Below are 72,089 nucleotides of genomic sequence, written 5' to 3' on the forward strand. Positions count from 1 at the left end.
TAAATTAAATAACAATTAATAATTAAATAAGCGAGGCTACTTAGCTTTGGTTCGATTTGATCTGATATGGTTGCTTGGCGCTTTTAGGGTTGACCCTGAAAGGCAAGGCAGAAAAGAGAGTGAATGCAAAGCAAACCCTAATATCAAAATAATCTAGATATAATTTAAATCAAATGAAATTAAATTACTTAACTTTGAGGTTTGTGGAAGGCGCGCCTTCGGGATTAATCATATTGCTAACCCTGAAAAGGCACAGAAGCAAAAGATTTTTAGTGTATTGGAATGTTCATTACAAACCCTAATCATGGTATAGTTTAAATAAGAAAGTGCATACGATTTAATTAATTATTGGTCTCGCGACCTAATAAAATCAGGCAAAAACATTTTTTATGAATTAGAGTTAAAATAATGCATATACGAATTATTGAAAATATATAAAATAAATAAATCTAATTAAATAAAAGATAATAAATAAATAAATATATGGAGAAAATAATTTAAGTAAAATAAATATATTACAAACAAATAAGTGAATAAAGGGAAAATAAATACTAAATATAATATATTAATAATATAAAAGAAACAAATTAAAGATTATTTATAAAAAAAAGAGGTTTTTAGAAAATATATATAGTTTTATAAGTAAAAAAAGAACAAATAAATAAATAATACAAATATATAAATATATAATGAAATGGTTTTTGGATAAATAAAAAATAAAAAAAATTAGGAAACTTAGCGAAATTATCTGGTGCGGCGCAGGCTGGATGTCTATGATGGACCTGCGCGTTTGGGAGCATTGGATGAAACGAGGATAGCATCAGACGGCTGCTGGGACGAGGGCGTATGATAAAGCGTGCGTCTTAATCCACTGGATCTCCACGGGTTTGAAAAGAAACGCGCGCGTAACGCTGACCAATGGGGAGGTGACGCGTTGTCATCTTCAACCTCTGGCCATGGTTTTAACAACCCTTTTCTCCAGAAGCGCTATAAAAGGTCTCCTTCTTGTACCTGCAAAAATAACGAATAGGCCCAAACGCGTATAGAAATTTTTCGCGATGGTCCCAACATGCCCGTAGGACTCTCACGAACCTAATGATGGTTTCTATTTGGCCAACGGATGCCTGTATCAAAAAGCCCCAAATCGATTCCGAAAACCCTAATATGGCAATACGTTCATGAAGGCATTATAACTTACCAAACTATCCAGAAACGATAAGCACATCAAGATAAGTAAGAATATGCAATTAGATTTGAGTATGCATGCGTGCATATACAGGATTGAATCAGTTTACGAATTGGTCAAGAATGACTTACAGTGCTTGATTCGTGTGGTTTTGTGACTCGAAAACGATTGGGAATCGTTTGTTGATGCTCCAGGAACGATTCTTGATCACTTGCAACACTTGAATCTCAGAATTGAAGTTTTAGTTTTTTGAGGAATTTTGAGTTCGGGTTAGGTATGCTCTGGCTGCCGATTTCTCCCCCTTGTGCTATGGACTTGATCAGTATATATATGTGAATGTTTAGGGTTGATAAAATTGAAGAGGATCCATGTGAATCTTGAGTTGCAAGTTTTAGAAAATTTGATTGAAAAAATCTATGGAATCCTTCCAAATTTGGCCAACATTTGATTTTATCACTCCATACATCAAGTGCACGAAATTATATTGGATATGGGACATATTTGATGATAAAAATAGATTCAAACCATATCTCATATAAAATATTTGATTTTCTCTTTAATTTGTCTAATTTAAATGAATTAAAAATTCATAATAAATCAAATAAAGCACATAATTTTGTGGGAAAAAGATTATGGGCCCTAAATGTCATGATGAACAAGTGTGGATTTAAAAAGAATAGGCCCATTAGCAAGAAATCCAAAATTCCTTCACACTTTTCCCTCCAAAATAGCCTATCTTTGACAAGGTGTATCTCCCTCAATTTTTGAGTTATGGAAGTGTTCTAAGACTTTTTAGAAACCTTAGAGAGTCCTTTATCCAATGCCTTTGGTCCTATATCAAAATCTTTTTCCATTCTTATTTTATGACCTTTTGGAAAACATGTCTTTTTGTTGACTTTTGAAAAGGACCTATAATGTATGAAGCCATATCTCCTAAACCATTGACCTATGGGCTTTGATTCTTGGACCATTAGATAGAGGAATGAATTCCCTTCAAAATGAGCTTTGGTGGGAATTTTTCTGATGAAGTATGAATATTTGGTGAATTTTCAAAGTTTGGTTGACTTTTTTAGTTCATGCCCAAAATAGTAACTCTTGACTTTTGACTTTTCTGATCTTTCCTTGCATCATCATGATCAATCCTTGATCAAATGATGACTTTAGGGTTATGAGGATGTTGTTGACCAAGTATCTGGAACTTTGACTGTATTTTGACTTGAAATGACTGTTTTGCCCTTGATAGTCGACTGTTGACCTAATCAGGGTTTGAAACTTTATATGGAGATGCTTTGGGATGTTAGTGACCTTATGGAACCACCTTGAGCCATTGATTCAATGGTTTTCCTCTGAATTATTCAAACCCTATTTTAGGACTTCTGTGTGGGAGACTGTGTTTTGGAGCTTTGTCTTTTGATTTGGTTTTATGTATGAAAAATAGCATGGGCAAATTTTGGGGTATGACACGGTGGAATCCGACCCATACTAAGCTCAATAAGGAAATATATTTAAGGTGCTTGTTTCGAATTTAACCAAACATGAAGAAATTAAAGTTAAGAATGAAGGTGCAGAAACACATAAGAAAGGGGGGATTGAATTGTGTTCTTTATCAATTAAAATTCCCCTTTCTTTTCCTTAACGTCTTTTCTTTCACTTAATCATCTATTGGGTTATGCTTTGATGTTGCGGAAGCATGAAGTGTAGAACTACATAACCAATACGATGTTCATTTTAACTTCTAAGGCATATCAGAACTTCTAACGAGTTCAGTACAGTTCTATAGATTAAAGCTTGGAAGTTCTAAGTTAAAATGACATGTGCAGAAAGTAAAAGACACATTCATTTTTATCCTGGTTCACCTTCTAACTAAGGTTACCTCCAGTCCACTTTCTTCAGGTGATTTTCCTCTCAACAGAGGTTTTAATCCACTATAACCAAACCATGATTACAACTACACGATCCTCCGTCGTGACTAACCATCTGGACAATGACCCGTTCAGTGACCTCCGCGAGATATAATGTCCATTGACTCAGGCACCTTGCACAGTCTACCTACTGTGACTAACCCTGCACAACCAACCTGTTGTGACTAACCCTGCACAACAAACCACTGTGACTAACTTCCGATAATGAACCATTCAGGGATCCTAGCAGGATATAACGTTCATCTATCTTCTGGAGATTACATATGTGCTTCTTAGTTACAGATTGTATCCTATTCTAAGTTCATAATTTAAGATATAACACACTACGAGCAACAACTCTATGTGTTTTACATTTTGAATACAAGAAACATATGTCTTGCAGTCTTCTTGTCTTCAGCTTCTAGATGAGATATTCTCTTTTTTGATTGGTAAGCAGAATTAGAATATTTGTTCCTTTCTGATGATTGCTTCTTCAATCTGATCTTCATCTTCGTTCTTCTTTAAGCAGTTTAAGAGCAACATCTCTTATGTAAATTTGCTTCTTTAATTATTTCCTTGAATACGGAGGTTGAAGTTTTTGAGCAATCACTCCTTCTTGTAAGACCATCTCCTTTAATTCTGATTAAGCATATGTTGAGTATTTGCACGAGGGATTGATTGTTTCTTCAGAAATATCTTCATCTTCTTTTCTCAGAATCACATAAGGAGCAGCAGCTCTTATATCCTTTGATTCTGTCTTCATCATCAGCTTTTGATGCATCTTTAGTAAGTGTACAACTTAGTTTGTTTGTGACACATACTGCTTATTTAGCAGGAACTGTCTGTCTTCTCTAGAGCTCTTCTTCTGGTAGGCAGATGATAATAACGTTTTTGTTCCATCATACACTTCATGTATGTTGCCTCTTGCGTAACTTCTGATACATGTCTTCAAGATTTCTTCTTCTTTCATATTTTTATGATCAGATTCTCACTACAGACTTTCTTCTGAATTACTTCTTGATCTTCACTCTGTAGATGTATCCTGGATACATACTCTGATGCTTATTCTAGATGCATACATTGATACATACTATAACACATACCTTCAAGTCTGAAGCTTTGATCTATTTATAGAGCTTGGTATGTTACCGTTGGAATCTAGCCGTTGAGACTTGTTTGAATGTTGTCTTGAATGCTTCGCCTGGATTGAGCCTTTTATGACATGTGTTATTCTTGGCAGAACCTTATCCTTAACATGATGATTACAGTTGATGGCGTGCTTATTTGGATAAGCTTATCTTTTCAATGTGCTGCATGTGGGTTGCTTCTACTTTCAGCCTTGGGAGTTGTTCCTTTTAAAAGTTGCAACTGTTTTGCATGTGATAATGCTACTAACGGCTCTCCCTTAGATTCTAAGCTCTTTGTATTTAATTTAATCTGTATGCTGAGCTGTAGATTCTTCATTGGTTTGTATATGACTTCAACTGATGTTTGTATTTTGAATGTCGCTGCGTTGTAGCTTCAGAATTTGTATCTTCAAAACTTCTGATCTTCATACTTGTGTGATCTTCTGATGTTTGCAAAGCTTTTTATAGTTGATCTTTCTTGTTTATTTTCTTGCAGCTTTTGATGTACTTTCTGATTGAGACTGTTGTATGTAGACCTTGATATTGCTTCTCTTGCTTATTACTTTTCTTGCTTCTGATCTGTGGTCTTATGCTTGCTTGACATATTATTGATTCAGAACATCTGATATCTCGGCTTTAGTTAATGTCTGATTCAGTTCATGTGATTCTGATGCAACCTGTATAAGCATAATTCCTGCATACTAAATGAAACCATTAGTAATAAAATTGTTACTCACGAAATATATGTTCGTTATCATCAAAAACAGATTCTGAACATAGATTCTCAATCTTGTTCTAATAAAGAATGCATCAATTAATATATTTTACTTCAACTGAGTATTTCTTATAGGTAAACTGATCAACTACAACAATAACCATTAGCACCAAGGGTGAAGGCAATAAGTGCAATGTTACAGGTAAATAAAATAGCACACGATAAATTTAATATGTATGTTACCTCAACAAATGTTTTAAGTATAATCTGATATGTGTATGCAGAAGGCTCAGGGCCAAATATTTTCAATCTACGAAAAATCAGCGGCTATAACAAATGCATCGGCAAAATGACAACACCGTGTTTATTCAACTTCAATAGAAATGAAAACAAATAATCTAACATAAATTAAAAAAGAAAATCATGTTTAGAATAAACTCATGGAAACCAGCGTTTCTACAGAATCAGCGACTACGCATGAACCGCCACATTTCTAGAGCAGACGCCGCAACCATATTGCGAGAACATTTAAGAAATTAGTTTTAAAGTGTTTCCAATGTCAGGAATGACTTCAATTTCAGGTTTTATATCATGTTTAGCATAAAAATCAATCATCTCTTGAGTCTCTTTTAACCCTTCAATCATACTTTCAGAAACCAACTTTCTCCCTGCCAATCAATATTACCATCATAAAAATATTATTGCTTCTAATATAATTACAGGAGATCAATATAAATATTTTTCATATATATGGATGTTTACGGATGGGTGTTGTAACTGTATAGTCTAAATATAAACTGCAAGTGCACAACCTATCGAAGTAATATATAAGATTATCGAACCACGGAGACCAATCGTCAACCTATCGACTTAATTGTTAAGGTATTTATCTAAGGCATATCAATATAAGGGAATGAGTGCAGTACAAGGAAATAAAAGTAAGTTAAATTAAACGGATAAAGACAAACATGATCGAATGTAAATCACGTGAATCAGACAATGTTCCAGTTATACATGTATAGAGCTACTTCTGAGGCAATATTTTCTACTTATAGAAAAGAAATGATTTAACAGGAACTTGTCGCTTTCGCGTACTAGGAACCGAGTTTACCCTTTAAGTCTATCTCTTCATTTGTCACGTAATGAAAAGTGCGCATTGCGTTAAAGCAGTGAACCTATTTTTAAGAAATCAATTACTTATCTTAGTAGAAAAGTAATTTTAACTTGAGAAATTTAACTTAAAGAGATTTTTGGCGTTTAGCCAAAAATCAGATTTCAAACCCACAAACGCGTCCGAAAATAGTTTCGAAATCATTTTCTAAAAATATGTTAAAAAAAAACTAGTTAACAAAACGAATGGCTTTCGCTCTTTCCGTTTGGTTAAGAACTAACCTAGTTTGATCTTAAGTATGGACGGCTTTCGATCTTACCCATAAACATTAAATACAACAAACGAGTATTAAAAGTTAAATCATCCTCAGTAGTTTTTTCTATTAATAAAACATTGGAACACTATCGCAATACGATCCTTACATTCTAATCCTTATAAATTTAGCCAGACATGGAAATAAATGTGAGCCTATAAAACATGTAGGCTATGGTAAGAGCGGAAAGTAAAAGGTACGAGTTTATAAAACGTGTAGACTATGGTAAGAGCATTTAAAGTCTATAAAACGTGTAGACTATGGTAAGAGCATTTAAAGTTTATAAAATGTGTAGACTATGGTAAGAGCATTTAAAGTCTATAAAACATATAGACTATGGTAAGAGCAATAAAATAAATAAATAAAGCGATTAAATAGAACCTTACTCCAATCGGAGATTTGAATCTGATACAAAGTAAAGGATGGTATGATGAACTTCAACCAAAGTGCTCCAAACTAGATTACAAACTTAATCTACACCGCAATAATTCCCCGATGTGAAGAGATTATCACTTTACAGATACTGATGGTATATGGCTTAAGAAGTACTAAGCTTGGATGAAAAAACAAAATGAAACTCCCTTGCTATTTATAGAGGTTCCTGGAGCTATGTAAAGACCAGCATGCCCCTCAACTTCTTCTGAGCGGGAAACCATTTGTGAAGGCCGCGGGCGCGACCACCTCACCGCGGGCGCGGTGTGTGTAAAGAGGAAGATCGTGGGAACGTGGAAGTTGGCTACTGGGTGAAAGTGGGCCACGTCATCGCGTTCCCTGTAGCCGGCGCGGAGCTGGACGCCATGTGTGCATTTCTCTGGAAAACCCTATTTTTTTGGCGTTTTTGCTTGTTTCTTCGCAGAAGGCTCTAAAAGGACATGTGATCTGAAAACAAAGGAAACAAGGGCATAATAATGGAAAACAATAATAAAAACTAAGGAAAACATGTGATATTCGAGTCAAAAACATAGTGCGATTTGGTGTTATCATTTACCTTGAAGTAATGGAAAGACAGGAAGTTCAATCCAAATCATTCACCGTTAAGACCAGAAACTGTCAAAACCATAAGTAAAACAAAATAAACTCTTATCCCAAACCCTAAATGGGATTTAGATAGCAAAAACTAAAATGATAACCAAAATGCAAAAGAAATCGAAAATAAAATGGGTTTACCATAAAGGAGACGAGTTTACCATAACAAGTGAACAAATTCTTAACATGCCGAATTGACAGGAGAGAGAAACGCGATCTTCGATCTTTTGCTTTCGATTTAAGACAATAATGAAGCAGAGAGGAAAAAACTTGAAATTACTATGAAATTGAAAATGATTACGATTCCATGTGTAATTTAAATAGATGAGTATCTGAGATGTGAATCGAAAATGAGAAGCTAGGGTTGATTTGTTCAGGAAGAATGCCATGGTTTGTTGATGTGAAAATGCAGAGGATTTACTTTAATATTTTTAACTAGGGTTTTAATTTCCGCACTCCTATTATGTATCTCTCCCAAAGCCATGTAATATCGTAGGATTTACTTTATGCCTTTACTTTTCGCACCTATATAAACTGCTGATATAAATGTTTAGATGTATGCCTAGGATTGTATGGCAAGATAAAATCAAAGTAGAATAACCCTAATTTTCAAGATTAAATAAATCAACCACTTTTGTTCATACACACACCTTTAGGGTAATCCTCTCTTATGTTGCCTTTCTACGAATAATAATCAAGTCCCTCGAGCGTAGGGATACCTTAGCAAATGTTGCCTCCGATTTAAAACATCATAGTCCCTCCGATTTAAAGATCATGGTCCCTTCGATGTTGCCTATGATATAAATGATCTCGTCCCTTGATTAAATGATGATAGTCCCTTCGAATGTTAAGGTATCATTACTTGTTGCCTTTATGACTACTCACATCCAATGCATAGGACTTCCTACCCTCTTTATGGTATGGATAGCCCCTATGACTATTCGATGACTTTCCGATGACCCTTTACATCCAATGAAAGGACTTCCCACTAACTAATAGTATGGATAGTCTCTTTCCCTTAAACGAAAGGAAAAGAACAAGAAAGACGAATTTAGGGTAGGTAACTCCTAATTGCTTGCTCAAATCAAAAACTTCAAATTGCTTTTCACACCTCCTTTTTTAAAACAAATTTCAAAGACTACACTTTGTATACATTCGTACGAAGATCATTACAAAGTTAAAGCTCTTTACAAACTGTTCTTCTAAACACACACTACATTTTTCAAACAATTCAAAACAACTCAAAAGTGAGCGAAGCAATTAAGAGCCCATGGATAACCATGGATACAAAGGGTGCTTACACCTTCCCTTTGTATAACTTACCCCCCGAACTCAAAATATTTAAAAAGGTCTTTCCTGTTCTTTTTGCCTTTCCTAAATTGGATAAAATAAAAGTCGGTGGCGACTCTTACTATCCGCACATTTAAAAAAAGTCAGTTCTCCCACCGTGTTACACTCACTAATAACCCGATAATGAGCATTGTTGTCCTCCTCATAGATCGGACAACTATCAACCAAATCGGAAAGACACGAATCTTCTGATAACTAATCGCCTTCTTAATTTCTGGGCGCAATCCATTCTCAAACTTGATGCACTTTGAAAATTCACCAGTTGGTCCATCATAATTAACTTAGTAGCATACTCAACAACCAACCTATTCCCTTGTCTCAGCTCAAGGAATTCTATTTCCTTCTTGCCACTAACATCCTCAGGAAAGTATTTCCTCAAGAACTCCATAGTGAACGCAACCCAAGTGACCTCCTCACCATTAGCCTCCAACCTCTGACGAGTCTCCAGCCACCAGTCATCCGCCTTGACTGCTAGTATATGAGTCCCATATCGAACCTTTTGATCTGGAGTACAATCCATCACACGGAAGATTCTCTCAATCTCCTTCAGCCATGTCAATGCGCCATCAGGATCATGAGTGCCCTTGAAGACAGGTGGATTCTCTCTTTGGAAGGTAGCCAAATTGCGAGACGCAGCATTCTCACCAACGTTCAGCAGATGTTCCAAAGCCTGAGCCACCGCCTCCAATGCAACAGCAATTGCAGCATCGTTCCTTCCAGCCATCTCAACTCGTCACTACAATACAAAAGCAATCAGAACTAAATAACAATAATCTTCTTTTTTTGGGGATTTGACATAGATTTCCCCTCTACCCTTCTCTCTTCTTTCACCAAAAGCAAATTCTAATTTCTATTCTCTAAATTCCCCTGTTTTGTTAAACCTTACTAACTTATTATTACTAATGCGCCCTAATTAGCACCTCTCACTTACTAACACTACTTAGGCCCAATATCACTAGTCTCATTACATTATTATTAATAATCTCACTAACTTATGTTATTTACCACTAACTCTCAATAAAATAACATAATATCAATTAAGCTCATAATTAACACATAATTCACATAACAATCATTTAATTCACACAACACACAATAACATAAATAATTAAAATAAAAATGGTCGTTACAAGGATTCTCAGAGTGGATCCCAAATTCAGTAGAAGGGTAAACGGTTGGAAGCAGTTATGAACTGCTTGTTTGACAGTAGGGTGTTTTGGGATCAGATAGGAACGTCGAGAGAGAGAGAGAGAGAGAGAGAGAGAGAGAGAGAGAGAGAGTTCAATAGACTATGGGAAGCTTTGGTTCCGTTCTGTATTAAGGCCTTTGCTTGGCGTGTCTTTTTAGACAGAATAGCTTCAAAACAACAGCTTTTGATTAGAGGTATAATCCATTCCCAAGCTGATCTTGTGTGCAAGTTTTGTTCAATGGCAGATGAATCTTCTTTTCATCTTCAGTTCTGTCATTCTTTTTCGAGGGAGGTTTGGCGTAAGGTTGTAGTTTGGATAGGTTTTGATTCGGGAATGGAGGAGAATGTTGGGGATAATTTTCTCAGGTGGTTCGATTATTTTAAAAGAAAAAAAGGTTAGAGGCGGTAACGAAGGGCTACTTTGGTTAGCTGTTTATTGGTCTTTATGGAGGGTGAGAAATGACATTATTTTCAGGAATGAGGTTCAAACCACGTCAGACATTATTTGAGATATTAAAATGGTGGCTTGGGAATGGTCGTTTTTTGGGGATATTTCTTTTTCCAAATGTAACTTTTACGAATTTTGTAAAAATGATATGTATTGTCTAAGACCATGTGCAATGGGTGTGTTTAGTTGAACTCAACATGCAAAATCTCTTCCAATGAGTGTTTAGAGTAGTGTTGAGTGTGAGGTGGAAGAGAGAGGTGTTGAGAAAACTCAACACAATTGAGGCTGACGCAGGGGGGCATGTGGCTGTTTGTGATTGGCTGGCCAGATTTTTATCCATTTAATACAACGTACTAATTACGTTACTTGTGTGTTGTATTTTAATTTAATTTAATATGATTTGTATCGTATCCAATTATTTAAATAAATTTTGTTTTTATTACAAAAAATTAAAAAATAAATTGTTAAGTATTTATTATTTTAATTTAATTTTAATCGATAATTGTAATTTTATGTAATTATAAAAATAAAAATAAAATTTAAATAAGAATATGAAAATAAAAAGTGGTGGGGTAGGGTGTTGAGTGAAAAACCATTGGAAAAGGTAAAAGTTGAATGAGTGTTGAATTATTAGGTGGAAGAGAGAGAAAATGATGTGGAGTGTTGGAAGTTGAAAAAGTGGGTGTTGAGTGTTGAAACCATTGTAAATGGTCTAAGATAAGTTTCATTTGAATAACAATTTCTCTGTTTTTCTATTTCTATAGAATCGGTTTTGTATTGGGTTCGAATACCCTAATGCTCTGGTTTTAATATATTCTTGCTTAAAATAAAAACCACTTTTTTAAACAAAGTGTATGGTTCTCAAATTCAAATAAAAATATATATGCCGTGAATAAATTAAAATCATTTGTTTGTGTAATTTCAAAAATAAATATGATTAGGTTAAGATCAAATATGACCGTGTTCATAAATTAAATAAATTATATATTCACATTAGTTAGTTACCTATAATGACAGAAAACAAAAATCAACTTATATGAAATGAACACGAAAAACTCAAATAATTGATATGAAAAATAGAAAGGCAACTGAACACATGCACTTTTCTGTAGTAGTACGTCGTTGATCTATTTCTAAAGGGTCATTATCAAATCTTGACATATTAACCACATTATTAATGCTCCCCTATAGAGACCACACAATAAGAATCTCTGAGTTTTCATAGAAATGAACATGTCTGTTGTCTTGCGAGATATCTGCCTCAAGTTACTACACTACAAAATAAAGTTTGTTAAAAAAACATTATCAACCAGACACGTAAGTGAGAGTAGCTGGTATTCAACAGATTCGTTTCAACTTTTATTTTTTTTGGAAATCCTGTGTAACACAGTTAGTTATTCGTCGATCATAACAAAATAATTAAATACTATCATTTTAACTGTACATTTTAATAGTGACAAAGATTTATGAGGTTCTATTTAGTTACAGTTTAACCCTAAATTTTTTGAGATTTTGTGCGGTAGCCAGCCTTGCATGCTCTCAAAGACAACTCTAATGTTCAAAATTGAACGAGTCTAATAGAAAACTGCTAATCGAATCAAACTAAATCGAAGTCGCAAAAAATTGTATTTGATTCTGATGTGTTTGAGTCATTTTTAAACAAAACTGTGCGGTTCAGCTCGGTTTACGATTTGTATTTTACAAACAAAACCAAACTGCATTATGTTATAGCCTAAACTTCACTTAACCTACATGATACATCCAACTCAAACCCAAATCTATTATATCTTAGTCTTCTCAAACCTCTTCTATCAATATGGCGCATTTTTCTCATCTTTTTCATTTACATCTCACATTTTCTTCTCTAGTCTCTTATCTCTTATATTCTTTCTTTTTCATCTTCTTATTTTTATTCTAGTGTTCTCTTTTACAACTATGTTTTTAATGCATCTCTCCTTTTCTAGTCTCTCACCTATTCTGTTTTTTTTTTCATCTTCTCTAATCTTTCATCTCCTCTATTTTTTTTGATTAATTATAATGTTTTTGATATTATTTTATGCTACTATTTTATGTTTTTTATTCTATTTTTATCTAATTTTATTTTTTATATTAAATAAAAAATTGTAGTTCAAATATGATGAATTTTATTGTTACTTGATAATGTATAAATGACTAAATACAAAATTATATATATATATATATATATATATATATATATATATATATATATATATATATATAAAACAACCTAAACTAAATCGAACAACACATTTTTTCTCTTCCAAATTAAATAATTTCTTATGTCAAAATCGTTTAAACTGCACCGTGAACATCTCTAAACGGGAGTCAGTGGCCAACATGCTCCAATGATCCACGTAAGTTCGTACAAAGACAAATTATAAATTTGATTTGTTATCCACTAAATTGAGATATTGAGACAATAGCTCATTCATCATTTGAAGATGGGCATATATTAATGTTTCACCGTTTTGCGTTCAAGAAACAGTTGAAGCATTTTTTTTAATGAGCCAATTATTGAGATGCAGATCTTTGTAATTTTTTAGAGAAATCAAGAATCACAGAGTGATATATACATGTGTTTCTTGATCAAATAATTTAATAATAAAATTTCTTATTTAAAAGTGAATAAATAAAATATCAAGACTCGACGCTTCTAAAATCAGATGTATTTTAATATACATATTGATTGGGGTACAATCATAGAAAATTAATTGAGATAAATTAATTGAGATAATAAACATGAACAATGGTGACATTAATCATGAACCATCAATTCTTGACCAAAACAAAACAAACATGAACCATCACTAATTTTGTTCACAATACATTTACTAGATTACAACGAAACCAGACAGCCCCAAATTCAAAAACAGATAGAGATACAATTAATTGGAGACAAAGCATTTGGTTGTTGTGAATGGAAGAAATCATTTTGTTAAATTCAAATAAATAGGTGGTGGGGGTCAGAATGGAACAAAATCTTAATTTTTGTGTTAGGTGTATGTTTGGTTTGATTTTAGTGTATAATTGATTTTTCAATAATTGAATGTTTAAGTATAGAATTGGTGTTGCCTCAACATTAAAATCTAACTAAAAGTTAAAATTGTAGCTTTTTTTTTTTCAAAATTTAAATGTGATTTTTTCTAAATATATATATGTACCACGAAAATATTGTTTGTGTTATGCTTGTAACATAGGATTTAATTTTGGTTTTGATAATGACAAAATAATAAAAATATAATTACGAAAACGATTAAAATTAAATATTATCACATAGCGAAGCTAAAAAAGTGTTAATGTATAGAGAAAATAAAGTCAAATGCTAAGATCAACATCAAGGGAACTAATGTCTTTGAAAGTTCGTCTGATCTTATATCTTTAGTATTTTTTTTTCTTGTTTAGTATCAATAGTGTGTAAATAAGTGCCAGTAGCTATTAAGGTACTAAATCATTGAACATGACCACTTAAAATGATTGCACATGTCCGCTTAAAATGAATTTATAAACTTCTTCTCTTTCAAAATATTCTTAAAAGTCATTTATGACCTTGTGATAATTGATTAAGAAACATCCTAACGAATTAGGATAGCGAAAACTCGCTCTTTGATCAATTAGAACATGTTGATAATGAGGTTGTGGTTGATCATGTGATAAAAGTGATAAAAGTTCTGGTTGATAATGGAACTCTCAAGAGTTTTTTTTTTTTTTGAACTAGAGTAAGTCCCGTGGTATAAGGTCGAACCAATATAAATCTCATGTGATTTAATCTTTGCTCCATCTCAATTCTTAAAATTCACCAATCTAAAATCAATCATTTTGTAAAAAGTTTTCAAAAACCATATATCACTATTAAACCCCCTATTGTATTTGAAGTTACTTATTCAACGAATGGTATCAGAGTCTAACTCTTGTTATAAGATTAATCATTTTAGGAGGTAGGATGACCTAAAACGATTCACTAAAATATCCCCACTTATTTTTGTGAAGGTCTACTTTAGCAAGCATTAACTACAAAATAGTTAAATGCACCTTAAGGTGCATGTTGCTAAAAAATAAGACTTGGCAATAAAACCTGTATCAGCGAGTATCCGCCCAAACCAAAGATAAGTTTGACGGGGAAAATGTGATTTAACTGTGTTTGAATTTTTCCCAATTTTAAAAAATGGAAATGAGACGGATAATGGGGATACTAATATCCATTACAAACTTGTCCCTGAATCTGTCTCATTAATAAATTGAAATATTTCATTTAGATAATTTATAATATTAATTGTTTTGTTAGTACATTGATATTTTGCTTTGTATTTTGAAATGGATGTTAGAAAGCTTTCACGATTGTTTAATTTATTATTTCTAATGATTGTTAGAGTTTGAGATAAATTATTATTGTTTGAGGAAGGCAAAACTATTGGGTATGAGGAAGAAAAAATCCGTCTCCACTCTGCTTTGTTGTCATGCTTATAAACGATTATATTCTCTAACTAGTAAGAGACCCGTGCTGCCGCACGGGTATTCGTCTATTTGATGTAGTATATTTTGAATGATATGAAAGTCAATGTTAAATGTCACTATAAGAAATTGTATTAATTATTATGTAAATTAATTAGACATGAAAAAAAATATAAATTTCAATAGAATATTAACTTCATAATATTATAAGAAATGTAAATGCAAAATTTAAAATATAAATAAAAAATATGAAATTATTTACCTAATTGTAAATTGAACAATAATCATATAGATTTAAGTGTATTTGAAAATAATAATTTTGTCTTTAAATAAAGGTAATAGTGTGATAGTTGTGTGAATGGCTATATAGTATTATTCAATGAGATAAAATATAATTTTTATTTTATTGAAGTTAAAAAATAGATTAATCACTTGACTCGTGAGATAAATAAAATAAAAAATGTGTTGTGGGATAGTGACCCGTAAAAATAGTAAGTTTTAATGATAAAATTTATAGGAGTTGATAAAATAATTTTAGTGATAAAATTGACATGAGTTGTATTACAAAAATTGTTATATGATTTCAGAAGTTATAGCAAGACACTAAAAATTAGACAAATATTTTCAATACAAAACTCTTATAATGTGATATTAAGCATGCATTTAGCATCACACATTTCTTTATAATCACTTATAATTTAATATCAAGCATGCATTTAGCATCACACATTTCTTTATAATCACATCTAGCAAACTATTACATGTTACTATCCAAATCACATTATAGAATATTAAGAATTATTATCTCATTTTCAAAACTATTACATGCTTTTATCCATCTGATCATATTTGTTGCACTTTCATGATGTACTGTTAGCTTAAAACCAATAGGTAAAATTTCCATGCAATACTCTTATAATAATTTGAAATAGTTGAAGTAACATTCATTGATTAAGTTAAATGGTGGCAGATGCATGTAGCCCATTAAAATGATGCTCATCATTCTATTTTCATTAATATAAAACTTGTAGCCCCAATTGATACAGGTCTCATGCCATACAACAACTTAGAATAGAAAGCATATTAAAAACTAAAAAAAAATAGGAAGAATGCACTCAGTGCATTCCCCTGTTGTACACATGAAAAGATATAATCCCAATTATATATATATATATATATATATATATATATATATATATATATATATATATATATATATATATATATATATATATATATATATATATATATATATATATATATATATATATATAACATAGAAAGCATAAATATGGTTTGAATCTGGCCATTTATGTCTACCTAAACATATCCTAAAACTCATTGACCAAGTCTTCCTTGAAAATCTTCATTTCACACTTAAAGTCCAATTCCTCAAAACCATCTCCATTGATGCTTTGATCCAAATAGCCACATGCTTTGAGGTACACTTCATTCGTGTTCAATACCTTCTTAATCCATAAAATCATCAGTACAAAAGCAATACAGGTAAGGAAAGCAAGCCATCAAAACCTATACAGAACAAACACAAGTAAAGTTATGCAGCAAAAGTAATATTTCATTCCAACCATCCAATACATGGTGCAATATGGTTCATGATAGAATCATATTGTAAGTTAATTCAAATTCAAGACAAAGGCCATCTTCATACCAGATTCACTTCAACCATTCATCTAAAACAACCATACTCAATTCTAACCCATAACAAAACAATTTCAGCTAAGTCAAGTTATTCACGAATTTACTTCAAGCTATTTCAAATGAATTGAGATGTGAATTGAATTAAACTGTAACTCATAAAACAATTGAAAAACAATTGGCCAAATTGATAAGACTTAATTTTGGTTTAGACATTCACTTTAGAGGGGAAAAGGATAGTAGGCTAGAAAAAGCTCCGGGTCAAACTACTCTACACCGCTATCCCGCTATTTATATATAACGGCCACAATAGTGTTTTGCACCGCTAAGGCTCTTACCATAGCGGCCAGCCCCCAGTCCCTGCTCCATTCTGCTAAAGATGGATAGCGCCGCTATTGGCCGAATACTCTTGTATTGGATAGCACTTCATCGATACCTGAGAACAATCTCATATCTCAGATTTTCAACTATAATCAATGTATAAGAGATGTAAATAAATGACTGAATGTTTCTAGTAAGGAAAATTTGTTTTCCTTGATTACACTCCTGTAACCAAAAAGAAAACATACACATGTTTAATTTAGCACACTATACAAAATATGGATTTTACATTAAAATATACAGCATAATTATAAAAAAGACATACCACAAATAGGGAAGAGTGGAGATGAGGTCTTGTTATGGCCAGAACTGTACTTGTGCGTGTCTAACTGAGAAATGCAAACACTGAACTTTACATAGCAACTCAAAAAACAATCATATAAAAGTATAAATCATAATACCACAAAACCAAGTCATAAAACCTAGGGTTTCAAATTTCAAAAAATGTAAAACAGAATCGATAAACTGAACTCAATCTACAGATCTTGAACAATCAAACTGGGAGGAAGAGATTGCCTCACCTTACCAGCCTTATCAGTATTAAACAGCGTGTACAAATACTTCGGCAGCAGATGCCAGTTGAAGGTAAAAATGTTATTTTTCTAAATCAGAAGAAAACTTGGAAGCAGATGCCAATAACATTAATATTTCATATAAAAAGATAATTTTTCAGAAATTGAAACCAATATGAGAGATACCTTTATGGCTTTCTCCTCTTCCTTTTTGTAGATCTCGACTTCCTTTTTCGTGTTCTTGAGTTCACGCTTCAGTGCTCTGCAAACCAATAAACCATGAATTTAAAAAATAAAACATAAAAAATTTAAACAATTGCGGTGATGGTGATGACAACGGCGATGATGAGTAGTGACTGTCGGAGAAGGAGAGGCGGCGGTCGACGGCGAGATCGCTCAAAATCAAAATCCAACCGGTTCATTGTGACACTCATGAGATGATGAATACGAAAATGGGCTTAATATTTTCTTTTAAGCGGCGGTGGCCGGAAAAAGGGTCGACGGCGGCTAGGGTTTAATGGAGAAGAGAGGGGGACGAGAGAATATGGAAGAGAGAGAGAGAGAGAGAAAATGAAAGAAAGATAGGGAAAGTAGTGTTGTGTTGGATGGAAAAGTGAAAGCAAGTACAAATTTGCATAAGCTGACGAATGAGCAAACAACACATGGCTGTAGAAAATATTCAATTTGTTAATTACTGAAGTAACCTTTTGTAAGGGTAAAGTTATTTTGTTAGAAGGTTAAATTAGGAAGTTTGGTCAATTTTATAATATTGGGTAGATAGTAGAAAAGAGATATGATTATTTTTATCTATTTCATTTTTGAAAAAATATGCATCCTCATAACATGACGAAAATGAAAGTTTTACATTACTCAGTCATAGAATGATCACGATATTAAGGCTACTCTTTGATTTATAAGAATTTTAAACCAATCAAAACATACCAAACCAAACTTACATCGTTTTATTTTATCTAATTATTAAAGACATTAAAATCAATAATCCAAACAATCTTTAGCAGAAAGATAACTTTTTATTGTATTGATAAACTGGATGTTTGCGAACTATCAAGTCTTTAATACTGTTGCGAGAGATTGTTTTAGGTATTGATTTTTTTTAATTTCATCTATTAGACTAAAACACTTTTTTTGTATTTTAAATAATTAAATTATATAAAATTGATTAAAATTATAAGTGGATTCTTTACTATAAAATAATTTATTTTTCAATTTATTGATGTAAAAATTTAATTTTGTAATTCTAGTTTAAATAAATTTTGAAGTTGACATTAATTCTCCTCAAAATATCAAACGTGTTAAGATCAATTGTTAGAAAATTAATTTAAATCGAATGGACCGAAGCTAGAATCGTGAACGGGAATCACTTTTCTTATAGTATTTCAAGAACTCTCAAATTGTCTTAGAGTTTCTACGCGGGAATACTCAGGATAATTCATCCTTCACGAGTTTGCACAAGCCTGATGAAAACTCGAATGTAGCGAAGAGTGTTTGGAATTGATTAAAGAGAATTTTCAGATTTTGTGTTGTGATTTTCTGAATTCAAAATGAATTATTTATAGGCCACATTTGTATTGTTTCACAAGGTAGCGACCCTTGTTGAAATAATCTCTTTTACCAAAAGTCACAATGATTGGCCTAAAACAACACACTTCAAGAGTTGCATGGTTTCATTCTGCAACCCTTCATGAAGTGTTGCCATTTTTCGAATCCACTTCTCTTGTCATTTTGGAACAACTATTGTAATAATTAAAATAATCCCCCACTTGTTCTAATAATGACAAGATCAATTCCAAAAATAGAAAGTAAAAGAGTGTTAATACAGTTAGGTATCTTTCGATTTGAACTTAACCTTAGTAAAGACAACGCAAAGCCTAATCGGAACATTAGGCAGCCATGTTTTGAACCATTTAAGACGACACCATCTACAAATTCATATAGGTGAAGTTCAGATTTTATCTATTTCTTGAGACACATATCCTCCTCGATATAGAACTTCATTAAGAATTTTAAAAAAACTCAACCCTCAATTATGTAATAGTCAACATTGTCATAAAATGTTGCACTAACTTCCAAATCAATGACATGTTGTTACCCATTGAATCTTAGATTAAGATGTATTAACTTCATATTGGGTTACTATCATTGTCGGAACACTTATTCAAGGAGTTTCAACCTCACACCTCTCGAGGTTGTCTTTACTAAATCTCTGGTCAGTAGTTTAGTAAATGAATCATTCAAATTATAGATCGATCGTATATATGTGAATGAAATAATTACATCTTTAATCAATTTTCTCACAAAAGAATGTCTAAGGCCTCAGTGCCCAGACTTTTCATTTTACACTTATCTGAATTCTCTTGCTAAACTGGCTTAACTTTCACTTTGTGTTAACACCTTTGAAATATTGTCTATAGCCAATGGAACTAACACTCGATATCCAACTCATATTGGTATATCCTTCTAATATGGCAGGAAACCTACCATAATGGAGGTCAAGATTTGATTTTAAAAAGATAATAAAAATCCTTGTGATCGAAAATCCAATGCTCACCATTTGGATTGCTAGTAAATCTACTCATTTACTAATTGCAAATGTTATGTCGGATATAGTACATTGCACTAGAAAACCAATTTCACTTGTGTATTCTAATGTGACCACAACTCTTCCATGATCATTTTGACACTAAGATCAAGTTGAATATTCACTTTCTCGAAACGTGACAGTTTGAACTTATCAAGAACTTTCTCAACAAAGTGTGTTTGTCTAAGTTCACAACCCTCACTATTTTCACATTACTCTGATCCCCCTAAAAGAGTGTCAACTAGTCCAAGATCTTTCATCCTGATTGTGGAATTTTTCTCAATATAATGTATTTGAGTATGTTTTAAACCTCCACTCTTTCGCTTTACTTTGATCGAAAAGAGCGTCCACTATTTCAAGATTTTTCATCTTGAATGTGGAAGCTAGAAACCTCTTTGTTTCTAAGATTCAATTCATCTCGTTGCTAATGATCAATATGTAATCAACATAGAGACAAAGGAATATCACAATATTCTCACACAACTTTGTGTACAAACACTTGTCACAAGATGTAATGAAGACGATTTTTAGATAAATGCATGATGATGCAAGAAGGTTTTTAGATGAAGTGAGAGATAAAATTATGAGCAATTTAAAGTAGTATAGTATAAATTGCAATGAGTACCTTAGTTAGATTCTCTTATCTCTTCTTGATCAACTTCATCATTGATGTGCATGCCACTTTTGATCCTTTTCTTCTTTGATAATCTTTGCCTTCATCAAAACTAGATATAAGATGTATTCTTCATAATCTCCCCCTTTTTGACGATGACAAACTCTTTTATTTCATGTTTTGATAAGATTCAAAAGTCTCCCCCTAAGTTGTGTGTCTCCCTTTTTTTTTAATCTTGTAATGACAAAGTCAAACTTTTTGAAGTCATTGTTTTAGTGCTTGTTTTAATTCATACAAGGATTTGACAAGCTTTCATACCTTTTGTTCATTACTAAGAAGCACATAACCTTCTGGTTTCTCCATGTAAATCTCCTCATCTAGATCTCCATTTAGGAGTATCGTATTGACGTCCATTTGATGAACTATAAGGTCATGCAAAGAAACTAATGCAAACGAAACTCCAATTTTCGTTGTGCTTGCTACTAGTGCTTATGTGTTGAAACAATCAACACATTCCTTTGGTCTAAAACCTTTGTTCGGTCCTAGATCCTTAGCACTTCATACTCTCTAGCTTATCCTTAGTTCTGGATATGTTTCAACAATCCGTAAAGAACTTTGATCCTTAGTCTTTCGGACTCTTTTGTTTCTAAGTTCGGGTTGTTCTTCAATAATATGTGTCGAACTTTTGGTTTGTGTTTCACAATTTGTGGAGAACCCTTTCTCACGAGGTTCTTCATTTGTCGAAAACTCGAATTCCTTATCTTCCACGATAAGGTTCTCAAAATTTCACATCTCCAAATTTAATAATTATATTAGACTCCAAATGCATAAGTCTATATAAGTCATAATCCATTTTCAGATGATCTTTATATGCCTTATAATAATAAGAGTCTTTGAACACAAACATGGTTTTCACATCAAATCCAAATCAAAATACAATTGCATAGTTTGAAATCATGAACTTTAATAAATTTGATCAGTTTACGGATCAACAAACTTGATTATAACAATTCCAAAATAAAATTAGAGTAACATGTCCGATTATAAAAGCGGATAGTAATCATCATAATAAATAATTATATTTTTAAACCTGTTATTTTACCTGCTAAATATCTAATAATATAAACAAATTAAAGTTGGTTACTTTAATTTAACCGCCGTGTTTTTTCATTTCCGGTGGCAATAGTACTTTTTTGCAACCACTAGTGCCCAAAAGATATGGTACTGCCTCAACAACCTTTTGCATTATATTTTAGTATTTCGATCTCTTATATTTATTTATTTTCTTTGTGCGTGTGAAGGAAATAAAATGAGAAATATTAATAGAACAATATCCAATTAATGAAACTTAACATTCGTGAATTATATTTTAGTATTTCGATCTCTTATATTTATTTATTTTCTTTGTGCGAGTGAAGGAAATAAAATGAGAAATATAAATAGAACAATTCCAATTCATGAAACTTAACATTCGTGAGTCATTTTCCATTAAGACCAGTTTATCATGCCTTTTTTTCTTCTTCTTTTTTTTTCATTATAAAAATTTCTAAACAAATAGATGTATATTCACTGCATTCAAACTGTTCCTAAAATTTATATTTGTGTAGCAATCGACAATAACAAGGCTTTACACAGTGCATGATTTCATAAGAGTATTAAGGGTACCTGGATTGATAATGCCGACTTATTTTGTGTTTTTTCTTGAGTTCTTCTCTTTGATGCTTGAAACTGAAACCTTCATATCCATTATTTGATATACTATAAGATTGTTAGAAAATTAATTTAAATTTAATGGACCGAGGCTAGAATCGTGAACGAAATCACTTTCCTTATAGTATTTCAAGCACTCTCAAATTGTCTTAGAGTTTCTACGCAGGGATACCCAGGATAATTCAGCCTTCTTGAGTTTGCACAAGACTGATGAAAACTCGAATGTAGTGAAGAGTGTTTGAAATTGATTAAAGAGAATTTTCGGATTTTGTGTTGTGATTTTCTGAATTTGAAATGAATTATTTATAGGCCACATTTGTATTGTTTCACAAGGTAGCGACCCTTAGTGAAACAATTTCTTTTACCAAAAGTCACAATAATTGGTCTAAAACAACACATTTCAAGAGTTGCATGATTTCATTCTGCAACACTTCATGAAGTATTGCCATTTTTCGAATCCACTTCTTTTGTCATTTTTGAACAACTATTGTAACAATACAACTTCAATTACACATTTTGAAAAAAAAAACTTATTTACTTCTCAAAAATATAAAATTTAGAAAAGTTAATTTCAATAAGTATTTCTTTGACAAAATGCTGAAAATTTGAAAAGTATAAGAGCCGGAAAGCCACCAATAAAATATGTTTGGGTAAAATGACTGAAATGAGTGTGGAAAAATAGAGTACGGATGTATGAAGAAGAAAAAAACAGAACAAGAATTACTTTTTTCCATAGATAAAAAAACATCCCAATCTTCCAGATATTGAAAATTCTAAATAATTTTCTTATTAGCCAATAATTAACCATCAATCCAGGGCCATTATCATAGGGTGTTTTAATATTTTCTTGCTGCATGATATGTCACTAGGAAAGATGTCACAGTCAATTTCTGTGTGCACTTTGCAATGTGATGTTATTCTTTTATTGTCTTTTGTTGTAGTGGGTTAGATATCCTTGTATTTTCATTAATATTACTTTTATTTATTAAAAAAAATGACAGAAAATTTATTTATTTTATAAAATAATATTAAAAAAGAAATATTAAAGTTTGGTGCATTCATATTTTCTTTTTAATTTACATTTTATTTACAAACTCATTTTTTACACTATTCAAAAAGCTGAATTTCTTTAAATATCTATAGAGATAATAAATTTTAGAATCATCATTTTTCTTCTAACTTTATCCCATTAAAATTATTTATTTGTAATCTAATTATTTTTCTAATATAATTAAATAAATAAATTATTTTTTAAATATTTGTGTACAATTTTGTATAATAACTATATATTTTAACTATTTTTTACAAATATTTGTGTACAATTTTTTAAATATTTGTAAAATTAAAAACTATATATTTTAACTCACTTTTACATGTATATATTTATACATAAATTATTTTATTTTTAAATAATTTTTAATTAAAATTAATTTTTTTCTCAATTAAACTAAAAGAGTAATACTATTTAGTACGAAATAATTTAAAGAAGAAATGCAAGAATGTACACGTGTCATTATTTTAGAGGTGACTTTTAAATTAATTTTAAATTTAATTTCGTTTTTAATAGAGATTATGAGGTTGTGGTATTAATGTGTGGTTGAAATTTATTTTTATCTTTCTTGTTTTCTCATTTTCTTATTAATAAACATTTTCCAAACTTAAAAACACACTTAACTTATTCTATATGGTCCAAGTTGCTTTCCCATTGGAACAAGAATAGTATAATTTCAATGTTTTAGGAGGTTATGCTTTGAATCATGACTAGTCATTGTAGGAAATTCAAAAAAGGTTAGAGCACAAGTTTTAGAATTGATGATTATTCAAAGGTGCACTTGCTATTCAGTATTTACAATAATATCAATGATCTCATGGCAATTTCCTGGAAACTTGGCGTTATATACTTTATAATTTAATTTATATTAGCTGAAATTGTGTAAAAGAATTGATATTGAACAAGACTAGACCAGAGAAGACTCTGAAAGATTTGAAGTTGTTATGATAATTAAACACGAAAAGTTTGAATTCGGTGAAAATTCATATTTTATGCAGTGTTCTCATTCTAACAGTCAAGTGTTAAAAATATTTTAGGTGAAAAAGACATAATGTGTTAAAAATATTTTTAATGATTTTTAACTTAATTACTTTCATCACTTTCTTCCACACAAGAAAAAAAGTAATCCTACTTCCATCAATTAATAAAATATGTTGGATTTTCAATGGTACTACTTGTCATTTTCGACAGGTTGCGCAAACAATGGGACTAAACATTTGAGAAATAATGTTAGATACTTCAAATATGGATATTTTATTTAATTCGTTTTTTTTTTTGTTTTTTAATAAAAAAATATGATTATTGAAAACTACTAATATTATGTAATAGACTAGAAAATGATAGTAGGTTAAGGGTTATAGTCGTGGAAGGGTATCTATAAGATTAACATTTCAATGTGCAAGTTAATTTTTGAAAAAAGATGGAGCTATGCAAGTGTTTAATGAGAATATATTTGGGCGTGATTCTAAATCACACTTATATAGGGAAAACACCTAGAACTGTTTTCGTTGGATTACGCGAGACGTTGGGTGCAAATCAACAGTCAAGGTGGAAGCAGTGACGTGCTTCAGTGCACTATGCTGCAGTGGAGGTGCACTTTTTCGGCAATCTTTGAATGTTTTATCTAGATTGGGCAGCGTAGTTGAATCAGTATTATTGAGTCTTTTCTAGCCCAGAACAATTGTCCCCATGACCTTGTTATCAGGAATGTAGTGAGGAATGTTGATGCTGGAATTTATGAGGCCAATCCAAGCATGAATTACATTAAGGAGATGGACCCATGGAGAGGATGACTCTGGGAAGAAGAGGAAGCTTTGTTGTGATGCTAAGTGGGAGCAAAGGGCATAGGGAATATGCATATTGAATGCTTACTTTTTCGTTGAAACTTTTGTTAGAACATAGTTTGGTTCTACATCTTCGAAAGAGTTTTGATGATGACAAACACATATTTCTAGATAAGAACAAATATGAACTCTAATCCTACGTTTTAAATTGGAGAAGTTATGAAGTAGGTAAAAGTGATTTCTCAGAAGCAGAAGGCTGCATTGAGAGAAGCTTATAAGAAGAAGATGTTTTAGACAGTGATTTCTCAGAAGCAGAAGACTGCATTGAGAGAGGTTTACAAGAATAAGAAGATCTAGACATTTATGAGAAGTCTACATGAACAAGAAGTTCTAAGTGATTGAAGAAAGTTTACAAGAACAAGATGTTCTGAAGTCAAACAAAGAAAAGTCGTAAACTCTGATGACTCAAACGCTTCAGGCACCAACAAGCTGCAACGATTACTCTGATAATCAGAAGATCTAATGTTCAATCATTAAATGATGAATCATTCTGTAACGGTTGAAAATTAATTACAGCGGACATAATCTTTATTTTTGGAAACAGCATTAATCAACAATTCATCAAACATTCCAAAACAAGAAAGGTTGTCTCTCAACGGATCAAAAGTTCACACTATATAAAGAGGACATCGGTAAAGAAAAGAACAATTAACGCACGCACGAATTTAAGAGCTCACAATTCTTATCTTTTTAAGTGTATTCATAATTTTACTCTGCTTAATTTTTGTGTAAACATCACAGTTGTGATATAGCTTATTAGAAGCAATCTCTTAAACACAAAAGTTGTAATTGTATAAGTATTTCCTTGAGCAAACCGGGTTGTGGTTTGATCTTGAGAAGATGTAGACAGTTGTATTCGTGATTGTGTAATCATTATTTTGATTTAATGGATTAAGACCTCGTAAGAGAGAGGCAAAACCACCTTAGCATGGTGGACTGGAGTAGTTTGAGTTCAAACGAACTAGGATAACCAAACGTGTCATATTTTTAATTAGTTTTAAAAACCCAATCCAACCCCCTTTATTGTGTTTTTCGTTTCTTCAACTTTGTTTTGAGTAAAGTCACCATGTGTCTCACGTGCCTAGTGTAGGGAGATGATGCACTTAGAGCACTTGAGTAACTTTACTGACCTCACCATGACCGTTAGTTATGGCTTTTGATTTTCCTTCAACTCACTGTCATTGGTATTGGTGCTCTTTGGGCAAATAAATAGAGAAATTGACATTTTAATTTCTTCTTTTCAACTTCCTTCGCTTTTGATTGCTTTTGAATTTCTTCCTCTCTTTGTGATTCTCGCAATTGTAGTGTTAACTTTCTAGGCTTCACGTCTTTTACTCTTCATTGCTTTGTTCTTCTCTCTCCATAATCTGCAAGATTGTTATTGGACCTTCTTGGGATTAGTATTATGTCTCCTACATTGGTATTGTCTTTGTTCTTCAATACATGCAATAACATTGGAGACGCATGTTTTTACCATTTCTTTTCTCTAATTTGCATTAGCTTTGTGAGTTATGGCCAATATAGGAAACTGGATATTTCCTTCACCGACTAAGGTAGTGATATCGAAATTAGTGATGCGTATTCCTGGACAGAAGCAGAGGTAATTAACGCCCCAAATGTGATAAACCCATACATATCTTCATTAGAAGTAAGAAACCTAAAAGTATTGTTGCAGTTAAAGAGACTACTACTACGGGAAACACATGTAACCTTGTGGATATAAGGTGTTACCTCGGTTTCATATGTGAGATAACGGAAGACATCATAAAAATTATATCACATTATCTCTTGGTTGGAAATACACTCATGGGAAAGGTGTAATGGTCATGGTTTTGATCCCCGACGATAACCTTTTAAAAGTTTGAAATGGTGAAAGCATTTTTCCCCTCGGTTTAGACATTTAACCGACAAGTAAAACACAATTGAGTTTATTATATCTAATGTTGATTGCTTATTTTACTAAACCCTAATTGAACATATAACTTTTCAATTTGGTTTACAAAATAATAATATGAACAAGTATGTTATATTTGAATAACAACTTACACTAATCAATGATTTTCGAGCATCTTGTTACTCATTATTCATATCTCTTTCTTTAATGGTTCGAATCCCGTTCAATGTTTCAAGTTCTTTATTGAATGAAAACTAGAAGCGTTGAGAGAGATTTTAACCATAAAAGCACGTAAGATGAATGGTGAGTTTTAAAATTCTCGAAAACATTAATTAGTGTAAGATGTTTTTCAAATACGACATAATTTTTCATATTATTATTTTAAAAATCAATTTAATAGGTTATATGTTCAAAGAGGGGTTAGTTAAAAAATAATCAATATTAGATATAATAAACTCATTTGTATCTTTTTCACTCTAATGTCCTCTTGACATGTTCGACGGAACAAGGTGAGTTGCACAAAGAATCACAAAAACATAATCTCGATTCTAATCTCAAACTCAATAACAATAACTAAACAACAACATACAACTTTCAAAACATTGCTAAGTAGAACAACTAAACAACAACCACAATAACAACATCAACGACTCAAAAACAACAATAAATAACAACAACAATATTATCATTCAGTCTCAATCTAAACAGCCACAACATTAAACAACAACTAAGAAAAAATATTTTATCAACAAAACTACATCAACATCAAAATAAACATATAACATACTTATCTTAACAAAAACAACAATGTATTGCATTTAATCTCAGTTTAAACAACAAGATTAAACCTCTAGGATTTAGAGTCTCAACAAAAACAACAACAACAACAACAACAACAACAACGACAACAACAAAAAATAATATAACATGAGTAATGATGTTTGACGTACTAGATATGTGAAGAAGATGTGAAAGAAATGATTTCATCTTTCATTCTTGCAAGTATCAAATGAGAGTCCTAAACACATATCATCATTCTGGAGGACGATATGTGTTTAGGATCTCGTTGTTTAGGGCTCTATGTTAGGGTTCTGTATGTGTTTTTTTAGGCAAGTGAAATTGAAAACTACAAGCTAAGTTACATATTATAAGAGTAAACTATTTCACCTTAGTTAGGAAACATAACTGAGGTGAAAAGTGGCTTATTTTGGATTAAAAATTAAATATGAAGAAAGACGCCACTTTTAATAAAATAAAAACATAAATTGTAGTTGCTGGGATTTGACGCAAGTATCATAAATTATTTTACCCCAAGGTTATCTACGACAAGGGACAAAATAGATTGTTTTTTAGAAAGCAATAAAAAACATGGCGCATCTAGGAATTATACCTCGATATTTTATTAGGTGAGGTGAAATCGTTGTCATGAAATATATTATTTTTAATAATGATATTTCCTCTAGGTTGGACATTAGGGAGGTTGTCCGAGGAATTACTTCTCCTGAAATTCATATGTCGAACAAAGAGACTCTGAGAAATCCTCGAGATAAGCGAAAAGCCTAGACTTATGCTAAGTGTTATAGAAGTTCCTTCGATCAAGGTCCCAATAATGATGAAATTAGGTGTGTTTAGAGGAAAACCAAGGTGTCATACTCATGGTCGCCATTTTTTACCTATTAACATTGATGTAAGAATGGTGCAATGGGGACAACTAAACCTTGAACTTATTGTCAATATTGCTCAATACTCTTGGATGGATGAATAATTTTTGGGGACGACATCCATGTATACAAAATAACACATAATGGAGAATGCCTACAAGGATGTAGGTTCATCCTCACAGACTGGCAAGTGCTTCAAATCGGAAGTAATAAAAGGTTATGCAACCAATATGACATGTGCATGTTGCCTTTATATTAATGTATTTTTTCAGATGGGTTTTGTATCACCCCGACTTTAGATTAATATTTTTATTTAAATATTTGAATATATAGATGTGTGTTGCTTGATTTATTTAATTATTTAAGTTATTTTGGTGTTTTGTGGGATTTAGGTGGTATTTTAATAATTTAATAATTATTGGGAATATAGAGTTTCAGAGCGGAGAAATAAAATAGGATTTATTTAAATTATTAGAAATAATTATATATTTTTAATTAGGCTTAAATGCACTTTTGGTCCCTGTAAGTTAGCGAGTTTTTGATTTTCGTCTCTGTAAGTTTTTTTTGTTTGAGTCCCTATATTTTACTTTTTGCTTGAGGTTTAATCCCTAAAGTCAAAATATGCAGGTTTCCTGCGGATCTTCCTACGAATTTACCTGCGGATTTTGATTTTAGGGACTAAAACAAACACAAAAGTGAAATATAGGGACTCAAACAAAAAAAAAACTTACAGGGACGAAAATAAAAAACTCACTAACTTACAAGGACTAAAAGTGCATTTAAGCCTTTTAATTATTTAGATATAATTGGAATTATTAGAAATAATTTATAGTTTTATATAATATAGATTTTTATTAAATAATTATTTAAGTGAAATTTTTATTTAATAAAATAAAAGTGTTATTTTTATTTAAAATTCAGTGTTAGAGGGGGTGTGAGTGTGAGGGGTGTAAGGGCCAAATTGGTACTTTATGGTTGTATATGTTTTAACGTGAGGAGTGAGGTAGGTTACCGAAAAAAATTAGAAATTGGAAAGCGGTCAATCGTGAGTTGAGGATTTAGAATACGCAGAGCTTTAAAGCGACTGTGAGGATCATGAAGAAATTGCAAAAGCTTCAATTTGAGGTAAGAGGGGAATTACCCTACCTATGGGTGATTAGGGTTAGAGAGGATGGTGTGGAATCTTTACCCTCCCATCTGCGCCATTTTTATCGTTATGTAATTTCTCTATGTTTACATGTTTTGTGACCAAAGGGTTTTTGGCAAAACCCATGTGACCACTGTAAATTGGTTTATTATTGATGTGTGTGTGTTTATGTTTATGTATGTGTGTGTGTGCGCGTATGTATATATATATATATATATATATATATATATATATATATATATATATATATATATATATATATATATATATATATATATATATATATATATATGAACTTGCATCTAGTATTGGATCATTTGGTATGTATGATATGTGAAATAGTATGACGCCCTTTTGGGGCTTTTATGATGATTATGGAATCATGTGATTATCTATGTGATTGAGATAATGGGGAATTATTCTCTATGATGAAATTGACGCTCGTTATTATCAATTTGTAAATTTTGGGATAATTGGGAATTGTGTTGTGTCCGTAATTTTTTGTCTGTAAGATCTTTTTCTCGGTCAGTTTCCACAAAAGTTGTAAAAATCCTATATTTTTCAAAAAAATTCAGGAAACCAAAATTTCTCAAAAAACTAAATTTTTATGAAAAATAAAAAAAATCGGACAAAAATATGTCAGACCAAAAATCAGCCGAATTTGAAATCCAATGTCAATAGATAATTAGCTTCCTTGATTGCGGTAACCTTTACTTGTCATTCCCTATTAGGACGCCTCAACATTTTGTTAGTAGCAATTTCATTGGAAATAGACTTACAAAGTGCATTCAAACGATTTACAAGATGAGTAAGCCTCTTTTGCATATCAGCAATGGTTTCACCATGCTTCATATGAAAGAGTCAAACTCTTGATTCAAAGTATTGATTCTAGCTTGCTTGACTTCATTAGTGCCCTCATGGGCAACTTCCAATGAATCCCTCATAGCTTTAGAAGTTGTACTTCAATCACCACCTATACATGTCTCATCATCATCTCAATCACTCGCAACAAGTTCTCCTTCCCAAGCATTAACTTCAGTAATGAAAAATCACTCCATGATCACTTGTGGAAAAGCAATCAAAATGGTATTGAGTATTGCACTCTTAAAAGGTTGGAATTTAATCCTAATGGATGTTAGCAATGCCTTATTACACGGTACCATATCTGAATTTGTAAACACGTGTCAACCACATGGCTTTGTTTATCCTGAAATTATGGCCTTCAGATTCAAGATGTCTTATGATTTCTTTGGACATCTGATCTGACACATCATTCAACAGACAGACATTCATGAATTAACAACAATGTTGAAAATTAATGAACACACATAATTGTTAACCCAGTTTGATGTAAAACAACATCTACTCTGTGGGCTACCAAGCCAGAAAGGAAATCCACTATTAACAGTATTAATTCGAAGATAAACAACCTCCGATTTACAACTTCTCACGTAATCCCTACCCAGTTCAACTTCTACCTAAGAACTTCCTAGATAAGAGAAACCCCTTTCACTTCTAATCACCGCAGTGATGTATCACTCTAACAACACACGTTACTGATATTGACAACTCTTGACCATAATTGTCAATCACAAACAATACACGATTAAGACTCTCTTAATCAACAAATACTTGATCTTTCTTAAAAGCTATTTGATCAAGAACAATACTCACTCTTGATTCACAACTTGGAGGAGAACAATAATAGAGACTTACAACTCTATAACACATTCCAACTCACAACCCGAGTGGATCACACAAACTAACTCTCCTAGAGAGTGATACAACTGACAAAGCCTTAGTATTTCTACATCTTGGACCCGTGTCTTTTCTAGGTTATAATGCTTCTATTTATAACCTTTTCCCAACTGGATTTGGGCATCAAAATCACAACATATGAGCTGCTACAAATCTGCATAAAATTTTGCTTAAAAATAGATCTTTAATCAAATCTTCCTAAATTATTTCCATAATTAGAAAGTGAACAGTCTTCTTGATTCTGACTTGATTTTTCCAAACCTATCAATCTGCGCCACATAGGACTGCATAATATTCCCAAAACATTCTACATCTGTTGGCTTCACATCTTTCTCGACATGTTTCTCCATATGTGTTTGAAATCAATTTTGGACGCCACATAGGATCTATTAATATTCATAGAATATTCAATAATATGTAAATGGAAAACTTCATCCAAACTATAAACTATGACAGACCATATGTCATATACTTCTTATTAGACCATCTCATTCGACATATTGAGTCTGCAAGTTGATGACATCTTTTTCGACATGTTGCTTCCATGTTAGTTTTACCAAAATTCATGCCAATCATAATTTCAGAGAAATAATAATCTCCCCCTTTGGAAAATTTTGGCTAAAACAAACTAAAACATTTTTCCACCATAATCAATGGTTTGAAAATAAATCAAACACACGCACACCATGGGTACAACAGCAAAAACTCTTCATCAGAGATATCAACAGCAAGAATAAAACCAGATCAACACAGAGCAGGTACTCCCTTTAAATAGAAGCAATCAGTGGTTAGCGCACACACACATATCATATAAGAATATCCCTTTATAGCCATAACATGACAAAGGCAAACAACTACTGATACCCGATGGCATGACTCTTTGGATGGTTAAGATGTCATGCACTCTTGGTATGTCTTCACTTACAGACTCTAAAGATTTTTAGTTTGCTTAAAAGCTTTACTAAGATCCAGACTAGCAAACTTTCTCGTAGACTTACTTGCAGCAGAAGAGAAAAAGCTTCTTCAGCCCTTACATCCACTAGCAATTACTGGTACTAGTAGAGTCTTCAACACAGTAGTCATGCATTTTCCAAGCACACTACTGTAGACAAGAACAAAATATGCACATTCTAATCCATATAGTAAGAAAATGCCTCTTCTAACAATACATCCAGCCCCAAGCATCTTTTCATGACAATCAACACAAATGATGTTCCAACATCATTTAGGACATCAGCTTCTTATCATTAAACCTAATCATTTGGTTCTTGATTCATCATCCAAAGAACATATTATGCAGATAAGTCTTTCAAGAAGCTCATAAAACATACCTTTTGCAGCTTATTAAGGTTATCATATACACCTGAACACCATGGAGAGAAATAAACTCTCACACACTTTCTGACGCAAAGAGTTTAGAAAGCAGATTTGCATCCACACATCACATAAGTACCAAACTCCCGACAAAGTATTTACCATCAATCACGTGTATATCTTCAACATATCAGACTAATACCCAGCTCTTGACAAGGTATTTGTCATTAGAGGAAAATTTCCTCATACCAAACAGCAAATGATACTTCCCTACCACAACTGTTAGCACAATTTTTCTGACTTCCTCCTTCTGTATGCCACTAGTACACAAGGATTCTTCATCATGCCAAATAGTCATACCACAAATCACTCTAGTGATTGGCCATACCATGCCAGATTAAGTCAAAGGCTTGACCTTACACTCCACCATGAGCAAAAAAACCTTCCTTGGTTGAAGGAGCAACCAAATGAAATGATGTTCCAATATCAGTTTAAACATCAGCCAAAAAAATATGGTCTTAACCATTTATAATAGCTTTGGAGATAACACCCATAGTAAACCAGACACATCTCTTGAAGGAAACACAAGAGGCCCATTACACCAACAACTGATCAACCTTCAAGACCAGATCATAAATACATGCAGCATCATGCACACCTCAAGAATCTTCTTCTCACGAGTACAATGTTTGGTCCTCCTGTCTGAGTTTGAGGTGTTAGATGCCATCCTTCAGAACCTAAATAAGAGATTCCCTATAACAGGTATCTAGAGTAAACTACAACAACCATGGCATTGAATGATCATCATAGGCCACAAACAGAGAGTTCAGAATAAGTCTGCTCTCCCAATCCTTCAATACAAAAGGATGCCCTTCAATCCTTACAAAAATAAATGTTTCAACATATGAGGAAATCACATAACTGAAACCCAAGCTTAAGGATAACCTTCCCATGACAAGGAGACGGTAATTATACTTCCTTACTTAAGAACCATGATCCTTTGGTTCCTAATAGGATTACCAACTCCTCTTTGCTCCAAACAAACGTATGAAATGTGCATCCTAGGTGGTTTGGATGATCCTTCAGCAAAATACCAATCAACCACTAGGTAGATACATCTCCATATCACACAACCCCTTTGATTGTCTCTTTCACTAAAACAGAAAAAGAGTTACATGTTCTCATAGACTTGATAAGTGATATCAAGTTTGAGTAAACAACCTCCATCTTGTTTGAGAGACACACCAGTCAAACACATTGAGAAAAATAAATTCTCAATTACACTAATGTCAAGACATTATCTCTGACATCTCTTCAAGAATATCCAACTCCAGATCATGAATTCTTCTTCACCAACTGCTAGGAATACCTTGAAAATCAATCATTCTCCCCCTTAATAGCAGTATAGACTGTTGTCAATGTATACCCATACAAATCCTATTTGTTCCAACTCCATCAGAACCTATTTTGATTGATTAAGATCACATAATTGGTTACTTTGATCTTCCAGATGACAGAGACAATGTCCTTGACACATGAACCTTTCTTCCATATTGAAATTCTGGTATGACAGACTCAGGATGTCACTCATGATGTCACGACATCTAATCTGTTATCAGCTCAGCAAAGGCAGAACAGAACGATCCCCAATATTTTATTACTCCGAGAGAACTGGGATCATGTTTGTTCAGTCAACATAACCAGATTGTAAACTTCATTGGTTCTGTAAGTGGAAAAGCTGTCAAACCTAAACCTGATGTTATACACGATGTTGCAACATCTAAGACTGAACAGACAATACAATGCAGAAGATAAATAACACAGTGAATTGTTAACCCAGTTTGGTTTAACTACCTACTCTGGGGACTACCAAGCCAGGAAGAAGATTTCACTATCAGTAGTACTATTTTATGTAAACAACCTCTGGTTTACCTAGTCACTACCCAATGCAACCTTTATCTTAGAACTCCATCTAAGACAAGAGAACCTCTACTCACTCCCTAGTGATACCTAACTGTTACAACCCTGCAACAACTATTTAAACAATTAACAATAAACACTAACTTGATCTTGCTTCACAACTTCAATCAAGAACATAACACTCAACTCTTACCTACAAGTTTCGAGTGAGAACAATAACTTCTCTTGCCTACAGGTTTCGAGAAGGACATGGCAGCCATCCCACAACCTGGGTGGTCTACCTATAGAAACCCTAATGACTACATCTTTTCTAAACTCGGTTTTCTATATACAAACTAGGTTATAAATATTTCTATTTATAACCTATTCCCAATTGGACTTGGTCCTACAAATCGCAACTCTACTAGCTGTTACAAATCTGCAAATATTTTCTACTAAAAGAAAGGTCTTCGATCACAAGTTTCCTAATTTATCTCCTAAATTAGAAACTGCTGAATCTTCAATATTCTGATTTGATTCTTCAATATTCTAACTTGATTCTATTGACCTTTAATTCTGCGCCACATAGGATTACATAATATTCCATAGAATATTTTGTATCTATTGAGTATCAGACTGAATCTTCATTCCAGTTCTGCACGCGTCATGACATTCCATATAACATCTTGCTTGTACCTGTTTTTTTCTTTTATATTTGCAAGACTTATACATTGTATTACATTTTGCTGCTATTATATTTTAGCCAAACATAGATGCCAATCAGCCAATAAAAACATCAACAATCTCCCCCTTTGGCTTATTTTGACTAAAACTATACATACGTTACAATGCAAAAAAACATAACTTCAACTTTTAAGACAACAAAGAAGAATAGATTAAGAAGAACAGCTCGTTTACATTCTCAGAATTGGGTTTCAATATTTTCTGTTCTTCAGGTCTTCACAGTAACCACATCATAACATCTTCAGTCCATACTATTTCTATAAAATCCTTTGTTTCTTTTGATAGTAGTGGACTTCAGAAGAAGTTTGGATAACTCCCCCCCTTTTTAGCCATAATATGACAAAGAGATGATCAATGTCATAACACCCAGATGAACATCACCATCAACTTCCTTTGTGAAGTACACATTGTGGTGTACATGAGGAAGAAGATAGGGGAGGAATCCCTTACTTCCTGTAACTCAGAACACAAATCACAATTGTGTTCATAACTCAGATCACAAATCACAAAACCTTTTAGAAGGAAAGACCATACAAGGAACGAACACTTTTTGGTGGTCTCGCTCAAGAATTCATGACAGAAACACACAATATCCCCAGTCCTCTTTTCTCTTCTTCCGGTCAAAATTTGGCATAACAACCCATGACAATACCAAACCCAGACACACTCTATTTAGAGACAAAACCTCATACTAAACGAAAATTATTCGTGATATGCTAAGACTGAAGAGCAGAGATGATACCATTATATAGCCACTTGAATTCTTAGAAATTAACACTGGTGTTGGTCTTGGTCCATGGTCAAAGGCGTAATTAGGAAACATTTCTAAAAGCAATTACTCTTTCCAAGTCGGTTTTTGACTGTTTTATTCTGGAAGGAGTTATCTTTAAACCCAACGCATGCATAGTCAGCAATTAAGTTGTACACCATCCATTGATGCGTATAGATAGTATCAATAAAAATTCCCCTGTTTGACTCAGCAGATACTATGTCATTAAACATGTCATAACATCCTGTCAGACATTGTCACCTTCTTACTACTCATGCACACAGACCAAACCTCTTCCACTAACTTGAGAAAACCATCCAAAAATGATCGCCAAAAAGGACTAATAACTCTCCCTGTCCAAGATAACCTGTGCTTCTTTAAGCAAAACTTGCACTAATGAATGGAAACATAAGACTCATCTTCATGTTTTCAAGAGCTCACTCTCTGTTCAGCCAACCAGTTGAACACATTCATTGTAGCACTCTTTCACCTATTAATCACAGATGTTCTACACACCCTCCTAAGGGATCTGATAATACAAATAAGCTCGATATATCTTGATCAGCACATCTTCCCTTGACATGAACAAACAGTGTTCCTTCTATAGATGATCACTTGACACCATTCATCAGCATCAGATAAAGACTTCACCATGATAGTAGTAATGTATTTCTAGAACATACCACTAACACCTAGATCAGAATCTGCCCATTCTTATCCACATTATGTCAAAACTGCCACTTTAGACAATAATGTTGCTTTTTCAATCTTCATATACACAGTCAGCTGATAAGGCCATCTCTGGATGTCATTCTTCAGAGCACCACATTTAAAATTTTGAAGATGATGTTCCAACATCTCTTGGGACATCCAAACATAGTACATCTGCCTGAGAAAATATACTGTTTTAAAACCTTCCATGATGCAACAACATACTTTTTCTTCATCTTTCTCCCCTTAATATTCGCTGATGCTCACGAGGAAGAAAATACACTCCAGTCCCCCTCAACCTGAGAGTAGACACGTCTTACACACCTTCCTCTCCTGGAACATGAGAGGTGACTCAGCTACTAGACTCACTCAGAACACAAGACAACCGGTGTTCATGACTCAAATACTCTGACTATCCATAGAGATAACATTCCTCTATAGAATGACTTAGAACACAAGAAACAATTTGTGTTCATGACTCGAAACAAGACTGTACTCTCTACAAACCAATTGTAAAGAATGACCTCAGACTTAACAATGTCTAAACACTACCCTTAAACCCTATGCTTGTCACAATTTGACAAACATAACCTAGACTCTAGACTTTACTCATATCCGAAAGAAGAACATGAGAGACTCCAAAAAAAATGAAACGAAACAGACTCTAGAAACCTAGGAAATTTAAACAACATACCTAGATTTTAACTAATGTCTTGATCAAGAGATGTTATTTGACGAAGAACTGCATCAGGAGAATTTGTGCATAGGTTGGAACATGCACTAAGTCAGAACAAGTGATACACACCATCAATACAAGTTTTTAGAAGATAATACAAAGAATGAAACATGTTTTGAGTTGTGTTCTGACATCTTGTATGACATTGTTCTTCTGGCTTAAAGCTTAGTCTTTGAGAGACTTTCCATTTGATTAGAAGCAGAATAACATTGTCCTTGCTGATCTTCATACTCTCTTACCCCCCCTGAGATATACAAATTTAGGATATCTTTTATGTTCGTCCTTGAAGCACCCTTCATTTGGAATTTGTCACAGTTTCCAAATTTAGAATCTTGAGTTTGCTTGCTACACAAGAATCAGATTGCCACACTCTACAACTTGAAGTAGAAGAAACTATAGTTGTATAACCATAAATCAATCTTCAGTAGATAAGTCTGAACCTTATCTCTCTGGTGTCTTCAACAGTAGTGATGATGTATTTTCACGTAGATCTTTTTCCTTCATCACATACGTCTTCTCTTCATACAGACATTGCAAATATCCAGCTCTCATCAAGATATTTAATAGAATCAGTATGCTTCACCAGGTACCATTGCCATACTTCCTGAACTTGTGAAGATAACAGTGAACACTAACATTTAGTTCACACTAGTCCTTGAATACGCAACTGGAAGGACTTCTCATCTAATAGGTACTAAGTCTCCCGTCAAAGTACTTATTAGTTACTTAGTAAGATTTACTACTCACACTAGTTCATCTTGACTGATTTCTTCTTCCCAGTCTTGCATCCAGGTTCTAAACCTAATAAGTACTAAGTCTCCCGTCAAAGTACTTATCAGTTATGTAGTTAGAATTTACTATTCACACTAGAATATTCTGACTCAACACCTCTTCACACTTATATATTTTCCTCTTGGCAAAAAAAATAAAAAAAGGAAACTGAAGATCTTAAGATGATGTTGTAACATCTGACATGACATCATCCTTCATGGTTCTTGGTTAACATCTTTAACATCTAATTTATAGCACTTGGGGTGAAAACAACAGAGTGTAATTATCAGCAACATCCAGACATATCAAGGAATAGAATAGACAACATCTCGATAAGCTTTTCTTCAGACTTTCATTCTGATTTTGAGATGATGGATGCCATAGTCTGTACCTATAGAGGAGATTCCGTCATTTAGGTTTTTGGAGCAAACTTAGTTATAGCATAACACTGAATTAGTCAGATTCTTCTGAGCCATCTGACTTCCTGGATTCCAAATAACACTACCCTTTCTGGATAACAACTAGAGCATTTAGCATTTGTGACCATATTTCACTGTGGTTGAGACACAATATTCAGCTCCAACAACTGCTCTATGGATATGAACGCAAATCCACATATATGGTTCCTTTGATCAGAGGAAGATACCAGATATAAGCTTATCTTGATTTAAACATAAAGGATAAAAAAGGAATACCATCATGAGTCTTCTTTAGCACTGAGCTTTTTCTTCTAAACTCCCATAAATTAATATTTGGAGCAGAAGTACATGTTGAACGTGTCCTGATCAACTTATAATCAGATGTCTCCTCTTCTAGACCAGGAGTAGGTTCCAAACCAATGTTCTCACACTACATTAGTTTAGCACCAAAACATCTGTTCTTCACCTGGTAGCTGCATACCAGTACTAATGTCCCGACATTCAGTAGGACATCTGTTCCTCCATCTAGGAACACTTCATCCTTGAAACTCTTCAAGGTTCAAACTTGCAGATGATTACGAATATCATTGATCAGTTAACATTCATCAACTCTAATAAACCATGCCATTATGACTGGACTTGAGAGATTACTCAAGTATCTTTGACACTTTAATTATAGCTGTAAGGTTCTGGCATACATTCTGTTGTATATAAATAACTCTAGAATCTTTTTTTACAATAGGGATTGCACCAGAAGCTATGCAGCGGAAAATAGTCATATATCAATAGAACTTACACAATGCTTACTCCATGAACCGATTGTAAGCATGACATCCAAGGATTGAATGTAACTCAACCCTACACAATGCTTGCTTCTGCACCAAGCACCAGACTAGACCTAACCAAATTCCTGGCCTGATAGAATCACATAGTCACAGAGGATATCTTATCAACATCTTCACTCCCGCATGAAGGTTTTGATACGTTTCTTCTCTGTACATAGATGCAGGCTAATTAGTTCAATTAAAATTCTTCACTCCCGCATGAAGCCTTTGGATTTAGCTTTATTTGTCCAAGCATCAACAACTCTGGTCAGGTTGGTCTAATCCTCCACATATAGGTCTATCTTCCACTTCAAGGGACCATACAATATGAACACTCCTTGTTCAAACAATCTTCAGCACAACCAGAAAGTATCCCCCATGGATCTCATCCAGAAACAGACAGGAAGCCTGCTCTGATACCAATTAAAATTCTGGTATGACAGACTCAGGATGTAACTCATGATGTCACGACATCTGATCTGTTATCAGCTCAGCAAAGGTAGAACAGAACGATCCCCAATTTTTGATAACTCCGAGAGAACTGGGATCATGTTTGTTCAGTCAACATAGACAAATTGTAAACTTCATTGGTTCTGTAAGTGGAAAAGCTGTCAAACCTGAACCTGATGTTATACACAATGTTACAACATCTAAGACTGAACAGACAATACAATGCAGAAGATAAATAACACAGTGAATTGTTAACCCAGTTCGGTTTAACTACCTACTCTAGGGACTACCAAGCCAGGAGGAAGATTTCACTATCAGTAGTACTATTTTATGTAAACAACATCTGAAATACAGATAAAAAACCTCTGGTTTACCTAGTCACTACCCAATGCAACCTTTATCTTAGAACTACATCTAAGACAAGAGAACCTTTGCTCACTCCCTAGTGATACCTAACTGTTACAACCCTGCAACAACTATTTAAACAATTAACAATAAACACTAACTTGATCTTGCTTCACAACTTCAATCAAGAACATAACACTCAACTCTTACCTACAGGTTTCGAGTGAGAACAATAACTTCTCTTGCCTACAGGTTTCGAGAAGGACATGGCAGCCATCCCACAACCTGGGTGGTCTACCTATAGAAACCCTAATGACTACATCTTTTCTAAACTCGGTTTTCTATATACAAACTAGGTTACAAAGATTTTATTTATAACCTATTCCCAATTGGACTTGGGCCTACAAATCGCAGCTCTACTAGCTTTTACAAATCTGCAGATATCTTCTGCTAAAAGAAAGGTCTTCAATCACAAGTTTCCTAATTTATCTCCTAAATTAGAAACTGCTGAATCTTCAATATTCTGATTTGATTCTTCAATATTCTGACTTGATTCTATTGACCTTTAATTCTGCGCCACATAGGATTACATAATATTCCATAGAATATTCTGTATATGTTGAGTATCAGACTAAATCTTCATTCCAGTTCTGCAGGCGCGATGTCATGAGTTGATGTCATGACATTCCATATAACATTTTGCTTGTAATATTTCGTAATCACCTTCAAGTTTTTCAACAATTACACAGACAGGTTCATTCTTCTAGTTTACTCAAAGATAGGAATAGCCATGAAGGTGCATATGATTACCATTGATTATCTCTTCTCCAATTTCTCATCCTTGTGGGAAACAAGTCACACGACAAAGATTTCACAACTAGAGGTGCAGAAGAACAAACTATGTAGGACTAGTGGAATCTGTACACATCAGTATTGAGAGACACAATACTTTCACCCAGTCAGATGAATGTTACAACATTATACTTGACATCCTTGCATGATCTAACAATCTTCAAACCTTCTACAGGAACCAGAAGCTTCTTTACCTTGGTTGGAAAACTGAGACCAACCGTATGATCTCTTCTTACCCAGAGTCCTCCAAAGTAGGCAGAGAAACTTATTCAAGAACACAAGTTTTTCAGAGACTCTTAGGTGTACCTTATCATCTTCTTCACTTAGGTAATCCAGTCTTGTTGACCTTGATTCAAAAATTGGTTTGTTAAGGCAATGTCCTCCACACAAGAACCAACCACCTTGTTATGGAGAAAAGTAAATTCTCCCATTTTTTCTCAGACATGTCTTGACATCTTGTATGAGACATATGTCCCCGCAGATACACAAGGCTACACCATGGAGAAAATTCTCTCCTTCTTGTAGCAATAGAGTTTCACATACTTTCCTCTATCATACACTATCATGTATTCCCTGTTCTTCATGAATTTGATCATTAAGTCCTTCTTCCTTGACCTTTGAGCCAGGAAATATATCTTCCCTGAGTCTTACCTAGATACAGAACAAGATGCCTGCTCTAATACCAATTGAAAGTTTGGCATTCAGACTCAAGATGTCCTATAATTTCTTGGGACATCTGATCTGACACAACATTCAACAGACAAACAATCATGAATTAACAATAATGCTGGAAAGTAATTGAACACACAGAATTATTAACCCAAATTGATGTACAACAACATCAACTCTGGAGGCTACCAAGCCAGAAAGGAAGTCTACTATTAGCAGTATCAATTCGAAACTAAACAACCTCCGATTTACAATTTCTCACTTAATCCCTACCCAGTGCAACTTCTACCTAAGAACTTTCTAGATAAGAGAAACCCCTATCACTTCCAATCACCGCAAAGATGTCTCACACAAACGACGCATGTTACTGATATTGACGGTCCTTGACCACAATTGTCAATTACAAACAATACACGATTAAGACTCCCTTAATCAACAAATACTTGATCTTGCTTAAAGGCTTTGTTCAAGAACAATACTCACTCTTGCTTCAAATCTTCGAGGAGAACAATAACAAAGACTTAAAACTCTATAACAAAGTCCAACTCACAACCCGAGTGGATCATACAAACCAACTCTCCTAGAGAGTGGTACAAACGAAAACGCCCTAGTATTTCTACATCTTGGACCTATGGCTTTTATAGGTTATAATGTTTCTATTTATAACCTTTTCCCAACTACATTTGGGCTTCAAAATCACATCATTTTAGTTGTTACAAATCTGCATAAGATTCTGCATAAAAATATATCTTTAATCAAATCTTCCTAAATTATCTCCATAATTAGAAAGTGAATATTCTTCTTGATTCTATCTTGATTTTTCCAGACCTATCTATTCATGCCACATAGGACTGCATAATATTCCCAGAATATTTTTCATTTGTTGAATTCTTGAACTGATCCAGCAGCCTAGTCCATAACAACCACGACGTCTAATGGCTTCTGCATAGGACATCTTTCTCAACATGTTTCTCCATATGTGTTTGAAATATGTCTTGGACGCCACATAGGATCTATTAATATTCATAGAATATTCAATAGTCTGTAAATGGACAACTACATCCAAACTATAAACTGTGACAGACCATGTGTCCTATACTTCTGGTTAGGCCATCTAATTCGACATGTTGAGTCTGCAAGTTGATAACATCTTTTTCGACATGTTGCTGTCAAGTTAGTTTTACCTAAATTCATTCCAATCATAATTTAAAGAAATAACATATCCTACAGTTTCTGATCATGTATGCAAGCTCCATAAAGTATTATATAATCTAAAACTAGCTCCTCGAGCTTGGTACAATGAATTAAATACATCTCTCTTTAGATACATCTTCTTAAATAGATACATCTCTCTTTATCTATAATCATGATAATATCACTTATTATTTCTTAGTATACATTGATGATCTACTTCTTACAAGAAACAATGTCAACTTCTTAAATAAGTCAAGGTTGATCTTGCTACAAAATCTTCTCTAAAATATCTTGGCCATTTCATTTTCTTATTTTGGAACTCATTCCCATAACCAATAGAATTTTCATGTCTCAACATCATTATATTCGATACATATTGCAAAAAGGAAATATGATTGATGCCAAGCCAGTAGGAACTCCAAATTCTACTACATGCTCCCTTGGCAACCATGATGATACACCTTCATGTTACACTACTTATTTTTTCAGCACTTTTGGATCTTTGCATTATTTATCTATCACTAGGCCGAATAGGGAATTTTTTGTCAATAAGTTATCCCAATACCTGAAAGAATCCTCGATAATTCAAATGAAAACTCTTAAACGTATTATGTGATATCACAAGCATACTATCACACATGGTCCTTATCTAGCCGCAATAAGGAATCTTGAACTCAATGCCTTTTTTGATCCAAATTGGGGTGCTGACGTCGTTGATCGAAATTCCAAGGGTGCTTGAGTCAATTTTCTCATAATCAATGTCATTTCTTGGTCCTGCAAGAAACAACCCACAATTGTGAGATTCTTAATAGAGGTTAAACATCACACAATACGAACCACTGCATTTGAACTTCTGTGGTTACAACAGCTCCTATTGGAACTTGAGAACAATATTACTCATCCGTTAAACATGTTTTCAGATAATATTTGTGCAACATATCTTTGTCCAAATCTAGAGTTCCACTCATGAATGATGAACTTAGCTATTGACTATCACTTTTTTCGTGACATCATTGCAAAAGGTGAACTTAAAGTGTCTCTTGTACTTTCCAGTCACCAACTAGCATATTTACTAATGAAACCACACTCTTGGCCTCGACATGAGTCTCTTCTCTCCAAGACTGGTTCCGTTGATCACTCATCCATGTTGCAAGGGTGTATTAGCACTGTCACGTGTGTACCTCCTTAATCCTTGCCCCAACTCCTCAAATATAGCTAAATGTTTCATAATTTCATATTTCATTTTATTATCTAAACATCGAGTAACTCTCGATATCAATCCAATGCATACACATAAAAAATTACGTTGCCCAATTTTATGAAAACTCTAACTTTAAAAAAAAATATTTTTGAAATAAATTTTTAAGGATAAGTTCTATTAAACCCCCTTCCCTTATGGACCTTTCTCACCCATATTCTTCCCCAACAACCAATACTGGAAGACCTTGACATAAGGCCAACTTACTAAGTGTAGTTGCGATAGGGCGATTCTCAAGTGGTTCGTTACCCCCAACTTCAAAGTCGTTATAATTAAGCCTTAACCCCATTCTAGACAATAGGAATTCTTTAAGGGGAAACTCGCACCCATCAAAATAATTGCATAATATCTTATTGGGATCTACATCGAAAACCGCTAAGAAAAAGCACATACCAACATCCTAGTAGGAATCCTTTATCCCACATGCCTAATTGAGGATGGGCATTATGCGCAAGATATCTCGTTCCACCCAAGCGCACTGATTTGCATCAATGAAGAGCTCAAGAGCCTTTTTGTCCTTTTGGTACCATTTCCTTATCAATGTCAACATGTATAAAAGTATGACCATAAGTGATGGAGCGTGATTGAGACTTTATACACCATCTAACCTCACTATCCCTTAGTTCTCAGTTGTGTTGGCATATAAAGTCTTTAATATAAACACAAGTCTTTAACTCATTCATGTAGACATGTACACTCTTAAAGTTATCTTTTTAGAAATCAAAGGCCGATTTAGAGTTTCGCCGGCTTAAAGATGACGAACAAGCGCATTCCACGACATAGTGCATTCCATCCCGTGCTCATCATAGGCAATTTAACCGTCTCCCATATAAAACTGTGATTGTGCAACACAATAAGGTACGCTTCATTCTCTCTTGCAAGTCACACCTCTCTGACCTCAGTGACTTAGGAGTTGATATTTTAACCTTGAGTGTACACCCTTTTCTCCACCTACCAGAGACTCTTACATGCGAATTAGAGATCTTTCACGACGACTTTCATCTGTCGATCACCTATCTTTTGTTCTACATTGAAATACTTATGAAACTATTATAACATATAATAATCTTTTGCACTATTTCTCATTATAATGCTTGTGCACAGTATTAATTAATGCAAAACATAAAGAATGGTATGATGCATCTAGCCTATTTTTTTTTATTACTTTTGGAATTCATACCAAGTGAAAATTAATTATTACTTATACACATATATATATATATATATATATATATATATATATATATATATATATATATATATATATATATATATATATATATATATATATATATATATATGAGGAGGGATATTCTTACTCCAAGACTAAGTTATCAAGACTTACTCCTCATCAGGGACGGACCATTGTAGGGACGAGGGGGTGTCACAGCCACCCCAATTTTTTTAAATTTTTTTTCATATAGTGAAAATACACATTTACCCTTGACTTAACATAATAATTACTAAAATGCCATATATATTATATAAACTTAACAATGCTTTTCACTTCCATTATTAGTTTATTTCTTAAAACATTGAAATAATACTCTCACTCTCAGTGCCTCAACTCCTCTCATTTCTCACTTCTCAACTCTACTATTCACGGTCCACCACCATCCATACCACCTGTCGGCTTCCGCTAACTGCTCTATAAACAGTGTATTATTTTGGGGTAAATAATTTCTCTTCCTTTTGTTTATTTATCTACAACATATAGTTTATGTTTCATAGAATAGAATAATAGGGTTTTTCTTCCATTTCACAAATTGATGAAAAAAATCAAATTGATAATATTGTGTAAATTTAAAGAATATCATGTCGGATTGAATTGAAAATTTAGGGATTGAATTCTGAATTTAGGGATTTAATTTTTGTGAATTGTAAGTTGTGTTGTTTTGGGATTTTGTTATGTTGTGCTGAAATTTTTGAGATTTATTCAATTGATTTTGTAGCATAAAAGTAATAATGAAGAGTAGAAAAATTGATTCTTTATTCAAGAGGAAAGAAAGAGATGACGAAAATTTGACATCTATTTCTGAACCTCAAAGAGTTCTTGAGAATCCAAGAATTGAAGAAAATGCTAATAGAGTTTGTCCAGATGACATTGAGAATTCTTTAGAACATGATCCTGGAAAACGTCCTCCAATGTGTAAATACCCATTAAATCAAATGGATGAAATACGAAGAGCTTATTTGAAATAGGGTCCATATCAAATGCATTTAGAGCAATATCCATTGTCCGGTAACGAAGATCATCAAAGAAGATTTCAATACACTTGGTTTAGCCTTTTTCCTTCATGGTTAGAATATTCACCTACAGAAGATGTTGTTTATTGCTTACCGTGTTATCTTTATAGAAAAAGACCAAGTGGGCGTCCAGGTTCAGATGTCTTTATTTCTACAGGTTTTAGAGGTTGGAAGAAAGTTAGAAATGGAAAGCATTGTGCATTTCTTAAACACATAGGGAATGATCCTTGTTCACCACACAACAATGCTATGAAAGCTTGTCAAGACTTGTTGAATCAAAATGGACACATTAGGAACATTTTTCAAGCTCAAAGTTTGACTGAAATTATGAAGAATCGGCTATGTATCAAGACTTCAATTGACACAGTTCGTTGGTTAACTTTTCAAGCTTGTGCTTTTAGAGGTCATGATGAAAGTAAGGAATCATTAAACCAAGGTAATTTTCTTCAATTGGTAAAACTCTTGGCATGTTATAATGATGAAGTTACAAAAGTTGTGTTGGAAAATGCTCCATCTAATAGCAAGTATACTTCACATAAAATTCAAAAAGAGATCTTGCATATTCTTTCAAGTAGGGTGAAAAAGCATATTCGTGAAGAAATTGGCGATTCCAAATTTTGTATAGTTGTAGATGAAGCTCGTGATAAATCTAAAAAAGAGAAAATGTCTCTTGTTTTGAGATTTGTTGATAAAGAAGGTTTAATACAAGAGAGATTTTTTGGCCTTGCACGTGTTAATGACACTGCATCTTTAACTCTTAAGCAAAAGGTATGTGATATACTTTCTCTACACAACCTTGATGTCTCTAACATTCGTGGTCAAGGGTATGATGGTGCTAGCAATATGAGAGGAGAATGGAATGGTTTACAAGCACTATTTATGAAGGGTTGTCCTTATGCATATTATGTTCATTGTTTTGCTCATCGATTGTAACTTGTTCTGATTACTGCATCAAGGGAAGTTAAACCAATTCATCAATTCTTTGATAAACTAACTCTTATTGTGAATGTTGTTTGTTCTTCTACAAAGCGACATGATGAGTTACAAGCTTCCCAATTAGATGAAATTGAACATTTGTTATAGATTGGTGAAATTGTAACTGGTAAAGGTGAAAATCAAATTGGTACTTTGAGACGGGTTGGAGATACTCGTTGGGGATCACACATCTCTTCTATTAGTAGCTTGATAACTATGTATGAAGCAACATGTATTGTTTTAAAAAAAAATTACAAAGGAAGGATTAAGCTATGCTTCACGTGGAGATGTTGATAGTGCTTACAATTACTTGAAATCATTTGATTTTATATTCATATTGCATCTGATGAAAGAAATTATGGGTGTCACAAATATGCTTTGCCAAGCCTTACAACAACAATTTCAGGATGTAGTTAATGCTATGAATTTGGTTTGTTCAACAAAAACTCTTACTCAAGAATTGAGAGAAGATGGTTGGGATAAATTGTTTACTTGTGTGAAGTCTTTTTGTGAAAAATATGATATTGAGATTCCTGAGCTTGATGATGTTCACTCAACAACAAGATTTGGGCGCTCTCGTCTTGAAGAGAACCAGGTAACCATTGAGCATTACTTTAGAGTTAAAATATTTTTCACTACCATTTATAAACAATTACAAGAGTTGAATAGCAGATTTAGTGAGCAAGCGATTGGTTTGTTAACTCTAAGTTGTGCTTTGTCTCCGAAGGATAATTACAAGGCTTTTAACTTTGATACTATTTGTACTCTAGTTGAAAAATATTATCCTATGGACTTCAATGAGCAAGAGAGGATTAATTTGCAATTTCAACTTCGATATTTTATTATTGACGCTCACCAAGCATCGAGTTTGAATAATTTATTAACTATTCAAGACTTATGTTCATCTTTGGTTGCAACGGGAAAGAATGAAAATTATTATTAGATTGATAGACTCTTCGCCTTGTCATGACTCTCCCGGTATCTACACCCACCATTGAAAGATCTTTCTCGACAATGAAAATTATCAAGACAAGATTGTGAAGCAAAATGGAAGCTGGTTTTCTAGGAGATAGCATGACAGTTAACATTGAAAGAGAAATTGCTGCAAATATTGATTCTGAGACTATTATTGATGATTTCAAGCTACTCAAAAACCGTAGAGCATAATTATAAGGTATTTTTAAGTAATAGTTTTTTATCTTTTCATGTTAAATTTTGTGTTTATGACAATTTAGATATTTTATATACAATATGGTATGAATATTTAATATATTATATTTTAATTTTGTGGCCACCCCAAACTTTAGGGTCTAGTTCCGCCACTGCTCCTCATCATGACTATTGATTCTTCTCAATCTAATGGTTAAAATTAATGAGTATTATTTTTCTCTCTCCATATTTAATTACTAATTTAATTTTAACCATTAGATTTAAAAGAATCAATGGTCATGATGAGGAGTAAGTCTTGATAACTTACTCTTGAGTAAGAATATCCCTCATATATATATATATATATATATATATATATATATATATATATATATATATATATATATATATATATATATGGAATGTATTAAGTAAGAAAAATTTTTAAATACGGGATAATAGGATTCAATCCTAACCATTGGATTAATAAAGAGAGAGAAATTAAATTATTTATTAAAATATTAATATAACTATTATTTCTCTCTTGATTAATCCAATTGGTTAGCATTGAATCCTCTTATCTCTTATTTAAAAACTCTCCTACTTAATACATTATATATATATATATATATATATATATATATATATATATATATATATATATATATATATATATATATATATATATATATATATATATATATATATATATATATATATGCTTTTACTATTTTTTATTCAAAATAGAGAAAAAAACTTTTGATTAACAAGGAGAATTGAATTAAACAAGAGTACGAGAGATAAATAAGTAACATATATTTTTTTTGGTCTAATATTCTAAAAACTAGAATTCATTTCTAAAAATAAATAAGTGAAATGTTGCATGTTATAATACGTAAAGTAATTAAATGTCATTATATAAATATTAATTGAAATGACTTAAAAAGATTATACTTATGTGTATTATAAAATAATTGAATGACTCATGTATTAATATTCATGAATGATTGAACTATTCATGAATATCCACAAGAATTAGTCGTTAACAAAAGCCTATTTATGTGAAGCATGTGATACATGGTGGGACTGTTAAGTGTGAAAATCCAATTTAAATATTAAAATAATATAAAACCAAAAATTCCTTTTGACCAAATGTACTATATTTATTTTAAACTAGTTTAAAATTAATAAATATAGTTTTTAAAATAATTTTCATATGAACGTCGTATATGAACATGTATTATATTCTTTTATTTGTTCTCACCATCAACCCCTCGTTCATGGATAGAGAACCATAATGCAATCAAGTGAATCTTTTGTTGTTATAATGCAACATGCAGATGGTGGCATAAAACAACAAATAAACTAACAAGGTCAACTATACAATAATCATATGTTACTATTCACACATTTAGTACTATCAAAGCAATTTCTGTCTTATAATAAATTCCACACACTAGCTTCACTGCATCTTCTTGCTCACTAAACTAATAGTCCCACACACTCATAAAAAATAACGTGGTCTTCAATTGAATCTACCCTCCCAACCACCTATCCCATATAATTGTAATCTCATTCTTAACCATAATACAACATTTTCTCTTTTGAAATGTTTAAATTAAACAATCTTTTTTTTTTAATAATTTAAGGATCAATATTTTACATTTTAGAAGTGAATAAATAGAGTGTAACAAGTTTAAACTTTTGATTTTTTAATTGAATATTCTGAATTGGTTAGACATATTTTTATAATATTTTTTTTATTAGTTCATGTGAGATTTGGATCGAATTCTAGTAGGTCGAAGAGTTATTTCTTGTTCGACAGAGAATGTGTTGAAGACCTACATACTATAGTCGAAGTGTGTTTTAGTATGTTGGTGTCAAAATGCTAGGGTTGTTAATATTTTGAATTTGTCCTGTTTGTTATGTCCAATTGTTTAAGTTAGTTTGTACCCTAAGTTGGCTTGTAATGGGTATTTGTGAAAAGGCTCATTCGTTTATATTGTTAGGTTTATTATAAATAGCATAATAGTATCTCATCATTGCATATTGCAAATCTTAATTTAAGGTGAGTGGGTTATTTGTTATTCTTGTAACACTTGTAATCTTGATTAAAGAGAAAGTAAAGAATAACAGTTATAAACCTATTCCTTGATGTTTTTCTTGATTTCCTATTGTGTTCCCTATTATACTCTATTCTTGGCATCATTTTTCACAACAAATTGGTGCGGAGAGCGTGGAGAAGATGCCTTCAACAAAGTATGAGATTGAAAAAATAATCAGAGTGAACGATTTTGGTCTGTGGCGCTTGAAGCTGAAAGCCCTACTGGTCCAGCAGGGTTGTTTGGAAGCGTTGAAGGGAGTGGTGGCCATGGACGCTGCATTAACGAAAAAATAAAAGATGACCATGTTAGAGAAAGCCCACAACGCAATTTTGTTGAGCCTTGGTGATAAGGTTTTTCGAGAGGTATCAAAGGAGACGAAGGCATCAGGGTTATGGGTGAAACATGAAAGCTTGTACATGACTAAATCACTGGTAAATCGACTCTACCTGAGGCAAGCTTTGTATTCATTCAAGATGATTGAAGACAAAGTGTTAGTTGAGAAGTTGGATATCTACGTTCAACAAGCGGATTCTTAATCTTGAAATATTATGTGAAGATCGATGATGAAGATCAATCACTATTACTGTTGTGCACTTTGCCTCGATCACATGCACAATTCAAATAAACTCTCTTGTATGGAAGGGAGTCCCTGACCTTTGAAAAATTTCAATCAGCCCTATATTCTAAGGACTTGAACGAACAAAAGGAGCATAAACCTTCAACTGTTGGTGAAGATTTGGCCATTAAGGGAAAAATTTTGTGAAAGGATGGTAAGTTCGACAAGAAGAAGGGAAAACGTCAGCAGAAGTCTTACAGTGGCAAAGCATCTGATATTCGATGCTATCATTGTAAGAAGGAGGGTCACACAAGAAAGGTGTGTCCTAAACGCTTGGAAGATCGTGGAGGTAAGGATAATGACAACGCAACCATTGTTCAAGATGATTTTAAATCATCTGATGTTCTCGTGGTTTCAAGCAGTGACTCAAGTAAGGAGTGGATTATGGATTCAGGTTGCACATGGCACATGACTCCAAATAAAGACTTGTTAGAGGAATTATGTGATCAAGATGGTGGATATGTATTTCTAGGAAACAACAAAGCTTGCAAGATTGCAGGTATTAGATCTATGAGATTCAAGCTCCATGATGAGTCAATAAGGTTGTTGACTGAAGTTAGGTATGTTCCTGACTATAAGAGAAATTTGATTTCTCTTGGTGAATTCGACAATAAAGGATATGTTTTCCAAGGAGAGAAAACTATCCTAAGAGTCATGAAGGGGTCGAAGGAAGTCTTGAGAGGCGTGAAGAAACAATGCTTGTATACCCTTGAGGCTGAAGTTGTAAGTGGTTCAACAAATATTGCATCCACGAAACCTTTGTCGAAGACAAAAATTTGGAACATGAGATTGGGCCATGTCACTGAAAAGGGTCTGGTAGAATTGGGAAAACAAAATCTGTTTGTTGGAGACAAAGTCGAAAAGCTGAAGTGTTGTGAACCATGTGTACTTGGATAAGGCTATTTCGACAGCAACATATCTGATAAACAGATGTCTTTCGACTGCGTTAGTTATGAAAACACCTGAAGAAGTTTGGTCGAGACATCCACCAGATCTCGACAAACTAAGAGTATTTGGTTGCGTAGCATATGCTCACATTAGGCAAGACAAGGTCGAACCTAGAGCTCTGAAATGCATGTTCATGGGATACCTTGAAGGAGTCAAAGCTTCTAGGTTATGGTGCCTAGATCCAGGTCACGAGAAGAGTATCACCGGTCGAGATGTAGTTTTCAGTGAAGCTGAAATGGCTTTTAAGAAAACCGATGATGTTGGTCGAAGTGCGGAAATATATGACGAAAAGCTATAACATGTAGATATTCCTGTTGAGGTGGAGCATGTTAATGCTGAATTGCATATCCTAGATGAAGTCAAATAAGAAGCAGAAGATGCTAAGAAAGTTGAGGAAACTGTCGATGACTACCTATTGTCAAGAGATAGGTTGAGAAGAGTCATCAAGCCACCTCAGAGACTTTGGTATGCAGATCTTATAACTTATTCCTTAATCTCTGCAAGTGAGGTTCTAGACGAAAAACCTAGAGACTATAAGGAAGTTATGAGGAGTCAAAATAAGACTGAATGGCTGAAGGCCATGAATGATGAGATGAAATATCTTCATGATAATCAAACCTAGGAACTAATCAAGAAACCTGTTGGAGCAAGGTTTGTTAGCTATAAATGGATTTTCAAAGTTAAAGATAAAATTGAAGGAGTGGCGTCAAAAAGATACAAGGCAAGGTTGGTCGCAAGGGGTTTCACGCAGAAAGAAGGTGTCGACTTCAATGATGTATTTTCTCCTGTTTTGAAGTATAGGTCCATTCGAATATTACTTGCTATGGTAGCACATTTCAATCTTGAACTGGAACAAATGCATGTGAAGACTGTGTTCTTGTATTGCGATCTAGATGAAACAATCCTGATGAGACAACCTGAAGGGTATGTCGAAAAGGGGAAGGAAGATTATGTGTGCAAGCTAAAGATATCTTTATATAGACTGAAACAATCTCCTCGACAGTGGAATAGGAGATTCGACAAGTTCATGGAACACATAAGTTTCATTTAAAGTCACTTCGACCACTGTGTTTACTTCCGATTTCGACCTGGTAATTAATTTGTTATTTTGTTGCTTTATGTGGATGATATTCTCATAGCAAGCAATAATGTCAAAGATGTAATGAGGGTGAAGGTTGAACTCAATAAAGAATTCGATATGTAAGATCTGGAAGCTGCTTCTAGGATTCTTGGGATTGACATTCGAAGAGATAAAAAGCAGTCGAAATTATGCTTATCTCAAGAGGCATACCTACGGAAGATCCTTGACAAGTTTGGTATATCGAATTAAAAGCCTATTGTGACTCGGACAAACCCTTAATTCAAGAAGATTATTGATCAGTCTCCCAGTACTGATGTCGAAAGAGCTTATACGAGTAGCGTCCCATATGCTAATATAGTAGGTTCTTTTATGTATGCTATGGTCTGCACAAGACTCGATATAGCATATGCAGTAAGTCTTGTAAGCAGGTACATGGCGAATCCTGGAAAGGATCACTGGGAAGCATTGAAGTGGATTCTAAGGTACATAAATGGGTCTTTGAACAGAGTCTTAATTTATGGTGGAGCCTTGGATGAAGAGAGTAAAGCAGTAATCGAAGGACAAACTCTATAACAAAAAACAAACTAGCTTCCCATACAAGAACGCAGTCTTAACATCCACTTGTTCTAGTTCAAGATCGAACTATACCACCATGGCAAGCAACATTCGAATAGATCTCTGCTTTACAACAGGAGAAAACACATCATTGAAGTCGACACCTTCTTTCTGAGTGAAACCCCTTACAGCCAACCTTGCCTTGTATCTTTTCGACGCCACTCCTTTGATTCCTTCCTTAACTTTGAAAACCCATTTACAGCTGACTAACCTTGCTCTCTTGATTAGTTCCCAGGTGTGATTATCATGAAGAGATTTCATCTCATCATTCATGGCCTTCATCCATTCAGTCTTATTTCGACTTCTCATAACTTATAGTCTCTAGGTTCTTCGTCTAGAACCTCACTTGCAGGGAATAATGCATAAGCTATAAGATCTGCATACCCAAATCTATGAGGTAGCTTGATGGATCTTCTCGACCTATCTCTTGACAACAGGTAGTCATTGACAGTTTCCTCAACTTCCTCAGCATCTTCTGCTTCTTCTTCATCTTCATCTGTGATATGCAATTCAGCATCAACATGCTCCACCTCAACAGTAATCTATACAAGTTCCAGCTATTCGTCAGATATTTCTGCACTTCGACCAACATCACCGGTTTTCTTAAAAGCCATTTCAGCTTCATTGAAAACTACATCTCGACCGGTGATACTCTTCTTGTAACCTAGCTCTGGGCACCATAACCTATAAGCTTTGACTCCTTCAAGGTATCCCATGAACATACATTTCAGAGCTCAAGGTTCGACTTTGTCTTGCCTAATGTGAGCATAGGCTATGCAGCCAAATACTCTCAGTTTGTCGAGATTTGGTGGATGTCCCGACCAAACCTCTTCAGGTATTTTCATATCTAATGCAGTCGAAGGACATTTGTTTATCAGATATGTTGGTGCCAAAACAACCTCAACCAAAAACACCTTCTTTAACCTAGCACTGGTCAACATGCATCTGACTCTCTCCAAAATAGTTCATTTAAACCTTTAAGCCAAACCATTTTGTTGTGAAGTACATGCAGTAGTTCAATGCCTTGGAATACCAGAGGCAACACAAAAAATGTCAAACGCCTCATTGCAAAATTCAAGGCCATTATCGATTCTCAACCTCTTGACCTTGCAGACCCCTAAAGATCAGCATGGATAAAATCAAGGGATCCATGTGTTCTTTATTTGCCTTTGTTGAACTTCATTATGCAAGATTTTCCAAGTACACATGGTTCACAGAACATCATCTTTTCGACTTTACCTCACTCACATGCTTTCCAAAAAACTTCCCAGAAGGTCACCCATCCCAGAATTGCTCCAAGTCAAGCACGCATAACTATGGAGTTCTTATGGAATGAGCTACCGAAAAGAAGATGCATCTTGTTGGTATAGGTAGTACCCATCAATCCTTATAAGCTTTTCTTCAACCATGCAGTCCCATACCTGCACAGCCTTAGGATCCCTCTTATTCCTATGTGGCGACTACTCCTTTCCATATTTGGCCTCGAGTGTTATATGCGGTGCAAACACCCCTCGCCTTTTTCGGCCTCGGGTGTTACATGCCCACCAACTTCCGTAGGGTTCGTCCTCGAACCACATCGTACTGGGAGAGGTATGGCTTTGATACCATTTGTAACGCCCCAGACTACTTTCGGGATGCTCGACTGACCCCATAAACCAACACGGGTCTTTTCAGCATGCTTTGACCTCACTCACATTCTTTTCGAAAAACTTCCCAGAAGGTCACCTATCCCAGAATTGCTCCAAGTCAAGCACGCTTAATTATGGAGTTCTTATGGAACGGGCTATCGAAAAGAAGATGCATCTTATTGGTATAGATAGTACCCATTAATCCTTATATGCTTTTCTTCAACCATGCAGTCCCATACCTGCACAGCCTCAAGATCACTCTCATTCCGATGTGGCGACCACTCCTTGCCATATTCGGCCTTAAGTGTTACATGCGGTGCAACCACCCCTCACCTTCTTCGGCCTCGAGTGTTACAGTCTCCACCAAGCAGATTTTGTTTTCCTAATTCGACCAGACCACTTTCACTGACATGACCCAATCTCATGTGCCAAATTTCTATTTTCAACAAAGGTTTCATGGATGCAACATTTGTCGAACCACTTACAACTTCAGCCTCAAGGGTATACAAGCCTTGTTTCTTCACGCCTCTCAAGACTTCCTTCGACCCCTTCATGACTATTAGGATACTTTCTCTCCTTGGAAAGCATATCCTTTTTTGTCGAATTCACCAAGAGAAATCAAATTTCTCTTCATATCAGGAACATACCTGACTTTAGTCAACAACCTTATTGACTCATCACGGAGCTTGAATCTCACAAATCCAACACCTGCAATCTTGCAAGCTTTGTTGTTTTCCAGTAATACGGATCCACCATCTTGATCACATAATTCCTCGAACAAGTCTTTGCTTGGAGTCATGTGCCAAGTGCAACCTGTATCCATAATCCACTCCTTACTCGAGTCACTGCTTAAAACCATAAGAACATCAGATGATTCGAAATCATCTTGAACAATGGTTATGTTGCCATTATCCTTACCTCCATGATCTTTTAGGCGTTCAGGACACACCTTTCATGTCTGACCCTCCTCCTTCTTACAATGATAGCATTGAATACCAGATGGTTCTCCACTGTAAGACTTCTACTGACTTTTGCCCTTCTTCTTGTCGAACTTACCATACTTTTGCAAGAATTTCCCTTAACGTACAAGCCTTCATCAACAGTCAAAGGTTTATGCTCCATTCGTTTGTTCAAGTCCTTAGGATACAGGGCTGATTGAACTTCTTCAAAGGTCAGGGACTCCCTTCCATACAATAGAGTTTCTTTGAAGTGAGCATGTGATCGAGGAAAAGTGCACAACAGTAACAACGCTTGATCTTCATTAGTCAACACTTAGTATTCAATCATATTGAATGAATACAAAGCTTGCTTCAAGTAGAGTCGATTTACCAACAATTTAGTCATGTACAAACTTTCATGTTTTACCCATAAACCTGATGTCGTTTTCTCCTTTGATACCTGTCAAAGAACCTTATCACCAAGGCTCGACAGAATTGCATTGTGGGATTTATCTATCATGTCTGTCTTTTCTCTTTCAGTTAACACAGCGTCCATAGCTTCCGCTCCCTTCAACATTTCCAAACAACCCTGCAGGACCGGTAGGGCTTTCATCTTCAAGCGCCACAGGCCGAAATCTTTCACTACGGTGAACTTTTCAATCTCGTACTTTGTTGAAGGCATCTTCTCCACGCTCACCGCACTAATTTTCTGTGAAAACTATGCCAAGAATAGAGTATAATAAGGAACACAATAGAAAAGTAAGAAGAACAACAAGGATTGGTTAGAGCTGTTATTCTTTTCTTTCTCTTTATTCAAGATTACAAGTGTTACAAGAATAACAAATAACCCTATCACCCTAAATTAGGATTTGCAATATGCAATGATGAGAGACTAGTATGCTATTTATAATAAACCTAACATACTAAACTAATGGGATTTTTTCACAAATACCCATTACAGGCCAACTTAGGATATAAGCTAACTTAAACAATTAGACATTACAAACAGGCCCAATTCAAAATAATAACAACCCTAAAATTTTGACACCCATATACTAGAACACACTTCGACTATAGTATGTAGGTCTTCGATACATTCTCTGTCAAAACAAGAAGCTACTCTTCAACCCACTAGAGTTCGATCCAATTCTCATACCAAGCTTACCTTTGATATTATATGAAAATATGGATTAACCGAATGATCAATACCAAGCAGAGAAATATCCATCCACCAAAGAAAATATCTTCTACCTAATGTCATTTTAAGTATTAAAAAATTTCAATTAAAAAGGTTTCATTGAAATAGTTCAGTTGGAAGTTGTGCATGAACATTTGATTGCATAAGGGCAGGTTCAAACCTTCAACATCTCTCTTATTTAAATAATGACATGGTAAATTGATCATTGACAAATAATTAATTTTTCTTAATAATTTTTATTTTTTATATATAATTCAAAGTTTCATTTGTGACATAATTAATCTATAACACAAATGCTAACTTGTTCCATAAATACACTAGTTAATAAATATAATATAAATATTTTCTTTTGAAATACTTAGTATTAAATTCTTCTTGATTTTAAAAGTTATATTTTTAATTAAAAAAAAAAAATTGAATCCTTAACATGCATCCTTAGAATATAAGTTAGTAGAATTATTTAAAATCCATTAAAAATCATTAAATCAATTTTTAGGGCATATAAACATTTTTGTTTTCTGATGGAACTAGAATTGATCGGTAAACGAGAAATGAAAAGCTTGTTGCGCTAGTTCTGAGCTTCGGATTCACTGGAGAGGGGGTTGGCCTGTAAGGTTAATATTCTAATGCTCAAGTTAGTAATAGAGTCAAAAATAAAATGTGAATGAGAATGGATTTTAATACCTAAGAAATGACACATTTTTCTACTTAAGTAGGAGAAATTGTTGTAAATTGAAAGTGTGGAGTAACGTGTGGATAGTCACCCGCCATATTGATTTGCACGATCAATAAAGCTTCGGTGGCTTGAAACATCTTTTTCCAAAGAAGAAAATATGTGCATGTTCTGTGCAATTGATTGCTTTTTCCGTATCACTAGATCTTTCATCTTGGACCTTATGAACAACTCCGAAAATTTCCCTCGTAGCCCTTGCATGTGCTTTGCATTGCGATGGTTGGTCATACGTGCTCCAACTCAGCTACTGGATCTAGTGAAGTAAAAGTATTTGATTGGATGTCGTTGTCATCAGAAATAGGCACATTTAATGCCTTTCTCATGATAGGTAACTCTTTGCTGAGAACGAGTGACGCATGTTCCTATGCTAGTTAATGATGGTGTTCCCTCATCCATAGAGCACTTGAGTACTTCGAATAGTTTTTGATAAAATCCTAATTGTTGGTGATACGTAGTGGATCATAAGATACTTAATGGACGTGTAGCTTATAAGAGGTCTCTGACTCATCATTTTGACCATTTTTGTTTTTATCGATCTGCAAAAGAATTCCTTTGCGATTTTCTTCTCATTCTTTCTTGCAAGCTCTTTGTTCTAGATTATGGTGAAGCTCGTGCAAGATCTTTTCTTGTTGTCACTTAGTATGCATGATTGATCGATCCATTTTCTTTTCAGATAAAACCAACATCTTCTTTTTAGAAAGTCTAATTTTGCAAACAATTTAGTATGCGTCAACCTATGCGACGTATGTGTCAATGCAAAGTGCAGAATGCAAAATTTCTGCATTGTTCATCGTTGGAGGCCTTCCGAACCTCCGATTTTGATTCCGTAAAAACTTTCGATCTTAGACTTTGACGTATTACAATTATCTAATGATAAAAACAAAATTTTATCACTTATAATTCTCCATTTTTTGGAAAACATATTAACCCTAAAGCTTCAACCTTCAACAATGGTGGAAAATATTATAATTTCAAAACATCAAAACCACACATAATCATACACAGAAATTCATTTTCAATTCAGCCAGCAACTTCAAAACAATACAAAACTCAAATTTAATCAATATAAAATACCCTATTGGATGTTAATGATTCCTCTAGTCTACCCCTCATGCATATACCATTTATTAAGGTTATTCTCCCTCTTACCTTAATTCCAACCAAGCAAATTGATTCTCTAACTTGGGTGTTGTTGTTCCTCTTCTTCAAGCTTTAATTACCCTTAAACTTTTAAATTTTTGAATAATTTTTTTCCTACGTTTTTATAATACTATAAAATGTTTCTTTACCAAATTATAATTTTTTTTAAAATGAGAGGAATTAAATATGAATTTTTTTAAATTTGAAAAGATAATGATAAAACTAATGCAAATCTTGACTTAGAAATCAAATTTTGAGTTTCTTTTTTGGAGGAACTTTTTATAACGTTCTAAACACGTCTGTAAAATAATCATTCAAAAATACACATCGATTTAATAGCAAGGACTAAAACTATATGCATAATAATTTTGTGGAGACCAAAACATGTAATTTTTTTGATAGGGACCAAAAATAAAATTTGGAAATTTTATAGGGACCAAAAACATACTTAACCCTTAATTTAATTATCACCACATAGTAATTAAATCAAAATTATAATTAAATCAAAATAAAATAAATAAATCTAGGGTGCTACACTTAGAGGGTGTCTGAATGATCAATTTAACGTAAAGTTATAAACATTGTTCTTAAGATACTAAGAGAGTTCACACTTTTGAAAACCTCTCTTATTTTACAAAAACTCTAGAAAATATTTTTTATGCATACTTAATTGATTAAGGACTTATTTAATCGATTAGAAATGCTCTTTACATTGTTAGTCAATTACTAGATTATGGTTAATGAATTAACACATTTGTTATGCCTTCAATAGATTATAGAAAACTTTACTCGATTAATGATGGCCGAATTCAAAAACATTTCATATTTGGCTTGTCTAATTAATTACCAGCTAGAGTTAATCGATTCAAACATTAAAAATGGCCATTGATCATTCCTTTTTGAGTCCATATTTTCATATATAAAGAGGGAATCTCATCATTTCCTTTTAAACAAGAATTTGAAATTGAGATCTCTCTTTCATACTTTCTACTATATTCCTCTACTTTTTCAGTTCTTTCACCAAAGTTGCCTCAGTACAGAGAGAGTGAAAAATATATGTGAAAAATCTTTCATCAAACATCTTCAGTTCCAAATAGATGGATTTTAGATGGTTTGTTCATGGTTTAATAATTTATAGATTTAGCAAATTGAAGAAAGGATAAGTGCATACTATTCAAAGTAGATTTTGAGAAGGCATATGATTGTATGGACTGAAATGATTTGGATTATATATTGGGAAGAATGAGATTCGGGAGAAAATAGATTGGTAAGATAAGAGTCTCTATACTTTCAAGTCCTACGTCAATAATTATAAAATGGCAGCTCCATTCAAGAATTTAAAGCAAGACAAGGAATGTGACAAGGTGATATGCTAACATCATTCTTGTTCATAATTGCAGTTGAAGGCCTTGCTGGTTTGTTCAAAATAGTCGTCCAAATAGGTGATTAAATGGATATAAATCTAAGGAGGGGGGTTAACTTTCCAAATTCTTCAATTTGCAGATGATATCATATTTATGGGTATAGGGAATATGGATGAATTCTGGAGTTTCAACACTATATTGAGAATTTTTTAAATGCTATCAGGACTAAAGGTTAATTTCATCAAAATAAGTTTGTATGGAATAGATGTGGAGAGCGATTTTCTTATAGAAGCATCTCCATTTTTAGCATGTAAAATAGAGAAGTTATATTTCAATTTTTTAAGAATTTTGGAATAAGCAAATCTTAGAAGGTTGTATCACATGGTGACATCCTATGATTGAAAACATGAAGAAAAACAGAGTCTCCACGTGGAGAGGTAAACATGTATTTATTGGCGAAAGAGTTACTCTCATCAACTCAGTTCTAAGCAATATCCCATATTAGAGTTTGACCTAAATCTTCAATGTTCGTCTATCTTGAACAAAACATTTTTTATGCCCTTGCAATTTGTCTGATATAATGGTGTTGATGTTGTTGTTGTTGTATTTTTGGATTAACCTTCCTATGTTTGCAATCAAAGAAAATAATATTGCTTTCCTCGATGGACAACATTGAAAAATTTATTTCTAAACATGTTGTAAATTACACATAAAAAATTGTGATTGGTAAAAATTTGAAATGGAAATATGACATGTTACTTTCAATACTTGTTCATTTACCATTTTTTTCTTGAAACTTATTACCTCCGTTTTTTTCTAAAACCGAGAGATTTACTTATTTTATTTTATTTTTTTATTTAAAAATGAAAATACTTTTCCCCTTAATTTTTTAACAAAATGGAGGGGTTATGTTACACAGTTACAACAACAAATCTCTATCATACATTGATAAAGGAACAACGCTCAAGATATTGCCAAGACATCAAACCCCAACAAACTATCTACATCTACCACTATATATCTTGCCCAAGATAATGCAATCTTGGAACTTAAAGAAGGTTGGAAAAGTTATATATGATGGATTGAAAGTGCACAAAATCATTATTGATTCAAATTAAACAAAGAAGGGATATCAACCTTTGAATAACCTATTATAAGTTGGATGCATACAAGGTATGCAACAAAATTTGGATTACAACAAAGATTTGTTGTTCTCTAAGAATAACATGACATGTTGTATTTTAAAAATATTTTGTGTAAACAATATAATATTTTTTTAAATAAAAAAAACTTATTCACCTCGATTTTCAACTTAAACCGAGGGGAAAATACTTTTTACCTCGGTTTTTTCCATAACTGAGGGAATTATTAAGCGTGTTTATTGAGAATATTCATCATCCTAAAACAAATCTTTGCCCTCCATTTGATGAGTATCAACGCTCAAGACACAATCATTGGTGATATGCGTGAAAACATAAAAAATTTCCATTCTAAAAGCATCCTGAATATCAAAATTGATAATGAAACATCATGAAGTGCTTGAAACTATCTACATGCACCACTATATAGGTTTCTATGACCTATTTGCCATAAAAAGTTCTATACGATGGATTGCAAGAGTAGAAGATTACTTGGGTTTAAGGTTTGTGATCTTAAGTATTTATTTGAGCAGAAAATCATTTAAATATCTAACCCCTTTTTTGTTTTATATTAGAAACAAATGGAAACAAAAGCAATTGAAAATATCTCAGCACCCAACATTTGATCTCACTACTAGAAAAATTGCTTTTAGTGACCGAAAAAACTTAAAAATCAATCACTAAAACTTAAATGATTTAGTGATCATTACTTTTCGGTTAAAAAATTTCTAGTCGCTAAGCTTTTGCGACGAATTTAGTGACCAAAATTTAGCAATCGAATTTGTGACCAAATTTAGTGTTCTTTTTTGTAAAATAAAATTAAAAGTTATGATACCTAGGAATCAAACTCGTGACCTCCGCATATTTTAGTAAGACATTGCCACTACACCAATATATATCTATTCTTATATTTTATATTTAAACATACATACATATATTTTTATATAAATATATTATTTGTTAAAACAATTAAAAAGATGAAATTTTTGTAAAAATTAAAAATTGAAAGAAAATAAAAATTAAAAAAAAAATGGAAAGAAAATAGTATATAAAAACAAAATTTTGGTCTCTAATTTATATATATAAGTCAAATTGTATATAAAAACAAAATTTTGTGACCGAATAGATGGTCACAAACTTTTGGCCTCTAAATCGGTAGTTGATTTCATTTAGTGATTGATTTTGTGACCTCTTAAAAATGACTCTCGAATATCAAATTTTGGTGGCTAATTCGGTCACTACAGTGACCGAAATTTTTCGATCACTAAATTGGTCACTAAAAGCGAATTTTCTAGTAGTGATCTTTCCCAAAATCCAATGATTCGAAAATTCAGCATTTTATCTTCACTGGCAAATTAAATTTTACTTTAATATTCCGTGTAAACAATGTAATATTCTGGGTAAATAATGTAGTTTGTAAACAAATTAATTTATTAATATTCAGTGTAAATAATATAACGAGTTTTTTTATTTAAATAATCTATCTTACCCTTCGATTTTATTGATAAACCGAGAGGTATGATGCGCTAGTTTTGAAAATCATAAAAGTGCAAATGTTAGGGTTCAAACCCATGTGTAGATAACTTTACCCCACGAATTTTAAAACATCGAGAGATAAATGACGCTCTTTGTTACCTCGTTTCTATAGTTGAAATTAAATGCATTTTGTGTTTGAGGTGAAATCACTACTAGAAAATTCGATTTTAGTGACCGATTTAGTGACCAAAAAATTTTGGTCACTGTAGTGACCGAATTAGCCACCGAAATATGATATTCATGAGCCAATTTTAATAGGTCACTAAATCGGTCACTAAAATACATTAGCCACCGATTTAGAGACCAAAATTTAGTGACCGAAATTTCAGTCACTGTAGTGACCGAATTAGCCACCAAAATTTGATATTCATGAGCAAATTTAAAGAGGTCACTAAATCGGTCACAAAAAATATTTTTTTTATGCAATTTAATTTATATATATATATATAAATTAGAGACCGAAATTTCGGTCACTAATATTTTTTGTTTTGTTTTTTTATTTTTAATCCTCTTTATTATATTATTATTTCCTTTCCATTTTTTTAAAGATTTTAATTCTCTTTCAATTTTTAATTTTTAATAAAATTTTCATATTTTTTATTGTTTTAACATATAATATATTTGTAAAAAACTATATGTATATATGTTTAAATATAAAATATAACAATAGATGTAAAGTGGTGTAGTGGTAAGTTCTTCTTAAAATATGCAGAGGTCACAAGTTCGATTCCTAGGTATCACAACTTTTGATTTTATTTTATGAAAAAGACTACTAAAATCGGTCACTGAATTCGGTCTCTAAATTTCGGTCACTAAATTCGTCGCAGATGCTTAGCGACTAGCACTTTTTCAACCGAAATATAATGGTCACTAAATCGGTCGCTAAACGTTTTAGTGACCGATTTTTAAGCATTTTCGGTCTCTAATTCTGTCACAAAAAGCGAATTTTCTAGTGGTGAATGTAATTATTGTAATAGTGAGGATACTATGGCTATTTGGTATGAACTATAAGCATTCAAGTATAACTCATAAATTAGATATTTGTATTGAGCATAGAGATTGTGTATGGTGGAAGGACATATGTTAACTGGAGGTAGGATGGAAAACAACATTATCTAGTTTGCTAAGAACTTATCATGTAATATTGGAAATGGATAAATATTAGATTCTAGCATTGGTTGGAAATCAAACCTTTGAAGAATGCGTTACATTTTTTATATAAAAAAAAAAAGCAGATGATAAATTTGTCAATGTTTCAAGTATGGGCAAGCTTTCTGATTTGAAAAATTGAAATAGACATGGAGTCTCTAATGAATAGATTATATAAAATGTATTATTTAAAAAAATAATGACGGAATCACATCAAATTTTGTATATAAACCACACCCTTAATTTCATTCTTAACTACAACCATAAACCCTAAGCCAATCATAATTGAATTAAAAACCACACCAAATCATATCAAATTTTGTATATAAACAACACCCTTAATCTCATTCTTAACCACACTCCTAATTCTTAACCACAACCCTAAATTCTAAATCAATCATAAGTGAATTAAAAACCACACCAAAGGCCCCGTTTGTTTTGAATTTTTTTAAAAATGATTTTTTTTATAGTGTTACACAATTTTATGTTAAAAAAATTTACAAAAATTTTTTTTATAAAAATTTCAAATGAAAATTTGATTTAAATAGTTATTCTTAAGATATTATTTTAATTATTTAATCTTTATATTGAAAAAATTTTGGATATCAAAATTTTCAAAAATCACTTAATTTTGAAGCTATTTCAAATAGATTTTCATAAAAATCATTTTTTAAATACAACTTTTTGAAATAATTACGATTTTGACTAAGTTTTGGTCTTCAATAATATATGTTTATGTTATAAGATGCAAAATTAATGTTTCATTTAAAAAAACGAATATAAAAAAATTTATAATATTTTGAAAAACAATTTTATAAAATCTATTTATAAACGTACAAAAAAAACTAAAACTGAAACAAATAGGCCCCAAATTACATTAAATTTTGTATATTAAATTTTGTATATAAATTACATCCTAATCTCATTCTTAACCGCAATCTTAAATCCTAAACCAATCATAGTTTAATTAAATACCACACTAAATCACATCAAAATTTGTATATAACTCACACCTCTAATCTCATTCTTAACCACAAGCCTAAAACTAAATCGTACAATATAATAAAGCAAGATGAGTTCTTTGGCAAGTTTGCCCAGTGTCGTCTTCTTAGAAGCCTTATCATTTTAAAATTTACTATTAATAGCAATCTTACTATAATTAACTTTAATTATTTAATTAAAAAAATAAATTAATTTGTGGGACACGATTTTTTTTTTGGAAAAAGCAAAATGCATTATAAAATAAAAGCACAAGAAGTGCTACATTACAATCACATGGTTACATTAATTCTATCTACTTGGGCCATGGGAAAATTCAACCATCGCTCACCCTTATCCATCTGCCGAATTTCCTTTACCCTTCACATTCTAACCTCGGTTTCTCACAATTTCATTTTACAAATTCCGATTCCTGTATTCTCATCAATTATTTATGTTTCCCGAGTAATTTTTTGATTTAGAGGTTTTGTTGTATTTTATTTGTGCGAAACCCCTAAGAATTTATGGGTATAAATAAGTGAAATTTGTCCCAAAGAGAAGTTGGCAAGAATTTATGATTATATTAAAAGAAGAGTGTAATTTATTAAGAGTGAAAAGGTGACTGATTAGTATTGACGTTGAATGTGTGTTGTCATTCTTTAACTTCATTTTGCAGCATTATGGTTGTGGTCCGTCTGTGCAAGCAAGGGTGTAACCCAGCCAGAGAGAAATAATAACCTTTTCATCTTGATTCCCAAATAAAAATCAAAATCAAACATGTCGGAGATTTCCAGCACATATCCCAAAGGTGTCGACGGAGTTCGCATGACATGGACCGTTTAGCCACGAAGCAAAGTCGAAGCCAGCAAGTGCGTCACCCCTCTCGCCGCCGCCATCGTTGTGATCCGCCCTCATCCCGATATTCCCCACCTCCCTTACGCCCCTCTCTGATGCAAAACCTACACCTCCGCCCTCAACCCCTTCTCCCGTGTCGACTTCACCGCCAAGATCTGGATTTTCCCGTTCTGTTACCAGCACAACCATTTCCCTTCTCATTATGTCTTCAAGTTCTTACCTAATTTTTTCTGCATAAATAAATGCCAGGCTTATTTAACAGGAATTCTAATTTGTGTTCCTTTTGAATTTTGTTTTTGTAGAATGGGCTTTATGCTAAGGTTGAGAAGTCAAGAAAGCAAATGAAAGAGAGAAAGAACAGTGCCAAAAAGATTGGGGGAGTAAAGAAGGTATTGTTAATTTTCCATTTTACATATTTTGTTTTATGAAACCTTAAATTTTTAACATATGTTACGATGATATCTCATACAAACTAATGTGGTGATGCTGCCAAGGCTGGAAAGAAGAAATAAATTTTCAAACATTTTTTCATGATATTAAAGTTAATTTACTATTGATAGTAGTTTTCCCAAATTACCCATGATATATTTTTTTAAACATATATCAGTGGTCATGAAGGCAATTTGGTGATGGATTCCTGTGTTGGATGGGTCTGATTTTGTAGTTGTGTGGTTAGGAGGTTCGATCGTCATTAGCAGATTACAAACAATCCCTATTGTAATACAGTTTTGGAATGCATGATTTTAAAGAATTGTCCTTGGTTGGTGGAAAAGTTGCATGGATGGCTTACTTGGTAAGGTTTTATATATGTTGTGTTTATCAAATTTAAATTATCAACCATAGAAATAGGGCTGGCAATGAACCAAACTAACTCGAAAATAGTTTGAAACTCGATTCGAAAATTAAATCGTTGAACTAGGTTCATGAACCAAATGAGATGAGTATGAGCTAAAAACTAAGTTCGTTAACTAAATGAGCTGAACTTGAACTATACATGGTTCGACTCGTTAGGTTCATGAGTCAACTCGATTGTATATTTTCTCTAAATCTTAGTATCATATTTTATCTTAATCTAACGGTTTTAATTGATAATTTATATTCTCTAGTGAGCAAAATATTTCTACAAATAATTATACAAATAAAATTAACATCGTATAAATTCTAATCTTATAACTTTTATTTTATTTCTATGTTTTTTAATTAAAAAAATATTAATTTAAAATGTCAAATATATATATATATATATATATATATATATATATATATATATATATATATATATATATATATATATATATATATATATATATATATATATATATATATATATATACTTTAAAAAATTACTTTTAAGTTCGTGAAATAAGCGAGTTGAACCTAACAAGATAAACCTAACAAGTTGAATCGAGATTTTCGTGAACTTCTAACAAGTCGAGTTTGACCTGAAAAAAAAGTTCGAGATAAACTCGAACTCGAACTCAAACTCGGCCAATTCTTAGCGAGTCGAGTTTGAGCTGAAAAAAAAGTTCGTCATGAACTCGAGCTCGAACTCGAACTCGGCCAATTCTTAACGAGTCGAACTGAGCTGAGGCGAGTTCGACTCAACTCGACTCATTTCCAGCCCTACATAGAAATAATGCATTGTAGGTTCCTTGGATGGCAGGTAACTCCATTGAGAATTTTCCATCTATAAGACTTTATGATGTTTTACTAACTATTCTTGTGTAATCTCAACTATCAATTAAAAATGGTATTTTATTTGTTAATTGCATGTATGAGAAAAATCTATTATGGTACTTGCAATGTTTAATGAAAATGAAGAAGTGTAAAGGAGGCATGTTGATCATGGCTTTGGGTGTTATGTTGTTTCTACTGTACAGTCTTAAAGGAATTCAGCCACAAAAGTAGTCTATAAAGTAGTCCACGTACAATTTTTCAATAACATTTCACCTCCTAACTATTATATTAAAGGAAGCAGCTATGTTGAAGCAACTTTTTTCGCTGCGGAACTGAAAAAGATACCAAAACTAACATAAAGTCAATATTTGATTTGTGTCGCGGGGCTTTGTGTATATAGTTGTTTGGTGAAGTATGATTTCAAAGGCCGACACGAGTTGGTATTTTTTTTCATATAAAAATTCCGTGATCTTTACTATATCACTAAACTTACTGTATTGCTAAACTTATTGATCTTTTAGATTCATGTCAAATTTACTTGATCTTTACTACATGACTATCTGAGTCAAGTGATGCAGTAAACTATTAGATATTAATCATCATATTATATTAATCAGATATTAATCATAGTATTATATTAATCATGTGAACTTGCATTTTTTGATATTTCTATTACCGCAAAGCTCTAACCAAATATAAGTCTATCATATATCTTTGTTTCATATAATTATAAGTCCAATCAAAACTATTTTCACTGTGTGACTATGCCTGCTTTAAATGATAAACCTCATTGGATATTTTGCTTTATCTGTTATGAACACATACTGCATTTTAATACTTAACCATGCTTTACAATGACAACCATAACATATGTGAATCGTACCTTGCTTTAGGAGCTGTATTCATTCTACTATTGTATATATTCAATTATTCTTTGTTGGATACTGAGTTAGTTGTTATGTATACAACACAAAAAACATTGGAGAAATATTTTATGTATATATTCAATTTATTCTTTGATCCTATTTGCTTCTCTGATCCTCTACATCAAATCATTTGTGTTCGTAATTTAGGTGCAATGGTGATTAAATTCTATTTGTATTATGAGTTAAGAGATCTACGAAAATTTTGAAAATTGTTATTTGTGAAGTGCTTTAGATTTGATGACATTATTATTATTATTATTTTATTATTATTATTATTATTATTATTATTATTATTATTATTATTATTATTATTATTATTATTATTATTATTATTTGAACTGTTTGGCTTTATTGATGCAGTGACGGTGACGGTGGCCTTTTGGCATGTCATGATGTTGTTTGGCTTTATTGATGCAGTGACGGTGACTGTGGCCTTTTGGCATGTAATGATGTTGTTCTACATTTGAAGCGGTAGTAGTACCTATGAAGAAAAAAGTGTTGAAGCTGGGAATTGGTTGGGTAGGAATGAGTTTCTTCAGTTATTAATAAAAATATAGTTTCGGGGCCGGTTTAACAAACTGGTTATTGCCACAATTGACAACTTAGTGCACATGTATCTCTTGGAAATGGAATTCAAGTCCCGCTTGTGTTAAAATTTATTCTGTAACTTATAATTTATTATTTCATCAAATAATAATTAATTATTCTTTAAATTAATTTATTTCTAAAATAAGTTAAATAGCTAAAAAATATTTATTCTATCAACAAAATAATTAATTTAAAATTTTATTACTTTTATTTTTTTATAATATAAAATAATAAACAAATCAAATAGATGGAGCAAAAGTGAATTTAAACCTATTTATAATAAGGTGTATAATTGATTTTAATGTGTTTAGTTATTTTTTAAAATATATTAAAAAAAAAATTTAAACACAATTTCATATTTAACTTCTAATTATTCAAATTCTCCAAATGACATATAACATTATAAGTGTATAACATAATTAAACACAATTTTTTCTTTTTAAATGACATATATTAATTTTAATTACCATTATTATTGTTACATTCATAGCTCAATTAATCTAATTAAAATTATCATATAGTTATTTAAGATTTTGTATTATATTTTCTAAAAATTCATATTTTCTCCAACTTATGTGTCCTTTTTTTTATATGGTTATTGAAACACTAGAAAAATATATTATTTTTTAAATTATTTATGTTACTAATATTTTTGTTTTGAAATTATTTTTAATTTAAGAGAAAATATTTTTAAAGATAATATATAGAAAAATGAGTTATATATTATTGATGTAATCATTTCACTGATTCTAATCCTTTTAAATTAACATCATAATTTATAAATTATAAAATTATTTTATAGTTAAATAACAAATATATCTATTAACAATAAATATTTTATTATTTAAATTTTTTATATATATTACTAATAACAAAGACATATTATAATAAATTATAATATTACTATAATTTTATTTATAAATTATAAGAAATATTTTTTTTATTTAGAGAAATTTTAACCCGTGCCTCGCACGGGTCTAACTACAAATGAAAAATCATAGTTAACCAAGTGCACTATATAATTTAAAACTAACTACTAGTTAAAAATCATAGTTAACGAAGTGCACTATATAATTTAAAACTAATATTTTTTTTTAATAAAAATCAATCTTAACATAAACCTAGTATATGAACATGTATTATATTCTTTTATTTATTTTCACCATTAGTCCCTCAAGTGAATATGTTGTTGGTACAATACAACATGATGCACATAGTGGCATAAAACAAGAAATAAATCAACAAGGTCAACTATTCAACAACCATGTGTTATAATTGACACAATTAGTGCTATCAAAGCAATTTCCAGTTTTATAATAAATTCCACACACAAGCTTCACTGCAACTTCTTACTCACTAAATTCATTGGTCCCACACACATCACAAATAACGTGGTCTTCAATTGAATCTACCCTCCCAATCACATCAAATTTTGTATATAAACCACACCCTAATCTCATTCTTAACCACAACACAACACACCACATTTTCTCAAAAAAATTTCCCTATTCTCACTCTCTACTCTTCAACATATACAAAGTTTCTAAATGGATAACCTGCCAAAATGTCCAGCAAACTATACTACACTCACTCCTTTAACTTTCTTGATGAGAGCTTCTGCATCTTATGCAAACCGTCTCTCTGTCATCCATGATGCTGCCCGTTTCACTTGGTCTCAAACTTATGACCGCTGTCGCCGCCTCGCCTCCTCCCTCCGCTCTCTCAATATCGCTAAAAACAATGTTGTAAGTCTCATGCATGCATATAAATGCAGCCGCAGATTTTGCAGATTTAGCCACAGACTTATTGAATAATTAATATATCTAATCTATATAAAAAATTAAATACGTTGTTTATTCAATAAACTTGAAAAGAGAATATTCCCTT

At 32.7% G+C, this 72,089-nt stretch overlaps 2 protein-coding genes, 1 long non-coding RNA gene and 1 pseudogene across 4 annotated transcripts in view; 2 read left to right on the forward strand and 2 right to left on the reverse strand.

Annotated features, from left to right (window-relative positions):
* Nucleotides 1–8,889: 8,889 nt before the first annotated feature.
* LOC131658441 (uncharacterized) lies at nt 8,890–9,453 on the reverse strand. Its single transcript, XM_058927735.1, has one exon. It carries the CDS (start codon nt 9,451–9,453, stop codon nt 8,890–8,892), a length of 564 nt encoding a protein of 187 aa, XP_058783718.1.
* Nucleotides 9,454–16,133: 6,680 nt separating this feature from the next.
* Nucleotides 16,134–17,952, reverse strand: LOC131656243 (uncharacterized). 2 transcript variants are annotated; one of them, XR_009300033.1, is made up of 4 exons: nt 17,395–17,952; nt 17,139–17,202; nt 16,831–16,928; nt 16,134–16,366 (listed from the first exon to the last, which is right to left on the reverse strand). It is a non-coding gene; the product is annotated as an uncharacterized LOC131656243 (long non-coding RNA). The 2 variants fall into 2 exon arrangements; XR_009300032.1 differs by having other exon boundaries at nt 17,139–17,952.
* A 28,630-nt stretch (nt 17,953–46,582) lies between these two features.
* LOC131658442 (uncharacterized) lies at nt 46,583–49,006 on the forward strand (annotated as a pseudogene).
* A 22,653-nt stretch (nt 49,007–71,659) lies between these two features.
* Nucleotides 71,660–72,089, forward strand: part of LOC131656244 (trans-cinnamate:CoA ligase, peroxisomal-like) — a 2,268-nt gene continuing 1,838 nt past the window's right edge. The window contains exon 1 of the mRNA XM_058925998.1: nt 71,660–71,947. Coding sequence (XP_058781981.1) covers nt 71,750–71,947 — 198 coding nt within the window. The 5' untranslated portion in view covers nt 71,660–71,749. The remainder of the gene's footprint in view (nt 71,948–72,089) is intronic.

Source organism: Vicia villosa, linkage group LG3 (genome assembly GCF_029867415.1).
Source record: "Vicia villosa cultivar HV-30 ecotype Madison, WI linkage group LG3, Vvil1.0, whole genome shotgun sequence".
NCBI lineage: Eukaryota > Viridiplantae > Streptophyta > Magnoliopsida > Fabales > Fabaceae > Vicia > Vicia villosa.

Bases quoted from the DNA above. Each gene is read 5' to 3' on its own strand.
- LOC131658441 (XM_058927735.1), bottom strand. From the start codon at position 9,453: ATGGCTGGAAGGAACGATGCTGCAATTGCTGTTGCATTGGAGGCGGTG.